This window comes from Diceros bicornis, chromosome 17 (genome assembly GCF_020826845.1).
Source record: "Diceros bicornis minor isolate mBicDic1 chromosome 17, mDicBic1.mat.cur, whole genome shotgun sequence".
Lineage (NCBI taxonomy): Eukaryota > Metazoa > Chordata > Mammalia > Perissodactyla > Rhinocerotidae > Diceros > Diceros bicornis.
In genome coordinates, this window is record NC_080756.1 from 54263043 (window position 1) to 54335131 (window position 72089).

Below are 72089 nucleotides of genomic sequence, written 5' to 3' on the forward strand. Positions count from 1 at the left end.
TGCTTTGTTTTCTAACATATGGTCTATCTTTGAGAATGTTCCATGCGCACTTGAGAAGAATGTGTAGTCAGCTGTTTTTGGATGGCGTGCTCTGTATATGTCTACTAGGTCCATCTCGTCCAGTTTTTCATTTAAGTCTACTATTTCTTTATCGACTTTTTGTCTGGATGATCTATCCATTGATGTAAGTGGGGTATTAAGATCCCCTACTATTATGATTTTGTTGTTAATGTCTCATTTTAGGTTTGTTAATAGTTGCTTTATGTACTTTGGTGATCCTATGTTGGGTGCATATATATTTATAGGTGATATGTCTTCTTGGTGGAGTGTCCCTTTTATCATTATATATTTCCCTTCTTAGTCTCTCTTAACCTGTTTTATCTTGAAGTCTACTTTGTCTGATATGAGTATGGCAACATCTGCTTTCTTTTGTTTGCCATTAGCTTGGAGTATTGTCTTCCATCCTTTCTCTCTGAGCCTGTGCTTGTCTTTAGAGCTGAGATGTGTTTCCTGGAGGCAGCATATTGTTGGGTCTTGCTTTTTAATCCATCCTGCCACTCTGTATCTTTTGATTGGAGAGTTCAATCCATTTACATTTAGGGTAATTATTGATATATGACGGCTTAATGTTGCTGTTTTGTCACTTATTTTCTGGTTCTTTTGCATTTCCTTTGTTTTTTGTCCCATTTGTTTCAGACAGCCAATTCAGTTTGGTTATTCTGTCTTATGAGTCTTCTAGTTTTCTCTTTGTTTATCATATGTGATTTTGTTTTGATTATTTGTTTAGTGGTTACCTTGAGGTTTGTATAAAAAATCTTGTGTATGAGATAGTCCATTATCTGATGGCCTCCTATTTCCTTATACTAAGTCAATTCAATCACTTTCCTCTTCCCCTTGTAAGTTTTTCTTGTTATACCTTATTCTATCTTGTGTTGTGGGTGTGTGTTTACAGTGATGAGGTTAAATTTATTTTTGGTGAATTCCTTCCTTTGATCTTTGATTTTAGTATTTAAGTGGTTGCTAACCTATTCCGGTCAAGATCAACTATTTTTCTGAGTTTGTCTACCTATTTTTCTCCTTGCTCCAAGCTTTATATTCCCTTTCTCTTCTTTTTTTTTGAGACCTGAGGGCCTTCTTGAGTATTTCTTGTAGTAGGGGTCTCGTGGCCATGAACTCCCTTAGCTTTTGTGTACCTGGGAAAGTTACTATTTTTCCATCATATTTGAAGGATATTTTTTGCTGGATAGAGTATTCTTGGCTGAAAGATTTTGTCTTTCAGTATTTTGAATATATCATTTCTGTCCTAGCCTGTAAAGTTTCTGTTGAGAAATCCGCTGAGAGCCTGATGGGAGTTCCTTTGTATGTTATTTTTTTGTTTTTGTCTAGCTGCCCTTAATATTGCTTCTTTGTCATTGACTTTGGCCAGCCTTACCACTGCACGTCATGGAGTGGGCCTTTGCCTGTTGATGTATTTAGGTGATCTGTTGGCTTCACTTACTGGTATTTCCTGCTCCTTCCCAAGATTTGGGAAATTCTCAGCTATTATTTCCTTGAATAGGCTCTCTGTTCCTCTTTCCCTCTCCTCTCCCTCAGGAATAACTATAATTCTTATGTTACATTTCCTAGTAGAGTCAGATATTTCTTGGAGACTTTCTTCATTTCTTTTTAGTCTTAGTTCTCTCTCCTCTTCCATCTGGAGCATATCTGTATTCCTATCCTCTATAATGCTAATTCTTTCCTCCATATTGTCAGCTCTGTTCTTTAAAGATTCCAGATTCTCCTTTATCTCCTCCATTGTGTTCTTAATCTCCATCAGCACTGATTGGTTTTTCTTTATGATTTCAATCTCTTTTGTGAAGAAACTCCTAATCTCATTGAATTGTTTGTCTGTGTTGTCTCGTATTTTGTTGAGTTTTTTTATGATAGCTATTTTGAAATCTCTGTCATTTAGGTTATGGATTTCTGTGTCTTCAGGGTTGGTTTCTAGGTGCTTGTCGTTTTCCTTCTGGTCTGGTGATTTCATGTATCTTTGCATTGTGGTTCCTGTGTTGGCTTTGTTTTTCCTCATCCTGGAAATATCTGTTTGCAATTTCCACCCTCTGCCCCTGTGTGGGGGTAAAAGGCTGTGTAATCTGAGCCCCCTGTGCTCTGCCCTGGCTGTTCGCTATGATCCACCAGTTGCTTGGTCTGGTCTGGTCAGCTGAGCTGCAGGGTCCCGCTTGCCAGGCGGGGGTGGGGGGGCTCTCTCTTTTGCCCACTGGGTCCCTGGCATGTGGGGCTTCTCACTCACCCATCGTCATCCACTCTCCTGGTGTGCTCAGATGTTGATGGTACCCCATAGCAGTTCTGAGTCCTCTGTGTGGGAGTTTCCCACTGGCTGAGAGATCTGGAAGAGCTACAGCTTCCTCGAAGAGGGCAGCCCCTCCCCCCTCTCTGGGAGCCACGTGGACTGGGATTGCTGATCTGATGGGGAGGGAGAGGAGTTCTCCTTACCTCTCCTCACTTCCTCCAGGAACCAGCACGTTCCATTCTCAGATGTGCAGCAGTGTGGATATTTCCAATCTTGCCTTTTGCTGTCTAGGAGTCTGTTGTTGGTCTGTGACTGTTCCTTTTGTTGTATCTTATCGAGGGAAGAGTTTATGGGAAACCTCACTCCACCATGATGCTGACGTCACTCCTAACTACAATTTTTAATAAAAATTATATATTTACAATGTACAATATAATGATTTGATATACATAGTGAAAAGATTACTACAGTCAAGCTAATTAACATATCTACCTCTTTACCTAGTTACTTTGTGTGTGTGTAGTGAGAGTACCTGATATCTACTGCCTTAGCAAATTTTCAGTATTCATTACAGTATTATTAAATATAATCATCAAGATATATATTAGACCTCTAAACTTATTCATCCTACATAACTGCAACTTCATACCCTTCGACCAATATCTCCCCATTTCCCCAAACTCCTCGCCCCTGGTAACTACCATTCTGCTCTCTGCTTCTATGTATTTGACTTTTTAATATTCCACATATAAGTGAGATCATTCAGTTTTTTTTTCTTTCTGTGTCTGTCTTATTTCACTTAGCATAATATCCTCAAGGTTCATCCATGTTGTCATAAATGGTAGGAACCTCAAAGTTCATCCACGTTGTCATAAATCTCCTTCATTTTTAAGGCTGAATAATATTCATGTGTGTGTGTGTGTGTGTGTATATATATATATACACGTACATATATATATACCACACCCTCTTTATCCATTCATCTGTTGACAGACAATGTTGTATCCATTTCTTGCTTGTTGTGAATAATGGGATTATTCACATTATTCACTATTGTGAATAATATGATCTGCGATGAATATGGGAGTGTCAATAGCTCTTCCAGGTACTGATTTAATTTCCTTTGGATATACACCCAGAAGAGGGATTGCTGGATCATACAGTAGTTCTATTTTTAGTTTTTAGAGGAACTTCCATAATGTTTTCCATTATGGTTGTACCACTTTACAGTCCCACTAACAGAGCACAAAAGTTGCCTTTTCTCCACATCCTTGCCAATATTTGTTATCTCTTGTCTTTTTGATAATAGCCATCCAAACAGTTGTGATGTGATATTTCATTGTGGTTTTGATTTGAATTTCCCTGATAATTATTAATGTTGAACACTTTTTAATATACCCATTGGCCTTCTGTATGTCCTCTTTGTAAAAGAAGTCTATTCATGTCTTTTTCCCATTTTTCAATTGGGTTTTTTGTTGTCATTTTGCTATTGAGTTGTATAAGTTATTTATATATTTTGGATATTAACCCCTTATCAGATATATGGTTTGCAAATGGTACAAAATAATTCTCCCAATTCACAGGTTGTATTTCCACTTTGTTGATTGTTTTCTTTGCAGTGCAGAAGCTTTTTAGTTTGATGTAATCCTACTTGTTTATTTTTTTATTTTATTACCTGAAGTTTTGGTGTCATATCCAAAAAACCATTGCCAAGGTCAACGTCAAAGAAGCTTTTTTCCTTTTTTTTCTTCTAGGAGTTTCACAGTTGCAGGTCTTATATTTAAGTCTTTAATTCATTTTGAGGTGTTTTTTTGTATGGTGTAAGATAAGGGTCCAGTTTCATTCCTTTCTATGTGGATATCCATTTCTGCCAACACCACTTAAAAATGTAAATTGACTACTCTTTCCTCATTGTGTATTCTTGGCTACCTTGCTGAAACGTAGTTGTCTATGTATGTTTGGGTTTATTTCTGGGCTATCTAGTCTGTTCCATTGGTCTATATGATTGTTTTTATGCCAGTACCATATTGTTTTAGTTACTATAGCTTTGTAATATAGTTTGAAATCAAGAAGTGTGATGCCTCCAGCTTTGTTCTTCTTTCTCAAGATTGCTTTGGCTATCAGTGGTCTTATGGGTCCATACAAAGTTTAGGATTGTTTTTCTATTTCTGTGAAAAATGGCATTGGAATTTTGATAGGGATTGCATTGAATCTATAGATGGTTTTGGTTAGAATGGACATTTTAACAATATTAATTCTTCTGACCGTGAATGTGGGATATCTTTCCATTTATTTGTGTCTTCAATTTCTTTCATCAATGTTTTATAATTTTCGGTGTACAGATCTTTCACCTCCTTGGTTAAATTTATTCCTAAGTATGTTATTATTTTTGATGCTATCATAAATGGAATGTCACATATGTTTTTATAATTTCCTTTTCAGATAGATCATTGTGGAGTAAAGAAATATGATGATTTTTGCATGTTTATTTTGTTTCCTGCAACTTTACTGAATTCATCCATTAGTTCTGATAGTTTTTTGTGGAGTCTGTAGAGTTTTGTACCTGAAAGATCATGTCATCTGCAAATAGAGATTGTTTTAATTCTTCTTTTCTAATTTTGATAGCTTTTATTTATTTTTCCTGTCTAATTGATCTTGCTATACTTCCAGTACTATGTTGAATATGAGTGGCCAAGAGTGGACATCCTTGCCTTGTTCTGGATCTTAGAGGCAAAGTTTCCAGTTTTCCCCCATTGATTACAATATTAGCTGTGGACTTTTCATAAATGGCTTTTACTGTGCTAAGGAAACTTTGTTTTTACCTATTTTCTTGCAATTTTTTTTTTATCATGAGTGGAGGTTGCACTTTGTCTAATGTTTTTTTTTTCCATCTGTTGAGATAATCATGTGGTTTTTGTATTTCATTCTGTTGATGTGGTATATCACATGGATTGAGTGGCCTATGTTAAACCAACCTCGCATCCCAGGGATAAGTGCCATTTGGTCATGATATATAATCTTTTTGATGTGTTTTGAACTTGTTTGCTAGTTTTTATTGACAACTTTTGCATCTATGTTCATCAGAGCTATTGACCTGTGGTTTTCTTTCTGGTGGTGTCTTTGTGTGGTTTTGCTATTGGAGTGATGCTGGCCTCGCAAAATGAGTTTGGAAGTATTCCCTTTATTTCTATTTTTCAGAAGAATTTAAGAAGGATTTGTATTGATTCTTCTTTAAAAGTTTGGTAGAATTCAGCCATGAAGCCATCTAGTCCTGGGTGTTTCTTGTTGGGAGGTTACTGATTACCAATTCAATCCCTTAATGTTGTTGGTCTGCTCAGGCTTTCTATTTCTTCTTGATTCAGTCTTGGTAGGTTGTATATTTATAGGAATCTATCCATTTCTTCTAGATATCCAATTTGTTTGCATATAATTGTTCATAGTAATTCCTTATGATCCTTTTCGTTTCTGAGGCATCCACTGTAATGTCTCCTCTGTCATTTCTAATTTTATTTATTTAATTCTTCTCCCTTTTTTTCTGTTAGTCTAGCTGAGGGTTTGTTGATTTTGTTTATTTTTTTAAAAAGCCAGTTCTTACTTTTGTTGATATTTTCTATTGTTTTTCTATTCTCTATTTGATTTATTTCTGCTCTGATCTTTATTGTTTCCTTTCTTCTGCTAAGTTTGGTTTGAGTTTGTTCTTTTTCTAGTTCCTTGAGATATAAAGTTAGGTTATGTATTTGAGATCTTTCTTCTTTTTTAATTTAAGACTTTACCTCTATAAACTTCTCTCAGTATTTTTTTTTCTGCATTGCGTAAAGTTTGGTAAGTTGTGTTTCCATTTTTATTTGTCTTAAGATTTTTTTTAATTCCTTTTTGATTTTGTCTTTGACTCAGTGGTTGCTTAATAGTGTGTTATTTAGTTTACATGTATTTGTGAATTTTCCTGTTTTCTTATTGTTATTGATTTCTAGTATCATAACATTGTGGTTGGAAAAATTACTTGATATGATTTCTATTTTCTTAAATTTATTAAGACGCGTTTTATGACCTAAACTGTGATCTATCCTGGAGATTATTCCATGTGCACTTGAGAAGAATGTGTATTTTTCTGCTGTTAGGTTAAAAGTTTTCTATGTATAGTAAGTTAGGTACATTTAGTCTATAGTGTTGTTCAAGTCCACTGTTTCTTTATTGATTTTCTGTCTGGATGTTCTATCCTTTATTGAAAGTGGGGTATCAAAGCCTCCTACTATTATTATATTGCTGTCTATTTCTCCTTTCAGTTCTATCAATATTTGTGTTATATATTTAGGTGCTCTGATTTGGGGTGTATATTTTTACAATTGTTATATCTTTCTGTTGATTTGATCCTTTTATCATTATTTAACAACCTTTTTTTTCTAGATACAATTTTTAACTTAAAGTCTACTTTGTCTGATATAAATATAACCACTCCTGCTTTCTTTTTGTTATCATTTGCATGGAATATCTTTTTCCATCCCTTTACTTTAAGCCTATATGTGTCCTTGAATCTAAAGTGAGTTTCTTGTAGACAGCATACAATTGGATCTAAGTTTTTTATCCATTCAACCACTCTGTATCTATTTATTGGGCAGTTTAGTTCATTTACATTTAAAATAATTATTGATAGGCAAAAGTTTACTATTGATGTTTTGTTGATCATTTTCTATTTGTCTTGTAGTTCTTTTGTCCCTCTTTTTCTGTCTTGCTGTGTTTCTTTGTGTTTCTTTTTTTTTTCTTCCTGTATTGCTAGGTTTTGATTCCTTTCTCTTTTTCCTTTATGTAACTTCCATAGATATTTTCTTTGAGATTACCAAAGCACTGACATAAAATACCTTAAGTTATAACAGTCTATATTAAGCTAATATCAACTTAACTTCACCTGGACAGAAGAGCTCTCTGCTTTTACCTCTCTTCTTTCCACATTGTATGCTACTGATGTCACAATTTACATCTATTTATATTTTGTATCCATTAACATAACTCATTTACAGTTGTTTTTGATACTTTATCTTTTAATTTTTGTAGGAGAATTAAAAGTGATTTACCCACAACTGTTACAGAAATGCAATATTCTGTTTTGTCCATATATTTACCTCTACCAATGAGTTTCATCCTTTTTTAATGCTCTCATGTTACTGTTCAGCAATCTTTCATTTTAACTTGAAAAACTTCTTCCAGCATTTCTCATAAGACGGGTATGTGGTGATAAACTTTCTCAGCTTTTGTTCATCTGAGAAAGTCTTTTTCTGAAGTCCTCTTCATTTTTTGAAGGATAAGTTTACTGGGTATAATATCCTTCATTGGCACTTTGACTATATCATCCTACTCCCTTCTGGTCTCTAAAGTTTCTGCTGAAAAAGCCACAGATAGTTCTATGGGGTTCCTTTGTACATAACAAGTCAATTCTCTCTTGCTGCTCTCAAAATTCTCCCTTTGTCTTTAACTTTTGACAATTTAATTATAATGCATCTCAGTGTAGGTCTCTTTAGATTCATATTATGTGGTGTTCTTTGCCCTTCCTGCATCTAGATATCTATTTCCTACCCCAGGTTTGGGAAGTTTTCAACCATTATTTCTTTGAATAAGATTTCTGCCCCTTTCTCTCTCTCTTCTCCTTCTGGAACTCCGATAATGCATATATTGCTCCGTTCATGTTGTGCCTTAAGCTATGTTCACTCTTTTTTATTCTTTTTGCTCCTCTGATTGGGTGATTTCCAATGACTTGTCTTTGAGTTTATTGATCTTTTCTTCTGATTGATCTAGTCTGCTAGATCAATCTATAAAACTTTGCTATTGAATTTTTCAGTTCAGTTATGTATTCTTCAGGTCTATAATTTCTATTTGGTACTTTTTTATGTTCTCTATCTCTTTCTTAAAAACTCACTTTGTTCATAAATTTCTCTCCTAATCTCAGTGAGTGACTTTATGGTCCTTATTTTGAATTCTTTTTCAGATAAATCACTCATCTCTGTTTCATTAGGGTCAGTTTCTGGAAATTTATCTTGTTCTTCTTTTGGAACATACTTCCCTGCTTCTTCATTTTTCTTGACTCTACATGTTCATTTCTATGCATTAGATAAAACAGCCACCTCTCCAAGTCTTGATAGGCCAGCCTTGTATAGGAGATAAATGTCACAAGTCAACTCAGCCAGAGATTCTAGGTGCCTCTCAAACCTTTGCGCTTGTCAAACTACCATCTTTGATCTTATTTACCCCCACAGATTAGAGTGTGCTCAGTTCCATCAAAGTGCTGAAGGCAAAGGAAGTTCCCACAAGCCTGTTCAGGCTCTGGAGGACTACTAATTGCCTGCACTATCAGCTCCTAGCTACAGACTAGTTGAAAGCCCAACCTTCAGGCAGCAGCTGGGAAAGTCAGAACAGTAGACTTCAGTCTAGTCACTTTCAGGGAGAAGTAGGGAGCTAGGTAAGTTTGCCTACTGGCTCCGTGTTGAGTCAGGGAGAATATCCACTGGAAGTGCTTATACACCCGTTTAAAACAGTTTCTTTGTTGTCTTTCTTTCTGGTGGACTTGTAAATGCTTAGCCCTGTCAGTTCCCAGAGCTAGTTGATTTAGGAACCAGTCCTTTGGATGGCAGCTCTAAAAGTTGGGGTAGTGGATGTGTGGACAAGCTCCTTCTAGGGAGAAGCTGGATATTTGGTTCTATTGCTGGAGCAAGCTGTGGGGAGGAGGTGAGAGAAGTGTCCACATGCCTGTACAGGCTCCTATAGGACTACTAATTACGTACCCTGTAAACTCCCAGATATAGGCTAGTTGGAAGCCAGACCTTTGGGTGATAACAGAGAAAGTGTGCAGTCAAACCCCATCTAGAGAGAACCTTGGAACTGGGCATTTTTGCCTCCTTTATTTGCATTGAGCCCAAGTGGATAGCTGTGGGAAGTTCTCATGCACCACCCATTTAAAACTATGTCTTTGTTTTCTGTGGTCACAGAGGACTGGCATATTATATGCCCCATCAGCTTTCAGAGCTAGGTGATTTGGGAGCCAGTCCCTTGGTGGGAGTCATAAAAGTTGTGGCACTAGATGTATGGACAAGCTCCTTCTAAGAAGAAGCTAGAGACTTGGTTTTATTGCTGGACTAAGCCAGGAGGCAGAAGGTATGGGACGTGTTCACTTGCTGTTCAGTTTCCCAGAGGGCTATTAATCACTTGCCCATCAGCTCTCAAATGCAGGCTAATTAGAAACCCAACCTTTGGGCAACAGCTGGAAAAGTGTGCAGTCAAATCCATTACAGTGAGAAACTGGAATCTGAGTGTTTTTGCCTGCTTATTCTGCATTGAGCTAGGGAAGACAAACACAGGAAGTTCTTGTGGGTCTGTTTGAAATGGCCTCTTTGTTTTCTGCAATTCTGTGGGACGCATGAATGCCAAATCCCATCAGCTCTTAATGCTAGGTGATTTGTGAGCCAGTGTGTTGAGTAGCAGCCATAAAAGTTGGGGTGCTAGATGTGTGGTCCAAATCCTTCATTCCTCAGGGAGAAGGTGGGAGTTGGGTGTTCCCTTCTGATTGTAAGGCACTGTGCCACGGGTGGGGTTTATGACACAAGTGTGTCTCAGTTTTTCTTATCCATTTCAGTGTGGTATTTTCTCAGTCACCTGGTTTGTAGGAGTCTCTCAACTAGTTTCAAGATTGCTCTCAGAGTGAATTGAATCATCTATAGATGTTGATTTGTTGTATCCATGGAAGGGATATTCAGGAGCCTCCTTTTCCACCATCTTTCTGATATTCCTAACTATAATTTTAAGAGCTTTAATTAGATTTAAGAGTTATATGATCCAAGCACAGGCATTAGAATGTGTCCACAAGTGTCAACTAAAAAGAAAAGTGTCCATATACAAAGAAATAGGAAACATCAGCAGTACTAGGTACTGGTAAAGAGGGATATCAGCAAATCAAAACTTCCAGTTATCCTGGCGGATATAGTATAAATGGGACCAGACTTAATGAAGAGTCTGGTTAACTCACAATCCTCTTTCAGAGACAGTAGTGTGATATCTGGTGAGATGACTCTAGCTGAGTCATTAGGGACGGAAACTCAGAACTGGGAAGCCTTACCTGCTATATTCTCTCTATATTGGTTCTCTGTTTCTCTCTATCTCCATGTGACTGTCTCTTCCTTTCTTTCCTCTCTCTTTCTTCCTCTTTATTGCCTGTCTATCTCTCTTTTCCTCACTTACTCTTACTATCACAGTCCCTCACCATCATCATAGTCATAAAACTCATCACCATAAAGTTTTGTATTGCAAAGGCATGGTTGCTTTAATCTTCTCTTTCCTCAAATCAGTTTCCCAATTGAATTCTAATGTCTGCTACTCAAAAATTTTGCTTGCAAATAGACTTGGGTTAATGCTAACTCTACTTGGTATCATGGCTTCAATGACAAAATTATCCAAGTCATTCTCCATTTTTTCATTTGAAATTTTCAAGGCAAGGAATATGAATAGTCACTGGTCATCCAAAGGACTGATGCCTCCTGAGGTAATTGTTCCAATAGCTGTGACTAGGGAAGGTAGTGTAACTTATTACAATCATGCATGGATAACTAAATATTTTCCTGCAAGGCTTATTTTAGTATGTATTTAAAATATTTGGGGCTATAAATATCCAAAAGTATTTAATGATATAGATTTTATTGAGTAGGCTATAAATGTGAAGATTATTCTGTCAACCTTACAAGATGTTTGCAATTATTAAGTTAAATAATGTAAAATATCTTTTTCAAACATGTGAAGTATAATCCTCAAGTATAGATTATTTTGAAACTGACTAGCTGAAGTACTTTCTTGTCATCTTGCCTGTGCAAAAACAAACATTTTCTTTACTACAGTTTATATTGATGGGAATAGCATCAAAAGGAAAATTTCCTTCCTACTCTTGTCACTTTCACTTTAGAATGCAAAATGAGACCATGCTGTAAAGTGATTTTTAGTTTTCTATGGAAAAAAATCCAAGATTGTTATCTCTTCATCAAAGCTTTTTACCTCAGATTCCCTCACTTTTCCTAATAACATTTCAGACTATATTATCATTATTGGTCTCATCTACTTGTATTATTTCTGCCTTCTAATCTTTGCCACCTCTAATTTGTGTCTCTGTCTTTCCTGCAGATGGAACAGATCTGGAATTGAGGCTGACTGGTGGAGATAGTCACTGCTCTGGGAGAGTAGAGGTGAAATTCCAGGGAGAGTGGGGGACCGTGTGTGATGATGGTTGGACTACTACTGAAACAACTGTTGTGTGCAAACAGCTAGGATGTCCATTTTTTATCACCAAACTTGGTCTTGGAAATGCCATGACTGGACATGGAAAAATTTGGCTTGATGATGTTTCCTGTTATGGGGATGAATCAGCTCTCTGGGAGTGCCAGCACAAGGAATGGGGAAGCCATGACTGTAGTCATAGAGAGGATGTTGGCATAAGCTGTTATGGTAAGTCTAACCAGAGTAAGAAGGTAAGGTAAGGTAAGACCTATCCTCAGGGAGCCTCTTCTGGAAGCTGGAGATATCTATTCAGACACTAATAGTGTCTCTGTGGGAGAAGTAGAGAGGTATATTCTACTCTTTTCTTTGTTCCAAAGAAATGTCTAATTATTGTTCTTCTTTTGTAACTAAAACTGAGTTTAGATAGAAATGAAAAAGAGGGAGAGAGAGAGAAAGAGCATATGCACTGCAGTTACCAATGTAATATCTGCCTTATAAAATCTTATTCCCTCTTAATTGAATAAATTTCAACTTAGAATTTTCACCTTGTCCATACTCTTTATCTTGCTGCTGTTCATAATTTAATTTTTATATTTTAATATATGCATTTCTTTGTTTGAAATAATATATGTAAAGTTTTTAGTACATCTCTAGAACTGAAAATATGAGCTCTTGTATCCCTTCCTTCTTTTCTGCTCCACTCCCACTTACGTGCTCCCATTAAATTATAAGTGCTATTAGGACAGAAAAAGTAGGTCTTAATTTATTTTTATTTGTATTATTCTTTAGCTTTATGCAGAAAATATAATTCTAGGAAATAGTACACTGCTGACTTTAGCTGAATTTAATTGTTACAGCCTTGAAATTTCACTTTTGGGTCAAATCCAGGAGACAAACACAATTACTTGAAAATCTTGGGTAGTGGCACTTTCAAACTCAGTATATGATTTTTTGTTTTACACACTCTTGTGTTCTCTGATAAGTTGTATATAAAGAGCAAGATCCAATAATTCATTCTTTTATTTAGCATGTACTGACTGCCTATTTTATAAAATACGAGTCTTTGATATCATACAGCAACTGCAGTATTTGATGAGGTTTGAGCATAGAGTTGTTTTCATTTTTAATTTAATTTCATTCAACACTAATTTAATGCTTAATATATGTTTAATACTATGTGTGCTAGAAATGAAGAAATATCAGTCACATTCATTCATTAAGGAAATAAACAGATAGTTGAAGAAAAATAAACCATGAATAAGCATATTGCATTATTTAAATAGACACTAAGTAAGTTGTCAGAGTTATAAGTTAGTTCATAGTTATGAACACAGGCATGATGAGACCTTAATAATGTTCCACGATTCAAAAATCTGTCAGGGTCATTACACTGCTTTCTCTTTGGCTCAACAATTATGCCACCATTTTGGTTACCACATACTATAGTGGAGTAACTTAATTTTCAAATTTAAATTAAATGTTATTTCAAGTAATCTAGGCTAAATTTAAGTAATCTTTTGGTTAGTCATTTTATAAATTACATGCATAACCTTAGGAATAGCTTTGATTTAAGTGTCTTTTCTCATGTGCTGGATACACTGAAAGAAAAAGTATTTGTGAAGAACAAGATATAGAATAAAATCAAAACAATAAAGATCAGGATAACGATTGGATTTTCATCCTAGGTTGTTTCTTTGCCTGTGTATTCGTGTTTTGGAAAAAGTCTCATATACTGCCCCCTTTAAATATTTTTAATAGATTTCTTTTTATTCTTGGTAACTTCATTGGTAACAGGAGTATCTTCTAAGTATCTTTTTGATTTCATTTCAGACTCAACTTGGGCCCATTTCTGACATGTCTGTTTGCCTTTCTTATAGGTAAAGACACCCTGGATTTGAGGCTGGTGGATGGAAGCAGCCTCTGTTCAGGGAGAGTGGAGGTGAAATTCCAAGAACAGTGGGGCACCGTATGTGATGATGGTTGGGACTTGAATGTTGCTGCTGTGGTGTGCAGGCAACTGGGATGTCCATCTGCTTTCTTTTTTCCTGGAATTGTTAATAGCCCTGCTACATCTAGCCCCATTTGGCTGGATAATATTTCCTGTAGTGGGAATGAGTCAGCACTCTGGGACTGTGGTCACCGTGAATGGGGGATACATGACTGCAGTCATAATGAGGACGCCACATTGACTTGTTCTGGTAAGAGCCCAAGACATCAGGTGGAAGAAAGGAACAACTTGTTTAGGAAGAATATGTATGGAAGGAGAAAGGCCAATTATTTCCTGGAGAAGAATTTTCTCTAGTTATAAGAAACTTTTGTTACTCCCAAAATTACTCTATTTTGGATTTATCCTAAATGCTTTTTCAAAACTGCTCTTCCTAACAAATCCAAAGTACCTTTCTAGTTTTAATATTTCTTCATCATTTTGCGGCATTCCACATGCTGATCAGTCCCTTCTCCTCAAAGCCTTTTTCAAGGTACTTCTTGACACAATATTGTAGTTTTCACTTCTTTCTCTATGGTCACTCATTATTAGTCTTGTTTTACCACTTTTCTATTCTTTCCAACTACCAAAACTTGGATTTCATCAGCACTAGGTCCCTGATCATCCCACTTTAAAGTCTCTCCCTCAGCAATCACATCTACTTTTATAGCTTCAGCTTAACGCATCTCAATTAAAATTCTTTTGGCCAGATGCCTTTTTAAGAGTTCTAGATAGGTATATCCATTTGCCCATGAAATGTCCAAAACGTGCCTGAATCTTAACGTTTCCAAAAGTAAATTATTCTTCCTTTACTCATCCTCTAATCTTCCTAAGCTCAGTAAATAACATTATCTCCCACTCGATTCCTCAAGTCAGAAATCTAGGGGGTCATCTTTAAGTCCTTTTTTCCCTATTAATACCCTACAATCATTACATCACCAGACTGAAATGATATATTTAGAATTGCAGAAAGCTAAAAAGTTCTTTAATTTCTATTTTTCTGTCTTCCATATGTTGGTGGATTTCTTACACAAAGTAGATAAAATCTGAAAGAAGTGAAAGTCTTGAAGTAGTTCAAAGTCAGGGAGAATACTTAGAACTGACTATTAGGTCTTTAGAATTCTCTATTCTCTCTTCTAGAAACATCTATAGACTTGCAACTCTGATGAGTGCTTTGAAAGAAAGGAACAGAGTATTATAAGATTACTTAATAAGATGACTGACTTAGTGTGGGCATTCAGAATTGGCTTCACTGAGTCCTGAAGTAGGAGAAGCAACATTTCAGGGAAGAGCATTTCAGGCAAAGGGAAGAACATAGTGCTCCTAAAATGAGAAAGAACTTGGTGGCTTCCAAGAATAGAAAGAACACTGTTGTGGCTAGAGCTTAATGAGCAAGGTGAATGATAGTTGATGAGGCTGAGGGCTGGAGCCAGAGACAGGGAGCTTTGTTAAGAGTTTTAGACCTTATCCTAAATGCCGAGGATATTCTTGGAAGAGTTTTATACAGATAATTATTTCTGATAAGATTTGATTATTAAAATATGTGGCCTGACTGAATGGAGAGTAGCTTGATGGGAGCCAAGCTTGGATGCAAAGAAGCAGGTTAAGACGCTCCTGACGGAGTCCAGATAAAAGATCATGGTGGTTTGGACTAGGGCTATAATAGTAAGATCACAGTAAATAGATGGGTTTGAGATAAATTTACAATGTAGAATTGACAGCACCATGAAATGTGGGTATAAAGATGAAGGAGAAAGAAGAGTAAGAATTCTTCCCAAATTTCTTATGTATGCAATCAGATGGCTAGTGGTACCATTTACAAGAAAGATGATTTCTGTGTTAGAACATTTCTTAGGTACTTGGGAAATATATAGGTAGATATTCCCACCGGGAATTCTCAGAAGAAAGGTCTGAACTAGAGATATAAATTTGGTACTTGTCAGCATATCAATAGTGCTTGAGATCTTTATAACTGATAAATTGTTGGGAAGTTTTAAAGGAATTGAGATAGATATATTTTTGTGGTTTACAAAGTCACTATGAAGGCAAATTCCAAGGAAATTCATAAAATGTTTTTAATAATTGCAACATTGTCTACCTAGGTGAACATTTTGTTTTGATTTTTAAATGCCATAATGTTTCCTAAAAATTCTACCATTTAACCCAGAATGTCTTTTAATTGTCAAATAGTTAAAAAGTATATTTCTCCTCAGGACAAAATGAGGAAGTTCAAAGTGCCAGAATACTATTTCAAATGATGATAATACCTTTATTTTACATATTTTACATATTTTTCCTGTTTATTAAACTTTGCTAAACATATATCTTCTGATTATGTTTAATAATTTTGGCATACAACACAATATTTTATATATAATCAAATTTTTAAAATTATGCTTTTGTAGAAGAAATGCAGAATATAATTTATTATTCATATTTTACTTTGAGTCCATATGCCTGGGGACTCAATGATTTGACTGGATTGTTTAAATTTGCAATCATAATTCATTCACTTCTTCCAGCTACCTGTGATCTATGAAAGGAATATCAGCAGCAGAATTAGCAATTGTTGATTTTATATTTTTACTACATTTAAGTGACCTCAAATGTCCCCAAAAATGTGAAATAGTATATCAAACTCTTGCCAAAATTTTGAGAGATGAGCTACTCCACTCAGATAGGTATATTATTCAGGCCCTATTCATTACTAAATTTGTAATAGAATGACATATAAACAAAGTTCCAAATTATTATTTTGCAGTTAGAAATATAACTACCAAGTACACCAGAATGTTTTTGATGGCTGGTGAGAATATACACTCTAGGAAAATTGATACACAAATTTATTACATAATTGTATAATATGTCGAGTGAGAATTAACTAAGAGAAGCAAGGGAAGTAAGTTTTGATTAATGATTAACCATTATCATTAGATATAGACAATCTGAAACATCTACAACTTGGAAACATACCTGCCTGGATGGAATGAACTGTCGTGCATGCTGAACAAGATTCACACTTGCCAAGTCTGACATTGTCAAATTCTTGCTACCTGGCTTGCCTTTATCTTGACACCAGACTAATAATATACTTTTTTCTGTGATCTCCATCTTTTTAGTAAAAAACAAGCATACTCTTTAAATTCTCCATATAATGTGCAATATTATTTTTCTTTTATACCATAATTTAGCCTTTCCTTTTTGAGACTACAACCATATCATTGTGATTAGAGTTTGAATGTTTATAAAATATTTTAATTATGCATATACAAATGATTAAGCTTTTATTCCTTTTATTAATTTTTAATTATTAATAATTCCTTTATTAACCTTTTATTAATTTTCCATTAAAAAATGGAAGTTTTACTATTTCCGTTTCAAATGGCTCTTTATGGAAAGCTTACTTCAACCTTATTTTTCTCCATTGTGAGGGTCATATCATGGAAAGTTTTTAAATTACTTTTGTAATCTTGGTACCCTGTAAAATACAGCATATGAGGGCATACCACAGATATCCCCTCAAATCCATTTCCTGGAGGGGTCTATTTTCTTCCCATGTACAATAAATCTAAAAAGTTTCAGCCAAAAGATCTATGTGGCCTTAAGTGAGTGAATACATCATTTGTTTGAATTCTCTTTGTTCTGCAGCTGAAAGAACAGCTGTTTCTAGTAAAACGAATTGAGAGGACAATATTTTAACATTAGAGCCAATGAGTCCTATGAGTCAAGAAGATATATCCTATGGAAATAAGTAAATGAAAGATGTGTTCAGATCCAGGAAGCCTGATTCTCCTTAATCTCATTTATGACCTAGACTTGTGTCTCTTTTGCAGATGGAAAGGATGTGTAGTTAAAGATGGTGAGTGGAAGTAAAAAATGTAAAGGATTGGTAAATATCAAAGTCCAGGATCAGAGATAAACTGTCTGTCATCAGAACTGGGATGTTAATAATGTTTCTACTGTGCGTAATCAGCTGGATTAACCCTCTGTCATCAAGATAAATTTTCATCCTAAGGGTGTTTCATCCAAGAGAATCAGGATTTATCATATATCCTGCTTTTGAAATGAGTCAGCTCTCTGGGAATGCAAACACCACGGATGGGAATAATAATTGTAATCATAATTTGGCTGCTGGGGTGATCCGTTCTGGTAATACTTTCAGCCCATGGAAACCAATAAAAGGAAATATGTGTTCAAATTTATCATAATTATCTATTCTTTGAAAAAGAAAACTAGCAATATCACCTTTAAGAATTATCTCAGAATTTTAGGCTAGTCTGATTTCCTTTTAGTGTCTTGAACATATTGTTCCATATTATATGGCTTTCATTTTTTCTGTTGAAAAGTAAGCTGTCATTATTGAATTTTCATTGAAGGTAATCTGTCTTTTTACGTCTCTGGATGCTTTCAAAGTTTTTTCTGTCTTTAGTTTCCAGTAATTGTACCATTATGTGCCTAGAAATTGTTTTGTTGTTGTTGTTGTGATTGTCATTCTTGTTGTTGTTCTGCTTGAAGTTCAATGGTGCCTCTTGAATTTTTGGCTGTATTTGGAAAGTCGTCTTCATTTTTGGAAAATTCTTAACGATTGTATTTTCAAACATTTCTTCCGCTGAATTCTCTATCTTCTCACTTTCTGGGACTCCAATTACACATATATTAGGTCTTCTTATTCCATCCCATATGCCTCTTGAGGTATTTTTTCTGTGTTTTCTATACTTTTGACTCTTTCTTTCTGTGTGTACTCTACAGTACACCAATGCTTTCTTTTTCTGTGATAAACTCATCTATTGTTAAACTCATTTATTGTGTTCTTAAGTTAGCGATTGTATTTTTCTATTCTAGACTCTCTATTGTGTTCCTTTTATAGTTTTTATTTCTCTGCCAAAATTTCCAGTCATGCCTTTTGTTTTGTTAGACATATTAAGGATGGTCAAGTAAAGTATGTTTCTGGTAATTCAATTACACATATTTCCTGTTGATCTGTGTCTTTTGCTTCTCTTGGTTTTCAATTTTATCTTCTCATATATTTATTATTTCTCAGACAGTCATATACATGGTTTATGAAAAATTATAAAGACAATTAGAGGTCTACGATAATCTTAAGTTTTTGGCAGAAGGCAATCTCAGAAAACCTTAATCCAATCACAGAGAACAATTGAATCTAGGCTTAAGTTCCCACAGAGGCCAGTCTGTTCCTACTCCTTACTCCTAGGTACCCGTTGGGATACCTTCCTAAAGTCTGTGGGTTTACTGAGGTTTCCCCTTCTTGGTGGGTTCTGAACTCTGCATATTGGATTTAGGCAGATTTTACATAAATGGGTATATAAAGATAAAACTGGCCTTATGAGGGAATTTTGTATATACTTAAAAGTATTTACAAATGATATATATTTGAAAGAAAAACATAGATTTCTTTCTTATGTCTACTGAAGAACCACATTTTGAGTTAATATTCCTTATCTAACTCTATGACTATAGAGTCATAGACTATCTTTCTAAAATATGTGATGCTACGATAATTCCTTCTTGGGAAAATACAAATTCCAACTGTAGGCTTATAAACGTACACTATGGCTTCAAAATAACATCTGTTTTTGAATATGCTATGATAATCCCATCATCCACAGAAGTCATAGACACATGCAGTAGCAGTGAGAAGTATGGTCCTTCTTTATTCATTTTTTTTTTTTTTTACCTTTGGATGACTGATAGGATGCCATTTCCTTAACCAACTCTGGGATTAAGAAAATATAATCTAATTTATTTAACTGAGATAAATGGGGACAAAAAGCAATTGGAGAGAGAGGATGTATTCTTGGACAATGTAGGCAAAGACTGAGAGAAGACCAGGAGATGAAATTCTTCTACTGAATAATTAGAAATCCTTATAGCTCACATCAGATCTCTTCATAACTATTAATAAAAATAAATCCAGTAGTTTAGGAATTGAAATCGGTTCCATTTAAGAAGGCATTTTAATATCCAAATAAATGGTTATGGTCAGAAGGAGCTAAGATCTTTAATTGGACAGTTAATCTACATCTATGTATACTACCAAATATATTTATATCACAGTGGGTGAAGATGGACTCTGAATATGTCGTATCTTTGCAATTTTTCTATCCTTTCATCTGTTTATTTCAAGGCTCTTCACTAAGGTAGCATTGTAGTTGTGTTAATTCTAAGGATTGTGGTGATGTGTTATTTCAGATGATGCATTAGAGAGAATGCATGCAGAATAACACCAAGAGAAAAGGACGTGATATTTAAATTAGTGTCTAAAGATAACTTTCCATCTCTTCATTTCATAAGTAGAAGTGACCAGTGTAGATTTATTTAACATTAGGACTTCCTTTGCATATAAGTAACAAGGAGACAGAGAAGGAGCATTTTGAATAGAGAATTTGGATTAAATTAATAAAGTACTGTAATAAAATGACAGGCTCATGATTTACTGCTGGTCACACTTGCTTTCACCTTTGGAAGCTTTATTAGTCATTGGTATCCTTCGAGAGAGTAAATCCAAAAAAGGTGAACTATTAGAAGCTGTGTTACAAGGAATTGGAGTTAAATGCTTGTTTAAAGAAAGAATGACAATGTTGAAATGAGAGTGAGATGGTGATGATGATGATGGTGATGATGGTGATGATAATGATGGTATCTCATCCCGTTGCCATTACTTAACACAATTGTGAGTTCTAATATACGTTCTGGCTAAGCAGAGAAGGCAGAGCCAGAGAAGGTCTGTGCTTCAACAACAAATTGGCATGCATTCCTGGTCCATGATTGATTGACTCTTAACCTCACAATCAGAAAGAGTATTTCTACTCTCTATTGTGCTCAATTCCCCAAACAACAGAGGTTCTGTTGTTGTCGACATAGATTGTTGATATCATACTGTGAATCCTTTCCTGGGAAAAAAATTCTACTACATTAAACTTATACAAGGATTCGAAAAGGCAGGAATTAGATATCCATTGACTCTCAAATCAAATTACTATATATTTGTGTTTATTTTGTGGGAGACGATTTGGAGTCTGAAGCGTCTAATCAGAACTTCACCTGGGATTTTTGTCTGTATCTCTGTTTCAGATGGTACTGATCTAGAACTGAGGCTTGTAGGTGGAAGTAACCACTGTGTTGGGAGAGTAGAGCTGAAAATCCAAGGAAAGTGGGGGACCATATGCCACCATAACTGGAACAATGCTGCTGCTAACGTGGTGTGCAAGCAGTTGGGATGTGGAACAGCACTTCACTTCCCTGGCTTGCCTCATTTGGAATCAGGGTTTGGTACTATATGGCTTGATGATGTCTCTTGCTCTGGTGACGAATCTTTTCTTTGGGACTGCAGACATTCTGGAAGGGTAAATTATAATTGTATTCATCAGAAGGATGTGGCTGTGATCTGCTCTGGTAAGACCTACATTCATATGATTACATCAGATAAAATACCTCTTTTGGAGAAACAGGTACAAGCCTTGAAGAAGTTACAACCAATTGTGAATGTAGGAATTGAGATTTTTAATTTTTCCTCAGGGAATATGTTTCCATACCCTCCAGCATGTTACATTGTAAACCTCCCTTCTTCAGAATGAGGTTTATAACCTCTGACGCCATTTTACTTAGCTCTGATTGATGCAACAAAATATCCAGTCTAGTCAAAATTACTATTAGTCTGCACAAATGCATGATTTATATGAATATTCAGCATAATTTTTTAAATGTGTACTGTAATTACTTGGTATATTCAGAGACACACAATATTTCTTTACAATTTCAAAATTAGGCTTATTTTAGCACTTCCTTTCACTAAAATAAACTTTTTGAACCGTATCTAAAAATTTATGACTTGTGAATTACTTTATACTTTACACTAGTAAAATTTTTGGCTGCAGCCATTTGTCTTCTAGTTTCAAATTCTCAGCTACAAACACATTTCCCCCTATTTATATGTGGTTTTTGTCTGGTCAGGGCTTAAAATATTCCCTGATATTCATCTCACATTGGTGTTCTATGTTCAAAGATGTAAGAACACGTGTCCACTGTCTTAACAAAATTAAACCCACACCTTCTCCTGTTTTTATGAAAGAAGACTCTCTAGATGTAGACCCAACTATTTTCTTCTGAGAATCCCCTTTGTCATGATGGAAAGAGCTTCTTTAGTAAATCATTTTCTTTAGTAGGTGACACTACTCTGCTAGCCTGACATGTAAGATGCCTTCATCTAATTTCATGTAGAGTTTGAGATCAGGCCATAGATTTTAAAGAGTTTTACTTAAGTCTAGAGCATACAGGAGGGAAATGTGCACATAGAAAAACAAATATAGACAGTGAGCCTTATTGATTACAATAGTTCTCCAGTCCATCCTCATAGGATATTTGGGAAAGAGACTGTATTTAGGAAACCTTTTCACATTTTTTTTTTCTTTTTACACCAGTTTGCTTGCAAGTTTTGTCTGGGGACCAACCACTTCCACCCCACAAAAGAAGAGTTTCCCAAAGTATATTTAACTAATCCATCATTTATTACACAAATGGACAGACAAGAAAGGGAAAGAAGAACTTAGGGGAGAGAAGAGGGAGACATGACAAGATGAGATGAAAGGAGAGGGGAAGAGAGAGAATTTAAATCATTTTAATTAAACATGAACTTTCTTACAATATTCAAAAGTGGATTCACAGTAGTGTACTTCTGACATAATATCTCTAACAGTAAGAACATTTGTAATTCAGATTCTGGAATCTTTAGAATTGTGTGCTTCTGAAAGAGTAAGATATAGCCATGAAGGAAGTTACCTAAAAATAAAATTGGAAAAGAGTCCCAATAATGAGGCAGATGCATACGGCCAACCATGGGAAGATGGATAACTAGGTACATTGGTCTTCTCCTCAGCCCTATAGTCACAGGGATTTTTTTACCAAACAGATATAGTTTATAGTTTAGAATATGTCATTTGATAATTATGTGACCTTATATAAATCAATTGCTAAGCTGCAAGTTTCTCATATTGTAGACAGGACTACAGTATTAAGTAAACTAGTGAAAGGAGAGTACCAAAAATGTATCTGGAAATCAGGAAGTTCTGGTAGCTACAACAAATATATTTTATAAATGAAGTTTTGTTTCTTCATAGAAAACATAGCATGAGAAAGAATATGTTTCCATTTAAATCCAAGTAAAAGTTTTTCCTAACGCTACATTCTTTTTGTATCTTTTCCTCCTGAAGTTACTGAAATGTGGTATTTCCCAACACTCTCTGTTTTATTTTACTGAGTTAAAAATGATTAATCTAGTATTTTGAAAATTAATATAATTTATAATAAAATAGAATTCTAAATCTTTCCATTGTAATGTATAGTTTCTTAAATTTTAGCCAAAGTTAAAGCAAGGTTCTTAGGTTTATGATTTCAATTTTCATATTGAAGAGAGGATTGTTTCCAAAAAGACGGACATACGTTTCCATATTGAAGTCTTCTTGTTAAAATTCTAAAACAAAATGCATTCTCATTTTTCACTTTTCTCAGCATATTAAAGATACATCTTATCTTCACATAGTGGGGATCGGGGGTGAAGCAAGCTGATGATCCTGTCCCAAACCCAACCCAGATGTTTCGCTGTGACTTTGTTCTAGATGGAGCAGATTTGGACCTGCGATTGGTGGATGGAAGCAGCAATTGTTCAGGGAGAATAGAGGTGAGAATCCATGGACAGTGGTGGACAATATGTGACTATGGCTGGAATAATAAACAAGCCACTGTGGTTTGTAAACAGCTAGGATGTCCAAATGGTATCTCTGGCAGTCACTATGCTAAACCCAGTAGAGAATCTAAGGAGATCTGGATAAACAGTGTATCTTGCATTGGAAATGAATCAGCTCTCTGGGACTGCATGTATGATGGAAAAGCAAAGCGAGCATGTGTCCAAAGATCAGATGCTGGAATAATCTGTGCTGGTAAGGTTCAAAGATTACAAAAGCGTACAAATTTGAATTCTCAGGTATATTTTGTTGGGAGGTGGAAACACTTGCTAGCTCGGAAGGAAGATTTTTAGGACCTTAAAAACACCCTAACATACAGTTAAGCTGCAGAAAGAACTTTTGTCTTATAGCTTTCTTCAGTGATGCATTACTTGCTTTTTATTGAAAAGAAAACACTGATGAATCTTCGTAACTCAGGCTTAGAAGAAATTAAACCTGGAAATATAATTTGTGTCTATGAGAGTGAATCCTCCATATACCCCATGCTAATGTACCAAGAAAAGATAATATCTCTTCATCCTGCCTTTATTTATTTTTTTTATTTATTTATTTTTTATTTTATTTTTTTTTTATTGGTTTATAACATTGTAAAAATTTCAGGTGTACATCATTGTACTTCTATTTCTGCATGGACTACATCATGTTCACCACCAAAATACTAATTACAACCCATCACCACACACATGTACCGAATTATCCCTTTCACCCTCCTCCCTCCCCCCTTCCCCTCTGGTAACCACCAATCCAATCTCTGTCCCTATGTGTTTGTTTATTGTTGTTATTATCTACTACTTAATGAAGGAAATCATACGGTATTTGACCTTCTCCCTCTGACTTATTTCACTTTGCATTATACCCTCAATGTCCATCCATGTTGTCACAAATGCCTGGATTTCATCGTTTCTTATGGCTGAGTAGTATTCCATTGTGTATATATACCGCATCTTCTTTATCCATTCGTCCCTTGATGGGCACTTAGGTTGCTTCCAAGTCTTGGCTATTGTGAATAACGCCTTTAATATACCTTGACCGGCTGTATTTTTAAATGCACATTGTAAAAAGAGAGCTTTCACTGTCTCACCAATCAATCTCCCCTGAAAACAAATGCATCTGGTTTCCAAATGCATCACTATATTTAATCTGTGTCTCTAAAACAATTAGGAAGTTCCGCTTCATATAAAACTAATGAGTTTTATTAATTCATAGTTTTCTTCACTGTTTTTCTGTGTTGAATTCACTACTGCTTTTTAACTTTTTATTTAATAATATGTATTGTTTATTTCTGGTTATAAATTAAGGTTGACTATAGAGAATTAGAAATATATACAAATCCAAATAGCTAGAGATAGATATATTCGTTATATACATTGACATGATGCATAATTCTGTAGGAATCTAGAATGCCATTAGTAGAATTGAGAGCAGATACAAAATCTATGTGTATGATTCTTCTGACATACTTCAATTTTGGGTATAAAAATTTTCCTGGGGCCGGCCCCGTGGTATAATGGTTGAGTTCGGCCTACTCCGCTTCAGAGGCCTGGGTTTGCGGATTCGGATCCCGAGTGTGGACGTACACCACTCATCACCCATGCTGTGGCGGCAACCCACATAAAAAGTGGAGGAAGATTGACACAGATGTTAGCTTAGGGCTAACCTTCCTCAGGCAAAAAAAAAAAAAAAAAAAAAAAGAGGAAGATTGGCAACAGATGTTAGCTCAGGGCAAATCTTCCTCAGCAGAAAAAAAAAAAATTTCCATGGCCATTTAAATAGAAAAAACTAGGTTGCATATAAGGAAAAAATAAAGAAATAATAAATAAAATCAAGTCATCCTTCTTCTCTGTAGTGCTTTATGAAAGAAAAAGAAAAAGCAATATCTACACAGCTCTAAGTGGGCTGGAGTGGGGTGGTAGGGGATTATTGTGGCCTTAGATGACAATTTCCAACCATGCCACTTACATGAGGGTATATATGGATCATTTTGTTATTCATTGATCTCCCAGCACCTGCTATAGAACCCTGATAGATGACAAATAATAGAAAAAATAAAGAACTACATTCTTGTAAATAAAATACACACACACATACATGCACACAAATAGGTTATTTGTGGATGGATAGATAGATACATGATATAGATAGATTAGATAGATAGATAGATAGATAGATAGATAGATAGATAGATAGGTAGATAGATAATAGATAGATAGATGATAGATAAATAGTGCAACTTATTATTTTATGTCTTGTTTCTCACTTATTATAACATTTGCATTTTCCCATGTCCTTAAACTAATTTCTCAAAAATTATAATAAAAACCTTCACATTATTCTATCATATGAGTATACAGTAAATTATTTAACTCAAAATCTATTCTTGGTATATAGGCTCTTGGTAACTTTTTTGCTATTATACATTATATTTTCCTGAAATCTTTGGATGTAAAGTATATACAAATTCCATAAACTGAGGAGTGGAGTTTGTTTTATCAATTTCTGTCTATGTATCTATTCTCCTCACATTTAATATTATCAATTTTGTAGACAAAGTTAATTATCACTCTTTTTGTACACATATTTTATTTTACTTTTATACATTGATGTAAAGTATTATAAAAATTGCTTTTTATTTTTTCTTTTTAAATTGAGATATAATTGACATATAACATTATATTAATTTCAGATGTGCAACATAATGATGTAATATTTGTACATATTGTGAATGATCACAAGTCTAGTTAACATCCATCACCACACACAGTTACAAGTTTTTTTCTTGTAATGAGAACTTTTAAGATCTACTCTTTTAGCAACTTTCCTTTCTGTTTTTTGAAAATTATTTTCATCAAATGATATACCCAGTAAAAGAGTCAAAATGCAAAAAATTAAAAAGAATTTTTAAAATCCACTTGCAGTGCCACCATTTATTTAAAAATTTTTTACAATTTTGTTGTTTATGTTACAAGATCATGGATATGTAAGTGTGTGCATGTGTGCCCCTTTTTGCTGAATAATATATCATAGATATATTCCACATGATCATTAATAATCTAGCATCAGGTTAAAGGCTACTTAGATATTGCATAAATGCACTATAATTTATTAGTTATTCCCATACTGTTAAGTTTTTAAGTTTTCACTAGTCAAAATATTGTTTTATTGGATATACTGAAAAATACATTTTTTACACTTTATTTACTTTGCTAAACACTTAAAAATGGAATTGTTATGTAAAAGAGTATGCATCTTTTTAAAGTTTGGGATATATATTGCCAAATCATCTTCCAGGAATTTTATTTTTTTTCTCTTCTACTAAATCTCATTTTTCTACTATCCCACTAACACTGAATATTTCCATATTTTAAAGTTACTATCAGTATGATAAAAAATTATAATAATAATATGAACTAACACTTATTGAACATCTATTGTGTGCCAGGCTTTTTTCTATTTACTTTACATGTATAGTTTCATGTAATCTTCATGTAATCCCAGGAAGTAGACACTATTGCAGCCTCTGTTTTACAGTGGGGAAATGGAAGTACTGAAAGTAACTCACCAAAGGTCCCTCAGCTATAAGGGCAGTGGTGACACTGGGATTCAAATATAGGCTGTTTGGCTCCAGAGCCAATGCTTAAAATTGCTTTGACAACAAAAAAGAATTTTTTCTCCCAATTCTTCATTGGCAATTTATTTGTATTTGTTCGTGGATTGTCTTTTTTTGTTCTTTGCCCTGTTTTCTATTGTGTGATAAGTCTTTGTCTTCATAATATGTAAGAATTCTGTATTTTACAGGGTCCCTTTGAAAAATACATAACCCTCTCTTCTATTTGAGAATCATGGTGTTCTAATTATTGTAGCTTTCTATTGGTTAATGTGCACTGAGGCATATATATCCCCTAATTATTCTATTTTTTTAAAAATTCCCTTGCTATTCATTCATATATTTTCTTCTAAATCTGGATTAAAATTGGAATTGTTTTTAAGTAATGTTAAACATATGAATTAGTTTGATTTGGGGGGAAATGATATTATTACAATATCTAATTCTGCTATACTAGAAGAGAATACACTACTTGATTTATGTGTTTCTTTTATTTGCCTCAGGAAATTAAAATTTTTTCTTTGCTTTATTTCTATGAATTTTTATTTGGTATATATGGAGATTATATATTATATGTATGTACATATATTCATATATATGTATTTAATTTACATTAAGTTCATTGATTTCCATTATATTTCTCTTGGAAATAATTGGTGACATACTCAAAATTTATGTGCAAGGATATCCATGGCAGCATAATTTATGAAAATGAAAAATTATCAATAACTTAAATAACCAAGAATTGTGTATTAATTAAATAACTTAGAGAATCCTTATGTGATGGGATACTATGAAACCATTAAATATTATATTTTAAAAATATGTATACACCTTGGTGAATAAAGTGGAAGATTATTATATATACACAAAACATTTGTCTTACTAAATATCCAGTGAAGGAATTGGAAAGCTTTTGGAATTTTTAAAGTGGTCCCTTATAAAATATTCTACCTTTCCTATATAATAGTAATAGCTGGTTAGAAAAATATTTCTCAAGTGCTTTGAACATGGGAAAAATCAGGATAAAAAGAGAAATTTACTTCATTAAAGGGCATTTTCATGTACTCCCACCTCCTTTTACCTTATAAAACATGGGTAGACAAACTAAAATGAAGAATATGAGGGATGGATTACATACTGTTCTCATGTTCACCACCCAAGATGTAATTCATGTAGAAATAGAAGTATAATGATGTACACCTGAAATTTATACAGTGTTATAAACTAATGTTACCACAATAAACCGAAAAAAAAAAGAATATGAAGGGATGACCCAACACTGGACTCCACTACAGAAACTTGCTAGAGTTTTAATCTGCTGAATACACCCATACCTCAAAGAACCTCTACCCGTGATTCCATGTTGCCTGCATTGTCCAAATCAGTCATTCTGGGAGGCTTTATAATGATTCCCAGACTTTACTTCAGTAAATTTGCCTCCTTTGTTTCATCCTATAGGGACACTGTCCCTCCAAAATTTGAATAAGAAATTATTACAAGAAAGAAAAACAAATTTTTCATAAATAAATATGCCTAACATATCATGTCTTTGCCTAAAGTTTCAGAGTGTTGAATATACTAAGTGAGGAAAATATCACCTTTAGTCTTCTGAAAGGGTGCTATCAATTTGATCTCAAACATGCAGTTTTGTCCTGCTTGCAGAGACAGATCTGGACCTGAGGCTCGTGGGTGCAGATAGTCACTGTTATGGGAGATTGGAGGTGAAATACCAAGGAGAGTGGGGGACTGTGTGCCATGACAAATGGAGCACAAAGAATGCAGCTGTTGTGTGTAAACAATTGGGATGTGGAAATCCTATCCATATATATGGTATGACCCATATTAATGAAGCATCAGGACCTATCTGGTTGGATGATGTTTCTTGCATTGGAAATGAGGCAAATATCTGGGACTGTGAACACCCTGGATGGGGAAAGCATAACTGTGTACACAGAGAGGATGTGACTGTGTCCTGCTCAGGTAAGACTTGTTTTGTTTATTCTGTCTTGACAAAAGAAGTAGTATTCATAATAAGCAAGGCACTTCCTATGGTTGAGGTAGACAGAAGGGGAAAAAAACCCACAGACTTTATAACATGGAGTATATAGTTAGAAAACTCTGACTGTTAAATTAGAAAGTGTTAGCAAAAGTCATTGTCTGAAGAGAAAAAATGCTATCTTCTACTCCTCTACCTATTTATTGCTTATACTCCCCTTTATATTCTCAGTCTTGGTTTTAAAACATCTGATATCTGTAGGCATGCAGTTTTTGAAGATTGTCTAACCAGAAATTTCCCAGTAGCACTAAAAGAAGGAAGGAGAAATCTGAACTACATTGTATCAAAAAGTGAATCTATTTCATAGTGATAATACAGGACTAAGAGATATTACAGATGGTTCCCACCTTACAATGGTTCAACTTCGATTTTTCGCCTTTACAATGCTGCAAAAGCTATGCATTTGGTAGAAACTATACTTCAAGTTTTGAACTTTGACCTTTTCCCGGGCTAGCAATGTGTGGTGCAATACTCTCTCATGATGCTGGGCAGCACCAGCAAGCAGCAGCTCCCAGTCAGCCATGCGATCAGGGAGGTAAACAACTGATACACTTACAACCATTCTGCACCCAGACAGCCAATCTGTTTTTCACTTGCAGTACAGTATTCAATAAATTACATGAGATATTCAACACTTTATTATAAAATAGGCTTTGTGTTAGATGATTTTGCCCAGCTTTTTTTTTTTTGTGAGGAAGATCGGCCCTGAGCTAACATCTGCCAACCCTCCTCTCTCCTCTTTTTTTTTGTTTTTTTCGTTGAGGAAGACTGGCCCTGGGCTAACATCCATGCCCATCTTCCTCTACTTTATATGCGACGCTGCCACAGCACAGCTTGCCAAGCGGTGCATCGGTGCGCGCCCAGGATCCGAACTGGCAAACCCCGGGCCGCCGCAGCAGAGCACGTGCACTGGGCCGGCCCCTGATTTTGCCCAACTTTAGGCTAATATAAGTGTTGTGAGTACATTTAAGATAAGCTAGGCTAAGCTACAATGTTCAGTAGGTTAGATGTATTAAATGCGTTTTCAATTTATGATATTTTCAACTTACAATGGGTTTATTGGGATGTAACCCCATCATAAGTCGAGGAAAATCTGTACAGTATTTGAAAAAAGGTAACTGTTTAGATTTTCTTTTAGAAAAATTTATTAAACCATGAATATTTATAATTTATTGTGAAATGATTGGATTAGTGACAATAGATATAAAATAAGAGGCTTTTTTGCATAATTAAGAAAATTATTTTTTTAATTGGATATATTATTAAATAATTAGGAAATGTCATAGAAACACACTTATCTGAATTTTGAGTAATATCAAACACATATAGTGATTTTCCTCCTACCTCTGTATATATGCTTGTGGTTGGTAGCCTATCAGACTCAACTAGGACCCCTAAACAGAATGGAGAACAGGCTGGGCTTATTGGGCAGTGAGAAAATAACTCTCGAAACTCATTCAGATGCGTAGATCATCAAGCACAGATTTTCTTCAACCTGCAATGGGGTTACTTCCCGTCATAAATTGAAAATATTGTAAGTCGAAAATGCATTTAACACATCTAACGTACCGAACATCATAGCTCAGCCTAGCCTACCTTAAACACGATTAGAACACTTACATTAGCCTACATTTGGGCAAAATTGTCTAACACAAAGCGTATTTTATAATAAAGTGTTGAATATCCCATGTAATTTATTGACAAATGTACAGGAAGTAAATCTAATATAGTATTAGGAGAATATTGTATGGCTAGAGACGTATACAGGAATTAAACGATGCTACAGTTGCATTGGGAAATGTTAGGGAGTGAGGAGTTGAGGTTCTTGGGCAAGACTTCCTAAGAAGAGTCATGTCCAAAATGACATTTGAAGATAAGGAGAGTTGATGTATTCCTGATGTAGGACAGTGGAGGTATATTGTTGGCCTCGCCAGCTGGAAGCAAACTGCTTCTGGTGGTCTTTATTAAAAGATATGGAGGGAAAAAAACATTTGTCAGATCACTAGCTGCATACCAGTTACCAGGGGATATATTAATTTGCTCGAACAATGAAATCATATCTGGAACAGCAGCTGGAAATGGAGTCACCATCTGGTTGAGTTTATGATAATCCACAGTCTTTCTCCAAGATTCATATGTTTTCTTCATAGACCAGATAGGTGAGTTGAATGGGGATAAGTTGGAAATCATCACCCCTGCATCCTTCAAGTCCTTGATGGTGGCAACTAAACTCTGCAGTCGTTCCAGGAAAGTGGTATTGATTTTGGTTATTAATTGATTACTAATTTCCTAGGAAGAGGGCAGTTCTACTGACTTCTGCTTGGTCTTTCACACCATAATAACCCTCACTCCACAAGTCAGGGAATCAATGTGAGGATTCTGCCAGTTGCTAAGTATGTATGTCCCAATTTTGCGTAATTCAAAGGTAGAATTAACCAATTCCAATTAGTTATGGACCTGGGGAAATAACCACACAATGGGTTAGGGGACTCACTGGGCCCACTGTGTGAGGTGAACCTGTACTAAAACTCCATTGATCACTTGACCTCCATAAGCCCCTACTCTAGCTGGTGGACCAGAGTGACGTTTTGGGTCTCCTGGAACTAATGTCACTTCAGAGCAAGTGTCCAGTAGTTCTTAAAAGGTCTAATAATTTTCTTTTCCCAAATGCACAGTCACCTTGGAGAAAGATTGTAGGTCTCTTTGGGAAAGGTTGGGAGAAAAATTAACAGTATAAATTTTTGGCATTGTGGCTGGGTGCATCCTCAAGGTGATCTGGCCTCCCCTTCCTTTGTGGGATTCTGGGTCTATAAACTGGCTCAAGTCTACGAATCAGTTGAGGGGCAATGACTCTCTGTTTTATGATTCAAGTTAGATTTATGTTCACTTGACCTAGAACTCTTCCACTTTTAAACAGATCAAGAATTTAAAAGACTGCCTGCCTATTTCATTTCTAGAGATACCACGATCAACTAGCGAATGTCATAGGTCTCTGCAAGTCAGACTATTTTAATTACTGCTTTGAATGTGTTGTCCATTATGGTAACCACACCCACCTTGTCTTTGACAATTAAGTGCCCATCTCTTGTCCCTGCTACCTCAGAATCCAATTATCCCCACTGTATTTAAGAATCCCAATTCAGTGGCAGCAGTTCCCATTGTAATTTCTGACCTCACAAATTTATTTCTCATAGTCATGCTGCAAGGTGTTTTCTCTGGACCCTCCCAGGGTAGGTGAGCAGATCTTACATGATAAATCCACTCTAAATTCCAAGCTCACTAAGCCTTTGGATTCTTCCTCTACCACATACAGAGGTGGTTCATTTCAACTTCATTTAATATAGGACATCTTTTGGTCAATATTTCAGCCAACCAATCAAATGTTAGAGCCCTTTCTAACCCCCCGAGCTACATCATTAAATCTAGAATCTCTGCTTAGTGGGCCCATATCAATAAATTCAGCCTGATCCAACTTTAAGTTTCTTCTACTATTATCCCACACCCTTAATATGCATTTCCACACATATTTCCCAGATTTATATCCATATAAATTTGAAAAATCACATTTTTTGTGCACGCTCTTCCACATGAGTCACACTTTGTACCTTACTTTGGGACCTCCTGGGTCTTGAGTCTAGTTGTAGGTCTAAAAGTAAAGAAGGGTAGTGGAGGTGGGTCCTGAGGAGAATCAGGAAGGTCTTGAAAAGCAACTACCTCAAGGGAAGAGGTTATAGTTTTAAATATATATGTCATATGTTATATATATATAGAGAGAGAGAGAAACAGAGAGACTGAGAGACTGAGGGAGAGGGAGGAATGGTGGGGGCTCACAAGTCCAAAATCTGCAGGGTAGGCCAGTAGGCTGGAGACCCCACGAAGAGCTGATGTTGCAATTTTGAGCCCAAAGACAGCCTAGAGGAAGAATTCAGTCTTTTCTCTTAAGGTCTTCAACTAATTAGATGAGGTCAACCCACTTACGGAGGGTAATCTGCTCCACTCAAAGTTTTCTGATTTAAATGTTACATCTAAAAATATCTTCACAGCAACATCTGGACTGGTGTTTGAGCAAACAACTGGGTGCCGTAGTCTAGCCAAATTGACACATAATATTAACTACCACACCCACTAACTACTTGCTTCACTGTTTTTGATGTAGATAGTACAAAGTGGAGCCTGAGGCTAATAGATGGCAACAGCCGCTGCTCTGGAAGACTGGAGGTGTACTTTCAAGGACAGTGGGGCACAGTGTGTGATGACAACTGGAGCAGTGATGCTGCTGCTGTGGTGTGTGACCAGCTGGATTGTCCATCTTCTATTATCGGCATGGGTCTGGGAAATACTTCTGTGGGATCTGGAAAAATTTGGCTTGATGATGTTTCCTGTGACGGGGATGAGCCACAACTCTGGGCATGCAGGCACAGTGGGTGGGGAAATCATGACTGCAGTCACAGTGAAGATGTTGGAGTGACCTGTTCTGGTAAGACACCCAAACCAGGATTTCCTATAAAAGCGCCTGGCCTCTCTAACACACTATTTTTTTCCTTAATGGGTACATGTATGGCAGAGTACTCATTTCTCAGTACCAAACCCTCAGGAAATGAAACCTCATTTTCTAATATTTATCCAAATTTTCCCAAAGTTAAGTTCACCGAACACTAGTGTTACGAAGGATTCTACAAAAAGAAATTATCCATAGTCAGATTAGTTTAAGAAAAATTAATAAAGATTCAGTCATTAAAATACTTAAACACTTGCATTGAAACATCCACATATTTAAAAATTCTTTCCCAAGCTTACCCAAATACCCATTCTTACTTGAAAGTCTTATTTATGCAAGATTCATACCAATAGCATTAGAATGAATGAACCTCATCTAAAGGTCTGGGCTTATGGTTTACATAATTTCAAAAATTTCAAGAATTATCTTTCAGCTTCCTTTCCCAAGGCCAAAGTTTTAATTAGACAACTTTCAAATGGTACAAAGAAAAATTCCACATATACCTATGCATGTAGTACAGTTTTTTAGAAGAGTTGAATTCCCTGACTCTGATATACTATTTCATTAGTCTTGGAGTTTCCTTATTTTTAGGCAATCCCAACATCTTTATCTCTTTCTCTATATATTCTTTTTTGATATAAGTGAGTAAGACATTGAATTATGTTTTAAAGAATCATTAAACTCCAACATGAATCTGGAATTTGCCTCTTAAACTTTCGTCCTTCTATTCTGCTTTTCAATTTAGATTGATTTACAGTTATGATTTACAAATAACTACAATCCTTCCTCAGAGAAGATATTCTTCCAACTTGAATTTTTCCCATGTCTTCTGGAAGCTTGTTCTGCCACCGAACTATTCTCTTTTAAGGGGAAGTTTTGCTCCCCATGGTCATGAATATTAATGTATCTTTCTTTTTTAATTTTTATTTTATTTTTATAATTGAGGTAACATTGGTTTATAACATGATACAGATTTCAGACGCACATCATTATATTTTGACTTTGGTATATACTATGCCGTGTTTACCACCAAAAGTCTAATTTCCATTCGTCATTGTACAAATTTCCCCCTTTACCCCTTTCACCCTTCCCCTGCCACCCTTCCCCTCTGATAATCAACAATCTATTCTCTGTATCTATGTATTTGGTTGTTATTGTTGTTTACCTTCCACATATGAGTGAAACCATGCTGTATTTGTTTTCCTCTGTCTGACTCATTTCCCTTAGCATAACACCCTCAAAGTCCATGTTGTCACAAATGGCAAGGTTTCATCTTTTTTATGGCCAAGTAGTATTCTATTGTGTGTGTGTGTGTGTGTGTGTGTGTATATATATATATATATATATATATATATATACACATATATATATATATATATACACCACATCTTCTTTATCTGTTCATCCATCAATGGGCACTTAGGTTGTTTCCATGTCAAGGCTATTGTACATAATGCTGTAATGTATCTTTCAATAAAAGAATTCAGGTTCCCTGAACATGGGATCCAACTCTAGTCCATAGAAACTATCCACATGTTTTTTTTTCTTGTGCTTGTCTCTGTTACAGTAAACTACAGACTCCCTATAAAGGAGGTGTTATTGGTTTATATTATGGGTATGTAATTCTTAATTCAGGGAAACCTACAGGTCAACGTGATATACTTTCTTGTGCTGAACCATCTACTACAACTGTTTTTCTGCCTAAGACTCTCTCAGAGTGGATATATGTTGCTACAAAGCACTGAAATATGTTTTGCCTTATATTTAGAGTACTTCACTTAGGGCAAAAAAAAAATTTTATCTTTTTCTAGACTCCCTTTCAGGTAATCTCAATTTTGATAGAGATTCCTGCAAGACACATATTTACTCCCCAAAAGCATAGCTGTCTAAATGTCAGCAGCTAAAATAAGTCCCATTTATAGAGATGTCTTTTTACTTTTATGGCAAAATTGAAAAAACTGCTCTACCAACCTCAAATGATTACAATTTTAAAACCCTTGTTAATTACAAAAAGATCTTAACCTTTGCTTTGCAAATTCCGTCACTGAGCCCCAAAAACACAGAGTAACATATAGGCTTAAAATAAAAATATATTGCGATTTTATTTCTTTACTTAATGGGAGTTTTATTTAGAGAATCATCCCATATCCACTCACACATAACTATGTCAAAATAACTAATTTAATAAAATCTTTCTCAGCAGTGTTAGAGGCATCAGGCAATGGGACTGGAATGATAGGAAAGGGCAGACATTCCAAGGCCTTCTGGGCCACATTAAGTATGTTGTTCCTCTTCTCAAGGCCAGTAGGAGGTAATTTGATGACACTAGAGCTGTTTTCTGACATTTCAGATCTTTCACTATTAGGAAGTTAGATCTATTAATATAGTTTAATATAAATAAAGTAGAAAATGCAGAGTATGATATCACATAGCTATCAAATGATATTTATTAATATTAATTTTCTTTTTTTAATTAAAAATAATATAAAACAAGCTGACACCATCCATTATTTGTAAAAAATTAAACATGAATTACATAAAGAAGTATTACATTCTTATTATAATTAAATATATTTACTCTCACATCAGTAGGCAGTATTACTTGTGTTTCACAGACTATGCCACAGCACACCAGAAACTACCAAAGTACCCTAAAATAGATAAATCAGCTTTGCTAGAACAGGACTCACTCCGTTTCACATTGATTTTTGTAAGAATTCCGTTCAAAATCTGACTGTTTCAATTTGGCTCAGAATGGATTTCCAGTTTCTTAATTCTTCAAAAAATCACATACTTCTCACATACAGTAAATTTCATATTTTCTTTTCCCAGAGTCCAATTTCTTTTTAGAATTATTTTCATCTAGCATCTCTAACATATTTAAGTTTCTTCTAACTTTTCCTGGATTTTGTAATATCATAGATGTGTGCATTTCTTCTTTGACTCTGCATATATTATACCACCTTTCCATAATATTCCTCTGAGTCTCTGGCAGATAATATGTAATTATTCAAAATTCAGATGAAAATTAATACCATTAAATAATATTATTTTTATCCAAAGTCTTTGTTCAGATTTTGTAGACAAAATGATATCCTTTCTTTTCAAGCCAGAAATTTTCATAAGTTTGAAACATACCTGGGTGATATGTTTTTTTAATCTAATAAAAAGGAAACATGAACTTTGAAGGAAAGCATAAATAAAATTATTAAGCACCGTAGAGAAGTCAGGACCCAGACAATCTGCCAACTTTTCACCACTGGCCTATGAGTGGAAAAGAATCTTAAATGTCTTATGTAGTGTGCTTCTGTAAAATTGTGTTGGTGTTTTGATTACAGATGAATCAAATATGGAACTGAGGCTTGTGGGTGGAGGCAGCAGATGTGCTGGGAGAGTCGAGGTGGAAATCAATGGTGCTGCGGCAACCGTATGTGCTACCCACTGGGGAATGAACATTGCTGCAGTTGTTTGCAGGCAACTTGGATGTGAGTCTGTACTCAGTATCTCTGAAGAGCCTCGTTTCACAGAAAGAACATCACACATCTTACTATCTACATCTAGCTGCACTGGAAATGAAGCCTCTCTCTGGGACTGTGTCCATTGGAAGTGGATACAGACTACATGTCTTTCTAATATGGAAGCTAGTATAATCTGCTCAGGTAATTTCTGGGCAAAGATAAACATATTTATTCAATTATTTATTCTTTCATGTATTTAATAAATATTTATGGAGTGGCTATTTAGCAATGCTAGGTTAAAAGTAGATGAGCTAAATAAAAGTAGCTCTATTCTCTTATTTAGAAAAGGAGATAGGTGTATAATGAAAATATATAATGAAATGATGATTTATTTAAAGCTGTATGAAGTAGAAGTACAAGATGAAATGAGAAGACATAATTAGAAGATATTACCTATTTGCAGGGTCAGAGAATATTTCTGTGAAATGATATTTAAGAAAAGGTCTGAAGTATGGGTATGACAATCAAGTAAAGAAGTATTATGAAGATCATTGAAAAATATAGGTAGTATTTCATTCAAGTACCAAAGGTGGAATGAGCTTGTCTGATTCCAGGAACTAAAAGATGGCTTGAAGTAAAAGTGTTAGACCTAAGGGAACAAGGGGAAGAAGTTCTAGTAAAGCCCTGCGATGTAGGCAAGGGCAAGATTTTTTATGGAGTAGAGATTTTTGTACTTTATTCTAAAGTGAAAGGGAAACCATTGAAGGGCATAAGCATGATAAGACTTGCATTTTAAAGAGAAAACTCTGGCTGTGGTGTGTGTGTCTTTGTCTGTGTGTGTGCTGGATGGGGGCTATTGGATGCAGAACATCAAGTTGTTTGATGATTCTAGTGAATTTATGAAGTTCTGAATAGGATATTCATTGTGGGGCTGGAGAAAATTAACAGATTCAAGAAACATTAGTTGCTGGAACCAACAGAACTTGATAATTCATTGAATGTAGGAGTTTGGGTAAAGAAGTCTCAAAGATCGCTCTGACGTTTCTGGACAAAGCAAACGATATACTGCAGTTGTGTGATCTGAAAAGAATATCCTGGCAGAGGAGCAAGTTGGAGAGGGTGGGATGATGAATTTAGTTTGGTAAATGTTGAGTTTGAGGTATTTGTAAAACAGTCAAGTAAACAGGGTGGTAGGAACTTGGATATAAGAGTTAGGTGATCAGAAGACTGGTCTTGGATAGAGATATAAATACTAGGATCTTAGCTATGTGAATGGTAACTAAAACCTAGGGATAAAATGTAAATTAAGAATAAAAAATAGACCCAGGAAAAAAGAGTTCTTATCCTGAGGAATAACAATATTAACTGGTTTATTGACTTAAAAGGAGCTGAAAAAGGATACTGAGGAGTAGTGGTCAGAAAATGTCATGTCACTGAAACCAAGGGAAGAGGACATTTCAAAAAGGAAGGTATTATCAGCTCTGTCAAAAAGTTGTTGAGAGGTCAAGATAGATGAAACTGAACATTTTCCACAAAGTTTAACAACATGGAAGTCATTAGTAAACTTTACGAAAGCAGTTTTGTTGCATTGAAAAGAGAAGATAGTTTCAAGTTGAGGAGTTAAAGGGAGTCAGGGTGTTGGGAAGGTAGGTATAGACTATTTTTCAAAGAGCTGAATTTTAAGGGGAAGAGACAAATAAGGCGATGACTAAAAAGGAATATAGGTCCAGGGAAATTACTTCATTTTTTTCTTTGATAGACTCAAGAGTAGTGTGTCCAATAGAATTTTCTGTTAGAGTAAAATATACACAATTAGCAGATGTTAAGGGCTATAGAGAAAAAGTAGAACAATAAAAATGGGATTCAGAGTGTGTATGGGACAGAATACAATTCAAATACGATGTCTGTGCTAAGCCTTATTGGAAAAGTGAAACCTGAACAAAATTGAAGGAGACAAGAGAGTTAGTAATGTGCATATTTGGGAAAGAAAAATACAGGTAGAGGAAACAGCCAGTTCAAAAGCCTTATGACAAGATTATGCTGACATGTTTGAGGAACAGTAAGGAGCCAAGGTGGGTTGAAGAGCCAGAAGTAGAACAGTAGGACAGGGCATCAAATGAGGTAAGTGGATAGGGCAGGGTATTCAGGGATAAGTATGTCTGTGTAAGAATTTAGGCTTTTACTCTGAGTGAAATGTGGAGCCATTGGAGAAGCAAAAAACTGATAATGTTTGATTTCTAATTTGAAATGACCTCTCTGGCTTTTTATTTAAGAATAGACTGTAGAGGATCAACTATGGAAATAGGGAATTCATAGGAGTCTATTGCAGTAATCCAGGCAAGAGATGATGGTGGCTCAGTCCAGGTATTAGCAATGGAAGGGTGACAAATGTTGGGATTATTAATATATTTTGAAGACACAGAAAACAAGATTTCCTGAAAGGTAGAATATATGATGTAACAGGAGTCAAGAATTACTCAATATTTTTTAATATCTGGAATAATAGATTTCCATCAACTGAAATATGGAAGACTGCAGTTTTAGAAGATGTTTGAAAGGACTGCCAGGATTTCAGTTTGAGATGTCTGTAAGAAATCCAAGTGGAAATGCTGGATAGCAGTTGGATAAATGAGTCAGGAGTTTGGAAAAATATCTGAGTTGGTGGCAGATAGCATAGATTATTAATACAAGTAGTTATGCTACAAAGGATGGGGTCAGGAAAACAGGGCAGTATTTTTTGTTTATTTTTAGATTACTCAGCTGTATTTCTTGGATCTAACCTATAAATAAAGATAGCCTTCTATCTTTAGATTATATCCTCACCTTCCTAAAATGATTACAAATCTTAATATCTATTGTTTACTGCTGAGGTTACCTAGTCAGTACTTTTTAACGTAAACGAGTTGTGTCATTCATTTCCTTCAGAGGAGTTCTAAATCCAGGATTGGTATGTTACCAAGGTATAGAAAGTAAACATATAATCCAGATCTTAGGAAATAAGTCTGGATTACAAAGATATTCTCTGACTCCCTGCAAATGGAGTGTTCTAATGATGAATGGAGAAAAAGTGCCCTGGAGCTGGATATGGAGATTAGAGGATAAGCAGAGAAATTGGAGACTAAAAACTAACCTCTGAAATACTCCTTGTAGTCTACAGGCAGCCCAGGCTGGTTGGAACTGATCTTTCCTGTTCTGGACGTGTTGAAGTGAAAGATGGAGACGTGTGGGGATCTGTCTGTGATTCTGACTTCTCTCTCCATGCCGCCAATGTGCTGTGCAGAGAATTAAATTGTGGAGAGGCCAGATCTCTTTTTGTGGGAGCTCACTTTGGAAAAGGGAATGGCCCAATTTGGGCTGAAAAGTTCAAGTGTGAAGGGAATGAAACTCACCTTGCATTGTGCCCCACAGCGCCCCATCCGGAAGAGTCTTGTAACCACAGCAGAGAAGTTGGAGTTGTCTGTTCTCGTGAGATATCTAATGAGCTTAATCGGCTGGGGTTGGAGGTAATGTGGGCTGGAGTTGAAAAGTCATGGTCTCTTCTCTAAAGCTTTATCTCCTCTTAGGCTATACAGATGCCCGACTTGTGAATGGCAAATCCCAGTGTGAGGGACAAGTGGAGATCAAGGTCCTTGGATACTGGGGCTCCCTCTGTGACAATCACTGGGACCTGGAAGATGCCAATGTCCTATGCAGCCAACTCAGCTGTGGGGTTGCTCTCTCAACCACAAGAGGGAAATATATTGGAGAAGGAAGTGGCCGTGTTTGGGGACACGGATTTCATTGCTTAGGGAATGAGTCACTTCTGGATAATTGTCAGATGACAGTCCTTGGAGCACCTCTCTGTGCCCATGAAAATACCGTCTCTGTGACCTGCACAGGTAAGAGAACAGTGCTTCTGGTCACCTACTGTCAATATAGCCCAGAAGCGGTAGAGGAGGTGAGGGATTAAAGGAAGGATGGATAAGAAAACAGAGGGAGGGGTGGGGTAGTCATGACAATCAAAGAGTAACATGTAATGAAGAATAACTGGGGACACTCCTAGGGTGAAGGTAACTCACTCACCTCTCCATTTGGGGTTTGCAAGTAGACATTAATAAAGACAATTTTCATTGATCACAAGAGTTTGAAGAGTCCTTATTGCTGATTCTACCTTATCATAGAACTCTTCAATCTTTTTTACGTATTTTGACCTTAGTTTTGTCCCATTACCTACATCCCCACAAGGAAATCAAACCCAGCCATTGTTTCCATGCTCTGCAAGTTTATCTGACTCATCTGTGTCTTCAGTCCCAGAAGATGGTGATTTCATCTGCTCAAGTAAGTAAATCACAGTCCTAGGAAACACTTTGCAACTAAAAAATGTGACCTATTAACTGGACTTTCTCCTCTTAGGGAACAAACAGCTCCGCCTGGTGGATGGGGGTGGTCGCTGTGCTGGCAGAGTGGAGATGCTTCACCAGGGCTCCTGGGGCACCATCTGTGATGACAGCTGGGACCTGAGTGATGCCCATGTGGTGTGCAGACAGCTGGGCTGTGGAGTGGCGATTAATGCTACCAAATCTGCTCACTTTGGGGCTGGATCAGGGCCTATCTGGTTGGATGAACTAAATTGCACAGGAAAGGAGTCCCACGTGTGGAAGTGCCCTTCCAGGGACTGGGGGCAGCACGACTGCAGGCACAAGGAGGATGCTGGGGTCATCTGCTCAGGTCTGCACTGCAACCCTTGCACCTTCCTCTACACACATGCACACACACACACACACACACACACACACACAGCACAATGGTAAAGTATAGTGAAAATGTACTGATCTGAGAATATGGAGAACTTGATTTTCATCCTGTTCTTACACTAATTTCTTAATAACCTGCCAAAATATTTCATTTGTCTGGATGTCATTTCATAATTTTGGAAAATAGAGGGTTGGTCTTAGAATCAGGGAAAGTTAGACCCCAAGAAAGGGACCTTACATTCCATCTACTCTGATGTTAAGAGGCCAAAAGACACTGAGTAACTTGCCCAAGAACACATTCTAATAAGTAGCAGAAATGGGATTGATCTTCTGATTATTTTCTGAATCTGATTTATGTTAGAGAGTAGAATGAAGAAAGATATATTTTGTTTAAAGCTAAAATACCATCCTTGGGAAACCCATATTAACCCTGAAATCACAAAAGATCCTTAGTTTCCATTGGACACGTTCTGTTAATATGTTAGAGTGGCTTATAAAATTGTATTGTGAGCCCTAATAAACTATTTCCAGGAAAAAAAAATTAGATCCACAAGGTCGAATTTTTTTGAAACTCCAAAGCAAATTAACACTAGATTCTCTATTTCTCTCCAGAATTCACAGCTTTGAGGCTCTGTGGTGAAACTGAAAGGGAGACCTGTGCTGGGAGATTGGAGGTTTTCTACAATGGGACCTGGGGCAGTGTGGGCAGGAACATCACTGTAGTCACAGCAGGGATCGTGTGCCGGCAGCTGGGCTGTGCAGAGAGTGGAGTTGTCAGCCTGGCCCCTTCATACAAGACAGGCTCTGGTTTCATGTGGGTAGATGACATTCAGTGTCCTAAAATGCATGTCTCCATATGGCAGTGCCCTTCTGCCCCCTGGGAGCAGAGAGCATCCAGCCCAGCTGAAGAGTCCTGGATCACATGTGATGGTGGGTATCTTTCCGAGCACTGGCTGCTGCCATCTGAAGCCCTGTGAAATATAATTTGCCACTAACAAATATCTGATCTTTCAGTTCAGGAGCACATGCAAACTCACTGAAAAGTGCCTGACAATAAATACTGATTTATTACTTCTGTCCTATAGTGCAACTTCATTACTTTGGTATTTTACAAGTTCGCTTGGTTTTTTTTAGAGTGTACTGTCTTGTTTGCTTCCTTTAAGGCCCCTAGGAGCAGCTGAGAGAAAAGCATATAAAATTGTGCTGTTGTGAAAAATGAAAAATATTATATGTATAATTTGTCTTAGAAATTCTAGAAAGCTCAGAATTTTGGGGAAGTATGTGAATTAATTGTGGAGACTAAAATGCTCCATTTTTCCTGCAGAACTTTCCAGTATGAAAAAATGATAATTTACAAAACATTTATAACTAGCTTTATTCAATTAAAATTTAACATGTTTGTTATAGAAATTTAGAAATTTTGTAAAATTACAAGTAATAAAAGGCATTCCACATTTAATCCTACCATCAAAAATAACTATTGCTGACATTCAGAAGTATTAACTATTGGGCTTCCTTTTGTACAAAAATCTAATTGTAATTATGATTGTGTAAATGAAATGTAGATGATACTATTTATATTTATGTATATGTATATATAGTATAGTATATATGTATGTAATGTATAGTATCACACTATGTCTATTTAGATATATATATTACATACATTTTGATTTTTGTATCCTTTTTTACATAAAATTATGCTGTGAATATATTCTAATTTCAATAAATAGTCTTCAAACAGCACGCAATACTTTATCCTATGGATGTACCTTAACTTAAATAACTACGTGTTTGTTGGTATTGACTATTTCCCAATGTCAAATCAGTATTAATAGAACCATTATAAACATTCTTATCCATTTTGGTGAATCTCTGATTATATCTGAAAATTATGTGTCTAAACTTGCAACGAAGGGATGAAGCAAATGAACATTTTCAAGATTTTTTTATACACATTAGCTAATTGCCCCCACAGAAAACCTGTGTGTTTATTTTCATTCTTATGATCAGTACATGACAGTATCAATTTTCTCTTACCCTCCCTACCAATATTATGCACAGAGAGAAACACACCCAGAGACATATGCACACCTTCCCAAATTACAATTTCACCTATCTCAACGTAATTTGAATGGGTTTGATTAGTAATGATATGGACATTTTTCGTGAATATTTTCCATTTGTGGTTCATATTTTTAAATTTCTTACTTCTTTTTACTATTTGAATTTTATCATAATATAAAATCTTTCTCAAAAGAAAACGAAAATACAGACAGCATGAAAAACACAAATATCAGCTATATTCTCATTATTAGCTGATAATATATTAGCTGATTTTACATTCTTGTGTATAATATATGTGCATAATTTTACATATATTCATATATTTTGTTGCCAAAAATGTTATACTATGTTTGTGTCGCTTACTCTTTTGATTCAGCAACATTTTCTCGTGATAAACCTCTTTTTTTACAGTAAGATATATTATGATTTGATACACCAAACACCTGTTGTTGGACGTTTAGAGAATTCAAGTTATTTTTCCATTTTAAATAACATCACATAAAAAAATCTTTAAACATAGAGAAAATCATTTTTAAGCATATTTATCAATATTTTCCAAGAAAAATCAATCTACTTATTGAATCATCAATTATATTAGCTGAAATTTTGGATTTCAACAACCTTAAGTTTTAATTTGTAAATGTTTTACTTAGAAATTTTGCATCTGTGTATATTTAAACGATATTGTGCCATAGTTTCCTTTTAGCATCCTTTTTATGTTTGCTGATTTTAGGATTGGGGCTTTGTTGCACCATAAAATTCATTAGAACAAATTCTGCCTTTTATGGTCTTTAATAGTATATTGACCATAATAATTATGTTTTAATACTATTTTGAATGTAGTCTGTTAATATCTAAGAGAATTTCCAATATTATTGGATTATTCTAGTTTTCTTGTGTCTATTTTGTGAAAAGATTAAGGAAGATAGGATTTAAAACTATACTTTGAATTTATGATGATATAGGTCACCCGATGCACTGTGTATTGGTGGGGGGTAAAAGCTAGTATAAAAGTGTTTATTAATAAGTGGAAGATTTAAAAATGAAGAGAGAAAAATAAACCAAATTCTTTCAAGAAGTTTGGCTGTAAAAACAGAGAAGAGAGATAAAATGGTAGCTGGAGGGGGTCCTTATGACAATAGGAAAGGAAATTTTTTAAAAGGTACATGTGAAAACTATCCAGTTAATGGACTTGGAGATGGAGAAGTTCAGGTCAAAGCCCCTCTGGATAAAACCCAGATTGCCTAAAAGCTAATTATCTTTTACAACTGTGGCTTTTCTCATATTACGTGAACTGAAATCCAGTACTGAAATCCTGAGATTCTCCTTCTTGATCTTCTTGTAGTTGGTGGGCATAGGTAAGGTAGAAGTTTAGATGTTAAAGAACATTAACAAAGTAATGAAGAAAGAGAAATAAAGTTAACTAAAAACGAAATGGTAAGACCATTTTAAAATAACATTATAAAATTAATTTTAAATAACATTATATTTAAAATTTTAAAATAACATTATAAAATAATTTTATAATGACACCAGTTATAATTATCTGCAATTGTAGGGGAGGAAGAAATTTTCTTCTACTCTTCTAGGTTCTTCTGGCTGGTCTAAGAATTAAATTGACATGAGACAGAATAACAGGAAAAAGCAAGCAAAGTTTAATAACATGGGGGAAACCCAGGAAAACTGAGTAACTCACCAAAATGGCTAAAGCCACCACCTTACATGCTACCTTCAGCTAAATACAAAAGAGAGTGTTGGGGGTAGTTGTTTGGAACTTCAAGGGGGAGGAAGGCAATTTACATGGAGATGGAAAAGCAAATGTTTGGAAAACAAATGTTTGCCATGCCTTGTAGAGACAATGGGACATGGAGAGGACTTTGATCAAATGGGCCTTGCTAGGTTCCTCACTGTCTACTATACCTAGTTCACATTATACTATAGTTATCTACTGTGATAACTCCTTTCTGGAAAAGACCTTTTATCTTAAATTCTTTTTGGCAGTCAGGAGGAAGGTCAAAGTTTCTTCCTGAGTCTTTTGTTCTTAAAAATAATCAAGCCAAAGTGACATATATTGGAGTGGCAAATTCTGCTCCCCTACAAATGAAACTCAGTATTTAAGGAACTGACTCAAAGGAGTTGGACAGTTAAGTTTATCCTGCATTTGTACATAGCCGTGTAGGTATGATGGTCACTAGTGCCAAGAGCCTTTCATTTGGGCCAGAGAATGTTTGTAGTTATGATCGTGGCATATGTATTTTACAGGTAGGGAAGTGAAGGCAAGAAGAGATGATAATTTGAGGGAATAGGAGAATCAATGGTCTATAGATTTGACTTAAGTAACACAAATGTTATATTTGGAGAAATTATGAAAATGAAAGGGGCAGGATAGGAAGTTTGGGTCAGATGATAGGACATTGGAATTTGGAAAATGAAATCAATGTATTTTGTCTTTAAATATCCAACAGTAGAAAACAAATAACTAGTTTTGGCCAGGTTGAAGATATTCCATTCCTTGATCATAACCAGGACAAACCACAGCCATGTTTAGGGGCTTGTTCTCTTTACAGATTATTCTCCGAATCGTGTAACATTGGAGCTCTGCCTTCCTCACCACATCCGGATTCAAAATCATGTTTACCACTTTCAAGTCTTTCCATCCCAGCATTCACCCACAATCTCTTTCAGGATTTATAACAGCCATTTTTGTGCCTTTCTAGATAAGATAAGAGTCAGTGGAGGCGACACCAAATGCTCTGGGAGAGTGGAGATCTGGCACAAAGGCTCCTGGGGTACAGTGTGTGACGATTCCTGGGACCTGGCAGAGGCTGAAGTGGTGTGTCAGCAACTTGGCTGTGGCTCTGCTCTGGCTGCCGTGGGGGAGGCGGCGTTTGGCCAGGGGACTGGACCTATCTGGCTGGACGAAATACAGTGCAAGGGAAACGAGTCTTTTCTATGGGACTGTCATTCCAAACCCTGGGGACAAAGTGACTGTGTACACAAGGAAGATGCCAGTGTAAGGTGCTCTGGTAAGTGTGAAAAGGCTGAATTTAAACTGGGAGTCCTGCTAAGAGTAAAAGTATTGAGAAACAGCCTGAGACAGTTGAGCTGGAGGATACTAGGATTTCTTGTTGAAAGAAATGAAAGGCTGTGTTAAATTATCCTTTTCCCTAACTAAAGAAGATAACATTTCAGTTATCTAAACTCTCTCATAATTTTGAGGAGAGAAAGCTGGATTTAGCTTCAGGCTTCCAATCAAGAGGATTCTGAGTGATAATTTAAATGACACTCAATATGCCCATAGAATGCAGAAAGAAATAGTCAGTTCCTTTTCTTTGATTTCTATTTCATTTACATTTATGTCTTTCTCTTTCTCATTCTCTCTTTCATTTGCAGGACAGTCACTGAGATCACTTGAAGCCTCAGGTACAGTTTTCTGCCCATCAGTAGTTTCACCAATAACTAAGACAATATGGGAGGTGGAGGGAGAGAGCAAACTGCAATGATAATCAAAGGAGGCTGGGGACTGCAGACATCATGAAACCATGGATGGCAGTGGTTGCTATCAATAGCTCTATGAGTCTGCTCTGGTATGCAGACACTCTCTCTAAAAAAAAAAAATACTTTTTACATATGGAGAAGGATAAGGAACACTTGTGCTACCCTCAGAAAAAAAGTTATCTCTACAGATTCTCAAATATTCTTTATGAGACAGATAAAAACAGCTCGATCCCTAGGTATTTTCTAGGACTGGTGTTTTAGTGGTGAATGCAGTGCAAGAGATAAGGCTTAATCATCAAACCTTTTGTATACAATTAGACAGAATTTAGGACAATAGAATTACGGAAAGCTCTGTATTAGGTGAAAAGAAATCTATTGTTTAGAGATAATTTTTATCTGAAATTGTTCTCAGAGATTATGTGCCATTCGTGAATATGCAAAAACTTATAGCCCCATTCTTCTTAGCAACTAGGAAATCAGTTCTTTTTCCAGTGTATAAACTGACAATTGATATCTACTAGTTAAATACCTATGAATGTTTAATTTCTATGCAGGTCACTCAGCATTTATTTTATCTGGTATCCTTGGGCTCCTCCTGGTTCTGTTTATTCTATTTCTTCTTGTGTGGTCTCAAGTACAGAAACAAAAACATCGGCTCAGAGGTGAGAGCCCTACTAGGGCTGCATAAAATGCGTTATCTGGAACCAAAGGCACAGGGAATGGGGAATTCCTGTAGAGAGAAACAAAAGCATTTGCCAACTTGAGTGACTTGTGTTGGAAAGTGCCAGCCAAATGGAGAAGCATGGGGGATGATCAAGATCAGCCAAACCACAATTTCCTTTTGTAGAAATGCAATTATTTGGAAGCTGTAGTATACAATACAGATGATGTATCAGGTGGGCAAAGATCTTAGCTGATGAAAGAAAGGTAATTATATATTTTGGTGTAGGCTCTGGATTGTAGAAATAAGAAATAACCAATGGAAACGTGGAACCATGGTGGAGAATTAAAAGCAAGGATGTCCTGGGTTTGAACCCCAGCTATATCTTTGACTAGAAAGTTTACCTTTCAAGCTCCAATTTCCTAGTCTGTAAAGTCGAGAAAATACTATTGCTACTTCATTAGATTATTATGAGAGTTAAATGAGTTAATCATATATAAGAATGCTGGCCAGCACATACTAAATGCTATATAAGGGAATTGGTAATAAAAATGGAGGAATTTCAAGGGCTCAGCAAAAGGAGAATGAATATTAGAAACATTGAGAATTCACTAGCAGAAATGGGTGCTGAGAGGATCATTGGATTTTAGCTCAGAGAGATCAATATGTTTCAAACCTTATAGATATGTATCCTAGTGTAAGAGATGGGCCATTCAAATTTGAATTCTAACCATGGGGCATCATTCTCAGTTTCATCCAGAAGAAGGAATTCTCTAGAAGAGGACCTATTCCGTGAGATGGATAATTGCCTCACCAGGGAGGATCCACATCAGATGAGCACTTCAGGTCTGTGACTCCAGGGGCCTCACTCTATAGAGAGGGTGGGAATATGAGGAAATACCACTGATATTTAGATAATGTTACTTGATTGAGGTTTATCTCAGCCTCCTATACAAAATATTTCAGGTGAAAGGGAAGCAAAAGGAGGAGTTGATGAAATAAAATATTATTCAAAATTAAGAAAATTAGAATCTATGTCCTCAATCATTTCATCTTCAATATCATATTTAGTCCATGGCAGAGGCACCAAATGGAGAGAATTAAAATGAAAAGTATTGAACTGCTTCAGATGTAAGCAGTCAAATAGCTTGTCCTCAGTTTTATTACAGCCACTATGGAAAACAGTATGATTGTTCCTCAAAAAATTTAAAATAGAATTGTCATATGATCCAGCAATTCCACTTCTGGGTATATACCCAAAAGAATAAAAAACAGGTCTGCAAGAGATGCTTGCACACCAGTGTTTATAGCAGTGTCATTCACAATAGCTAACACAAGGAAACAACACAAGTGTCTATCAACAGATGAATGGATAAGCAAAATGTGGTATATACACACAATGGAATATTATTCAACCTTAAAAAGGAAGGAAATTCTGACCTGCTACAACATGGGTGAATGTGGAGGACGCTATGCTAAGTGAGACCAGCCAATCACAAATATTGTATGATTCCATTTATATGACATACCTAGAGTAGTCAAAATCATAGAGACAGAAAGCAGAATGGTGGTTGCCAGAGGCTGCAGGGGAGGGGGAATGGGAGTTATTGTTTAATGGGTATAGAGCTTCAGTTTTGCAAGATGAAAACAGTTCTAAAGATGGATGGTGGTAATAGTTGCACAACACCCTGAATGTACTTAATATCACTGAACTGGACACTTAAAAACGGTTAAGATGGCAAAAAAAAAGAAGAAAACTTAAGACTCCGAAAAGTAAATAATAGATTAAGAAGGAGCTTAAAAACTGAAGAAAGAGTATTATGGCTGTGGTGATGAATTTCTTGGGTTTTTTTTTTTCTTCCTAGACCCCTAGAGAAGCCCATCTTTCTGGCTAGAGGGCTGGGGAAGGGAAATCCAGAGAGTATGGGAGAATTCTCTGCTTTTTTTCGTTTTTGCTCTCCTGGCCCTGCCCCTAGGCCAGATTCAAAGGCATATCTATGACAATGTTGTTGATTTCTAGTATTTCTTTTCTTTTTGACTTTCTTAGAAAGTCATCTCTATGCTTACATTATGCATATGTTCTTGCAGGGTGTCCACTTTTTCCATTAGCGATATTAGCATATTAATCATAGTTATTTTAAATTCCAGTGTCTGATAATTCTAATATCTCTGCCATAATTTGAGTCTGGTTCTGACACTCGCTCTGTCTCTTCAACCTATGTTTTATCTTTCAGCGTGCCTTGTAATCTTTTGTTGAAAGCCAGACATGATGTACTGGGTAAAAGAAATTGAGGTAAATAGGCCTTTAGTGTAAGGTTTTATGTTTATCTGGCTAGGGGTTGGGCTGTGTTTACTGTTTGCTATAGGTATAGGTGTCAGAGGATAAAATTTCTTCTGGTGTCCCTGTTTTTGTCTCCCATGTTGTCTTTGGGGTTCCCTAGTGACTTCTTCTTAAATACCATCTCAGATGTGCCGTTCTTCTGGTGCTATTCCCTGGTTCTTATACCGGAGCCCTATTGATGTGCTGGTAAGGTGGGGGAAGGGAAGCATTGTATAGTCCTATGATTTGGTCTCAATTTTCTAGTGCGACTATGCCCTTGGGCTGTGACCTTCACAAGTGCTTCTCAGGTTTTCTTCCCCTCTTAGATGAGACAGGAAGGCTAGAGGGGGCTGTACTTGGCTGACTTCCCTTAGGTCATTTAGGCTCTGGTAAAATCCCAGTCCGTTATGCTCTGATAAAATAGTTTCTCTTAAGGGCAGACCTTGTTAAGAAGAACAGAATGCTTTGTGTGTATTTCAAAATGGCTACTTTTCCCCTTCTCCTGCTGGAATCACAAGGGAATTTTTCTCTAGTCTTCACTGTGAGAATGTAGTAGAGCTCCTAGAGGTAAAACTAACAAAAGTGTAGGACCCTTGAGGGTTTTAATACTCGAGTTTGTCCACACTGAGTCTCCAGCAATTTGTCAATTACAGTTTAGATTTTAATACCTCACTAGTGGTTCCCACAGAGGTTTCTGCTCATGGGCTTCTGCTCCAGCAAGTTGTAATTCTCTGTCTCTGCCTGTCTGTCTCTCCAATTTTGGGGGCAGTGGTTTTCCCTGTGACCTCAATTTTCTGAAGGATCTCAGAAAAGTTGTTGCTTTGCAATTTGTTCAGCTTTTTTCTTGTATGAATGGGAGTGATGACTTCTACTTCTTACATTCCAGATGGGAAACCAGATGTTCAGATAATCACTCTTACAGATCCAGTCATATTCAACCTTATTAATATTTAGTTATCTAAATTTTTCCATCCATGGACAACAATTCTCCATTGCCCTCAATTCTGCTAAGAATGGGATGCTTCCCTCATTACAGTGTTTTTTACTCTCCTATCTCTGGACAATGACTTTTACCCTTGAGTTTACTTGTCCTTTTTTAAAATCAAAATATAAATATCACAGTTCTAGGCCTTCAAGATACTGGGAGCAAATCTGATCATCTAATTATAGCTTCACTGTTAGTGATGATAATGGCTTAATGGTTTACCCTTTTAAATTTGATAATTAAATGTTTTACTTCAAAATGGTAACTGAGCATGCTCTTCAGTTATGTGAAAGCATTCCTTGCTCTATTGTATTTTCCTAGCTGTTCAAAGACTGCACTTAACAGCTCTTCCCTCTGCAGGGAGGTTTTCTCCTACTAGGTAATACAGATTTTGCCTTCTTTTTAGATGGCACCTCCATCCATGGTTGTGAAGATGCTGGCCATATAACACTGCTGGAAGTTCTTCCTGCCTTGGAAGCCACAAAATGACTTTGGGCTTCCAAAACCCACTAGGTAATTTGAGAAACATTACTCTGTCACTAAAACTCAACACACATAGATCTCCTACTCTTACAGAATTAAGCATACATTTTTCCTATCTTTATGTTACCATATATATTACGAGACAGGTCTATATCCTCAGTCTGTTAAATATTCAGTTTCCCTCTGGAAAAGAGAGTGGGTGATGAGAAAGTGGTTCCTATAGAAAGCTTACAGAGTTTACCAGGATTATTTCTGATCATTGGCTGAGGCTATGGATAGTCTATCACTAAGAAAGAGGATGATTAGATCTCAGCTTCAAATACTGCTCATTAATAACCTCTGTTTCTAGGATTTCTGTTCATTTTTATGACACAGAGTAAGATGTCCACATTTAATTCTCTTAAGTACAGTCCAGATTCAGTGCATTAATATTGCCTTTCGTTGTTTTAATCTGCAGTGCCTAGCATATGATACATGCTCAATATTTGTTAAATGTAGGTAGCTTCATCTGATGAGAAAACTTTAACATAATAAACAGTGGAATCACACTCTAGAGACTTAGAAAAACAAGCACTCATTATATGACGATGTTGCATAGGGCAGTTCTAAAACACCTACCAGTGCCAGGACAAAGAGGAAAAAAGTCCAAGTCAACTAGGATATCTGGCAGGAAAAGAGCAATGTTTTCTTTCAAGTTCTAAGATCATCACTTATTAGAATTACATCTTGCTGGTGCTTTTTGTTAAATTGTCAAGGAATGCCACGGTTTAACAAGACCTGATTAATCATCGCCTGCACCCAGCAGAGAGTGGGTGGTCCAGGGATGATGGAGTCACAGCACTAGAAAGCACAATATTTTATAAATAGCATTGAGAAAACTTTCTAATTCCCAACATGGGTGAACTAGCAATTCTGAAAAGAGCATTCCTATGTAATCGAGAGCCAATTCTGAATTTTTTAATGAGAATATGCCGAGATGCAGATATAAGTCATATCTCCTGATTTTTATTATAGAATATTTAGGTATCACCCACACAAAACTATTTCAAATTTGACCCAAGGATCCAAGCGAATGAGCTTGAGTTTCTCTTTTTTTTTTTCCCAAAAATATATTAAATTACCAAAACAAGAGGAAAAATGTTAGAAAAATCAGAGACAAAGAACATGAAAACCATTTAGATGGTAATTAGCCCCAACATAAGTTAGTAGTAACTGTTCTAAGTAATACAAGGACTTATTTGTATTTGTAGTTTAAGCCTCCTTTCTCTTCATATGCAGTATCTTAGTTATTGATAAAGATTCTAATTTCTCTAGCCGGAAAATTTCGGTGAAAATCTTGAACCAAAATGTTTTCTTTAAAAGTGTATCTTATGGCATTTCCATCTATGGATGTAAAGAACAAAGGATTGAGTCTAGATTATTCTAAACCAATTTTAATAAACAGTAATTTGTCTTAGCACAATTCTTTGTGAATAGATAGTATGAATGTTGTTTTTAAAATACTTTAAATTAAGTTCTATATTAGAAAACATTTTCCTCCAGCAATTCTGTTTAGTTTATTATTGTGTTTAGTGGACGTATTAGTTTGCTAGGGCTGCGATAATAAAATACCACAGACTGGGTGGCTTAAACATCAGTAATTTATTTTCTCACAGTTTTGTAGGCTAGAAGTCCAAGATAAAGGTCACAGCAGGTTTCATGTCTTCTGAAGCCTCTCCTTGGCTTGTAGATAGCCTTAGTCTATCTGTGTCCTCACATGTTCACCCTTTGGTCTGTGTGCGCCTGTGTCCTAATTTCTTCTTTTAAGGATACCAGTCATATTGGATTAGGGCTCACCCAAATTACCTCATTTTACCTTAATTACCTCATTAAAGTCTCTATTTCCAAATGCTAGGGAACTACGGATTAGGACTTCAACGTATAAATTTTCTGGGACACAATTCAACCCATAACACTTAGCAGATGTATTATTGTATGATACAAGATAACACCCTTGCCCTGTCCAAACCTCATTAATCCTAAATTCTAAGTTCGCAGAGTCCAAACTATAGAGTTTTGAAAGATTAATTTCCAGAAGCGTTTCAAAAGCAAACCCATAAGCAGTTTTACCTTCCTGTTTCATTTTGATGTTATTTAACTCTCTTTTTCTTTGACAAATAAACTATGTTATTACACCCTGGGACTCAGAATTCTAGATTAACTATGGGGGCAAGAAGAAAATTGCCTAGGGCCGGCCCGTGGCTTAGCGGTTAAGTGCGCGCGCTCCAGCAGCCCGGGTTCGGATCCCGGGCACGCACCGACACACCGCTTCTCCGGCCGTGCTGAGGCCGCGTCCCACATACAGCAACTAGAAGGATGTGCAGCTATGACATACAACTATCTACTGGGGCTTTGGGGGGAAAAAAATCTTAGAAAGACTCTTCAAAAAAAAAAAAAGAAAATTGCCTAAGATCTGGGTATAGAAAGGAATATTATTAGGACATAACACCAGCTAAATCTGTCCTAATTGATCAATTCTTTGCACCGTGTGTGTGTGTTTGTGTGATAAATGTTTATTTTTATATATGCTAGGAGCTTTATTTAGAAGAATAGGAACTTATTGCCTCTTGTTGTATAATTTCAGGTCACCCTCCAAATGTCTTTGAAAGACATAGCCATTTTTAAATGAGTGAAGAGAAATTCAACTTACCCTGTGGAAAGTTGGTCCAAACAACATTTCCTGATCAATAAGACAACAGCCAAATTGGTAAAGACTGGTGATAATAAAAGTTAAATTACAAGTATCACTGTTATGGACTATATTTTTATGCCACCCCCTCCCAAATTCGTATATTATATCTTAACTCCCAATATGATGGCATTAGGAGGCAGGGCCTTTGGGAAGTAATTAGGATATGAAGGTGGAGGCCTCATGAACGCAATTAGTGCTTTTATAAAAGGGATCCCAGAGAGCTCCCTCACTCTTTTCACCATGTGAGGATACAATCAGAAATTGTCAGTCTACAGCCTGGAAGAGGGCTCTCACCAGAATCCAACCACGCTGGCACCCTGACTCAGACTTCCAGCCTCCAGAACTGTGAGAAATAAATTTCTGTTTTTATAAGCCACCCAGTGTATGGTATTTTGTTATAGCAGCCCAAACTGACTAAGACAATCACTAAGAAACACTCCTATGATAAATTGAACAACAAAAACATTATTTGAAGCTGATTTATGGCTGTTCTTATGGTTCAAGTGTGTTTAATTTCATAGAGGTTTTTATGTAGAAAGCATCATTTTCCAAATCGAATGTCAGAATAGTCGCTTTATTTTTATCCCATTAGATTTATTCACGATGCTTTTGTTCAATTGCCCTTGCGTCAAGCTTAACTTCCTCATATTTTGAGAATACCGTTGTTCCCATAGGAATTGCAACAGATATATTACAGTAATAAACACCTCTCAAAAGTAAAATAATTTTGGAAAAAGCAATAGGCTTCATGGGTCTCTTATAAGGAAGGTAAAAATAAAAAAAGAGGACTAGTTTATGATAAGGGAAATTTTATAATCTTTATGTCCCCAAACAGCTTTTGTTCATTTAGGGTCTCTGCTCTCAAGGAGTTGGAGATTCTACAAATCAAGACACTTTGGTCCATAAATCTGATCAGAAAGAATAATTAGCTCGATTCCAAGAGAAGCTTGTTTTGAAAGCTTTTTCTCGAGAAAGAACAAGATCTTAGATTTTTCCTTAGATTTGAAGTAAATTCTGGGACCTAGCCATGTATTACATTTGCAGTAAATATTATGAAAAAAATGTAGTAGAGAGTTTAAATATTAAAATTTAACCCTGACCAATATTTTGTCCTTTAGTAAAAATATTATGGGTTCCTATATAAAAATGCAGAGCTATCTCTATTTCTATGTATGAAAACTTTAGATTTTTTATTGGAAAATAAATACATGTTTCATAAAAAATGTGGAAAATATTGAAAAGTTGTCTTGACATGAGTGCAGCCATGTTTGGCCGTTCCATTAACCTACAGCCACCAGCACACAAGGAAATATAAAGCTGCTTTCTGTGTGGTGAGAACTGGCCTTTTTCCCATGGAGATAGTTGCAATTTGTAAGAATTTCAAGGTCCTTTGGGCATCATGGCCTGGAGCAGACTGGCCATCTGTGCCAGGCTGGGACAATAACCAGGGAAAACAATGCAAGTACACAACTGCCGGGCTGGGACGATAGCCAGGAAGCTCAGTGCACGTAGCCACTGATAACCGTTTGTGCATGGGAACACTGGATGCTTGCTCTGTAAAAAGCTCTGTAACTGCTTACTCTGGGAATTATTGACGCTATAAAAAACTGCTGGAAACCGAGGCCTGGTGAGAGTTCCACCTGTGGAAGGGACACCTTGCCCAGGACATGTGATTCCTCCCCAGTCATGTCGATTGAAAGGACTCTGTGGGGCGTGGATGTTGTGAGTAATTGATTTGTTGTGAAGTAATTGATTTGTTGTGAATAATTGATTTGATGTGTTCTCTTTTCGGTCAACCTGGTGTTTCTCTTTCTGGTTGATTTATGTCATTTCCCTTCAGCCAATGTGGATGTTTTCCCTTTCCAGTCGATCTGATATTTTTCCCTCTCATTATATGATCTATTCGAATCTGCTGCTATCTCAGTCGATGTGGATGTTTTCCCTTTCCAGTTGAGCTGATGTTTTTCCCTCTTAATATTTGACCTATTTGGATCTGTTTGTAGACTATTGCCTTTACTATCCTCTATATAATAAAATATACCTTCAGTCCATTTGTTTGGAGTGGGAAGTTTCTTTTATGTCTCCGATTGAATCCCCCGAACCTCTCATAACAAAGGGTAATAGTAAATACTAATAATTCTACCATTCTTAAATAGTTACTGTTAACATTTTAGAATGTTTCTGTCAATCATTTGTCTATCTGTGTCACTCTCTCGAATATAAATGGATATATATTGTTCATCTGTGTAAATAAAGATGCTTCATTCTTATTACACCATTTTTCTTTAAATTTCCATTAAGTCTAGCATAAATCATATAGTTCTTGTACATGATGAGTCTTTTTTCTCTTGTTGTTTTCAAGAGTTTCTTTTTGTTTTTCAACAGTTTGGTTGTGATATGTCTAGGTGAGGATTTCTTTGTGTTTTTCCTCCTTGGGATTTGTTGAACTTCTTTTTGATTTCTAAATTAATGTTTTTCATTAAATTTGGGAAGTTTTCAACCATTATTTCTTCAAATATTTTTCAGCCTCTTTTTCTGTCTCTTCTCTTTCTGTGCTTCCCATTACATGTGTGTTTACGTACAAGCTCTGTTCATTTTTCTGCAATCTTTTTTATTTATGTTCTTTAGATTGGATTGTTTCTACTGATCAAATTTACTGATTTCTTTTCTTCTTCAATTTCAAATATGCTGTTAAGCCACATTAGTAAGTTTATCATTTCAGTTATTATATGTTTCAACTCCAGAATTCTTTTTTTTAAACAGATTTTATCTCTTCTTATTGTCTGAGTCATTGTCATCATGCTTGTCTTTAATTCTATAAACATGGCTTTCTTTAGTTCTTCAAACTTTTTCATACTAATTGCTTTGAAGTCCTTGTCGCCTCAATCCAGCATCTTGACCCAGTTCATGAGTATGAATCATGCTTTCCTGTTTCTTTCATGTCTCATTTTTTTGTTGCTGTTTAAAATTTTATATTTTAGATAATATATTGTTGCAATTCTGGTTTCTACTTTGTGCCCCAAGGCAATTGCTGTGGCTGTTTGTTTGTTTGTTAATTTGCCCGGACTACGTCTGTGGAATCTATCTCCCGTATGTCGTGCAGCCACTGATGTCTATGCTTAGGTTTTTCTTTCTTGTTTTTTATTTATTTATTTATTTATTTATTTACTTATTTATTTGTTTAGTGAGGAAGATTCACCCTGAGCTAACATCCACTGGCAGTCTTCCTCCTTTTTTTTTCGCTTGAAGAAGACTAGCCCTGAGCTAACATCCATGCCAATTTCCTCTACCTTGCATGTGGGATGTCTCCACAGCATGGCTGATGAGTGGAGCAGGGCTGCACCTGGGATCCAAACCCATGAACTTGGGCCACCGAAGCAGGGTGCGTGGAACTTGAACTACCTGGCCACAGGGCCAGCCCCATCTTGTCTTTTATTTTGAAACCTGGTTTTGTGGAGATCAATTTTCTGTCTGCATTGCTTAGTGGTCAACCAATGATTGGTTAGATGGGCAAACACAGTGAACCAGTAAGGCCTCCATCGTCTGCCAATAGATCTGTGTGTGTTGAAGAACATATTCTAATTTTAGGTATTTTAAAGTCTGCTCTTGCTTTTATTTTTTTATTTTGCTTTATTTTATTTATTTTATCATGGTCACATTGGTTTATAATATGTATAAATTTCAGGTGTACATCATTATACTTCTATTTGTGCATAGATTACATCATGTTCACCACTCAAATACCAATTACAATCCATCACCACACACATGTACCTAATCATCCCTTTCACCCTCTTCCCTCCCGCCTTCCCCTCTGGTAACCACCAATCCAATGTCTATCTCTACGTGTTTGTTTGTTGTTGTTTATGTCTTCCCCTTATGAGCAAGATCATACGGTATGAGCTTGCCCTTGCTTTTAATTTCTGCCAGTGTCTGATGTCTCTTCTGCGTGTGCAACACCCAGTGAGTCAGAGATGTGTGGAGATCTTATCTGACTCTTCTATTGCTGTCTTATTTCCCAGATCTCCCTGTTAAGTATCTGCCTAGTCCACTGGGTTTTTTGGGTGGTAGTGGGATAATTGAGGGGGGCGGGTGCGGAATGGGAGCTATCCCAGGCAATAATGCCACAGATTCCCACTGTTCTTACCCGAAGTTCATGAATAGACATTTCTCAAATTGATTTTTGCCTTTAGTCAATTTCTAGAGTTCTGAAAAGGTTTTATATTTTTACTATTTTATTTAGTTTTATAGTTTTTTGTGGGGAATAGGATTTGCCAACCTGCTCACTCCATCATGCCTCAATTACTAGTCTTAGTGGTCCATTTATTCTCTTGCCTGAATCAATTATTACTATGATGATTAGCAAACAGTGACTTTTAAATCCATAATTTCTAATTTGTTTATTTGTTAAAATTCTGTAAGGAAGAGCTTTCCCTACTTCCCCATTTATTTATAAATTCCTTTATTTATTCAATATGAATACATGAGTTTTTATTTTATTGAATGACTATAGTCCATTACTAACATTATTTACATTGGTGCATAAATTGGCTCACATTTGGCCAGTAGGGGCCACCTCATGCTAGCTCCTATGTCCATTAAACACATTTCCATCATCTTTGAGAACTTCTTACATTTATGTCACAATTAGAGGTCTCAGGCTCATCTTGTACTCTCCCTTTCCCAGCCCTGGAGTTAGGCACTTTTCCAAGGAATTTTGGTTTCATTTAGAGGGAAGTGGAATTTTGAAAGCAATACCTGAGTTTTAAGTGATCTCATTGCTCCTAGGATGTCACTATTTGTGGTCTGTTATGGACCTAATTGAGTCCCCCCAAAATTCACATGTTGAAGCACCAAACTCAATAGGACTGTATTTGGGGATAAGGCCTTTAGGAGGTAGTTAGGTTTAAATGAAGTCATAGGGGCTGGCCCCATGGCGTAGCGGTTAAGTGTGTATACGCTGCTGCTGGCAACCCGGCTTCGGATCCCGGGCACGCACAGATACACTGCTTGTCAGGCCATGCTGTAGCGGCATCCCATATAAAGTGGAGGAAGATCAGCACGGATGTTAGCTCCGGGCCAGTCTTCCTCAGCAAAAAGAGGAGGCTTGGCACGGATGTTAGCTCAGGGCTGATCTTCCTCACAAAAAAATAAAAGTAAAAATAAAACAAAATAAATAAATGAAGTCATAAGAGTGGCACTAATTTGATAGGGCTGCTGCCTTATAAGATGAGTAGGAGACATCAGAGCTTTCTCTCTGCCGTGTCAGGACACAGTGAGAAGACAGCTGTCTACAAACCAGGAAGAGATTTCTCACCACAAACCAAATTGGCCAGCACCTTAATCTTAGACTTCCCAGCTTCCAGAATTGTGAGAAATAAGTTTCTGTTATTTAAGCCATCTAATCTGTGATATATTGTTATGGCAGTCTAAGCTAAGATAGAATCCCTCTCAGCAAAGAACTGGAAAAAAATACACATACATAAACATACATGTATATACTCATATATACATACATACACACATATATGTATTTTATATCTATCTAAATATCTATAGATATATATCTATCCATATATTTATCTATCCATTTATCTATAATATTCTGAGTTCATTAAATTAAAGAAGACTTTATAAAGAGACATGACAATTAAATGTAAGACATGATACTTGACTGGATCCTGGATAAGAAGAAAAAGTCACTAAAAATAATATTATTGAAACAATTACCTATATTTATATGAACTTCGCATAATATAATATTTTGATCTGATGATTGTACTTTGTTACATTAAAGAATCATTGTTCTTAGGAAATACACATTGATGAATTTAGAGAAAAGAACACATGATGTCTGCAGTTCAGAAAAGGGGTGAGAGGGAATGGAGCAAACCTCAAATGGATAAAGGAAGAGAATTATTCTTTGTAATATTCTGGCAAATTTTCTGTACCTTTGAAATCAGATAAAAATAAAAATGTACAAAAATCATTTCTAACATCTATTTTGCTACTTGTCAAAATATCTAGTGTTGATTGGAAATAAATATAGCTGAAGAGCTTATAATAGTTACTTTAGGATTTTTGATTGTTGTCTTCTAAGAACCAATTTTCCACACCAGAAGTATGTATTATTAATAAGGGTAACTGATTCCTCTAAGGTATAAATTGAAATACACAGACACACACACACACAATGAGAGAGACAGAAAGAGAAACAGAGAGAGAGGGGTGGTGAATGTATAGATTAATGAATGGATAGATAAATGGATGAATAGATAGATGGGTATCACAAGTAGGTTGAAGGAAATAACCAACAACATAACCTTAAAGAAATGACAACCAAGAATTCCTTAGCTGTTTCAACTTGGGACTACAAATGAAAGGTCAAACAACTCTTCTCTAAAGATCTATCTTTTCCTGGGATACGCAGAGCTCTAGTTCATGAAAGGCGGCTTTATCTGTGAAGGGTGACTTGAGATTCACATCTTGAGGCCTAGGGACTCTCTGTGACTCCAGGTTGACACAGAGATGTTAATGTCCTCTGACTACAACCCAGCCATGGAACTGCTTCTCCACCAAAGGAATATATTTTGGCAAATGAGATAGCGAAATTTAGGGCCATAAATCTATATGCTCAAGAAATGAGTCTCATTTGGACATCTCTCTAGCGACTTTCCCTCATGGCTCCTGTGTTTCCACATAAACCCTGCCTCTGGGAGCTCAGAGAAGAGAAGGAAAACACGTAGTTCCTCCTCAGAGTATGTAATTTTAAGATCAGGATAAAACATAAGGAATAAAGGCAAAGAAAGGAGAGGGTGTGGGAGATTGTTCCCAAGCTGTGTCAGTTTCATGTATGAGACATAATGAAGAGTGGGGTCCTATGACTCCTCAAAGAGCTTAATGAGATATTTTCTATGAGAAAAGTCTAGGATATCCTAACTGCTTTGCAAGCATCCTGTCTTTCCCAGCTTATTATACTGTTCCCATTACTCCAGAAAAAAAATTTCTGAAACATAATTTAATTTATCCAGCTAACATTTATAAATCAACTAAAATGCCTTAAGTATAGTACAAGGGGCCTTTTCTATATGATTCATACGGTTGTTGTGACAATGACACTTGCAGGATGTGGACCTTATATACCTTTCTATTCTCCCACCTCGCCCTATAGTTTGTTATTCCAGCCATACGTAATTATTTGTAATTCCGAAAAAAAACAATTTTTTGCCTAATCTTATACCATTACCAGAGTAGCTCAACTTCATATTTCGAAAATAATAGTTTTATTGAGAAATTATTAATTACTGTGTATTAAGCCATTCAAGTCTTACAGTAACTATTTAAGGTAGTTTCGATTAATCATCTGTATTTTCTAGTTGAGGAAACTAAAACTCAAATGATTTGAAATTTGACCAATTTCAAAAGAAGCAGTGTCAATAATCAAATCTGAGCTACTTCTGCAGTATTTAGCAGATAAATGAAATTTAAAAATCAGTATATAATCAGTATAGGGGATCAGTAAATGTTGGTTGATTAAAGATAAGAAGGTAATTTCTCATGTGCTCCACCTACCATCTTTGGATGCCCATGAGCTTACAAGTTTCCAAACATACTTCCATAGAGATACTCGTACCCAAATTCTCCATGATCTTTCAAATCGGAATCAAGCCCAGCTCTGTTTAGCTAATCAATGTAGTTTTATCAGAAATTCATATTTAGCATCTACTTCTTTCTAACAATTCCCCTGCAGCCTCAGAGAAGGGAGTTCACAACTGTTCAGATGAGGAAGTCTGACAGTCTTGGGAAATCCTTATCACTTATCCATAATTCATTTACTAGCATTTCTCACCTTAGTGCATGAACAGAACTGACTGATAAACAGAAGAGTTCCCAATGTTGTAGAGCGGAGATGGATTACCAAGCCTCTTGATCTATGATCTATGATCTATGATCAGAACTAATACCTGAATGATGTCCTCCTCCCTCATGGACATCCCTCAATGTTATGATCTCTGCTCACTTTGGAGCAGGATTGTGGCCCATCTGACTGGACAACCTGAACTGCACAAGAAATAAGTTCCATGTGTAGTGGTGACCTTCCTAAGACTAGAGTCAGCGTCACTACAGGCATAAGAGGGATATAGGAGTCATCAGGTCATATCTACTCTGAAGGTTGCCTATAAGTTAGAGAAAGAGTAGAGAGAAAAGAGAGTGACATCAGCAAAGTGACAACATAGGCATTTCTACTGCTTCTCCTCCCACTCAGAAACATCAGTTTGAACAATTATCAGCAGATAAAAATACCTTCACAACAGTCAAGGATTCCAGTTGAAGCATTACAGCCCTAGGGTGAAGCACACAAATAACAAAGGATGCATTGAGGAGGGTAGGAAAGATAGATTCACATTACGCTCATTATCCTGTCCCCAACTCAGGGCAACCTAGTGTAGAGAGAGTAAAGTGAGTGCCCAGCCCCACCATGGACCCCACAGCCCACCCATCCCAGCATCAGGCCAACTCCTACAGCCCTAGGTGGCTCCCTGCAACCCAGGGCCTATCGCACGGTTCCAGCAGCCCCAGGCAGCATCCTTTGCACCAAGTTTCCAGAGGGCTTTTATGAACGCAAACCCCAGCTCACCCCAGCACCTGTTGATTCCAGCAGCTCACACGGTCCCAGGCAACTTCCATGGTGAGGCTCCCTGCAAACTCCTAGGAATCTGGGGCCCTTTCTCACCCTGGCACCTGCCAGCTCCAGCAGCCCCACGTGGCTCCTGTGACACCAGGCATCCAGTGGATTCCTGGGAACCCAGGCCCCCATTTCACCCCAGGGCCTGCCAGCTCCAGCAGCCATAGGCAGCATCCTTGGCACCAGGTTTCCAGTGGGTTCTTGTGAATCCAGGCCCCTGGCTCATCCCAGCACCTGTCGGCTCGAGCAGTTCCTGGCAGCTTCCGCAGCACCAGGCTTCTAGTGGGCTTCTGCAAACTGATTCCCCCATATCACCCAGGCACCTGCTGGCCCCAGTGGCCCCAGGTGTTTCTCACTGTACTAGGTGGTGTGCCTGGCACTAGTCTCCTGGAAGGACCCTGGAATTCCAGGCCCCAGTTCATCCCAGCACCAGCAATCTCCCGTGGTCCCAGGCAGCTTATTTGTTCACAAAGTGGCCCCCATAGACAGAGGGCAAGGGGAGACCAAAGAAAGAGGCAGACCACTCCAAATTGGTAGGTGGCAGGCTTAATAAGCAAGGGAACTTATATACAAGGCTTGTCTTGGGAGGCCACAAGACAAGGAGATCTCTGTACCTGCCTTCCAGAATCTTAAAGTTTATATAAAGGCCTTAACAAGGTTAGGTCATGTATTCAGTCCAGATGGTCTCAATAACACCTTATTCTCTCAATGCTACATCATTGAACAGCTCCTAGTATGGGAATGTTGGGCAGAACATACATTCCAAGGGCAGAGGAGGGGGTGAGGAGCCTCTGATTGCCTGGGTCCAGCTCACAGATCAATCAGTGGTCACATCCTCTTAATTACCTCCTCCTACACAGTTCCCATGGCACCAGGCCCTGGCAAACTTCCATGAACCCAGACTCCTGGCTCATACCAACCCTGTGAATCTCCTGCAGAGCTAGGTGGCTCCTGTGGCCACAAGCTCCCAGTTAATGCCTGTGAACACAGGCTCCAATGGAGCACCTGCGAACCCAAGGTCCCAGCAGGGCCCAGCACCAGGCTGACTACTGCCATTCCAGGCTTTCAACCCACCCCAGGACCAGGCAACCCAAAGGACTCCAGCAGCAAGCCAGCCCATAGACAGCACCAGACTGCCCACCCAGAATGTCTGGACAGGCTACCTGGTGAAAGGCTTTCCCCATCAAAGCCAATCTGTAAAGATTGGAAGAGGCTCCTACATACTCAAATGTACAGACACCAATGCAAGGCCAGAGGGATCATGACCAAGCAAAGGAACCATGACACTACCAAAGAAAACTAATAAAATACCAATGACTGACTCTAAAGAAATGGAGATCTAAAAATTCAGTGAACTATGAGAAAACATAGATAGCCAACTAAAGGAAAGTAGAAAAACAATGTGTGAACAAAATTAGAAGTTCAACAAAGAAATATAAGCCATTAAAAAATCAAGCAGGAATTCTAGAGTTGAAGAATACAATGACTGATGAAGAATTCAATGAGAGCTTCAACAGCAGACTCAACCAAGCAGCAGAAAGAATTAGTGAACTAGAAAATAGGTCATTTGAAATTATCCAATCAGAGGAGAAAAAAGAAAAGTCAATTAAAACAGAGTAAAGAAGTCCTATATGAATTATACAACACTATTAAAAGAAACAATCATATATTATTAGAGTCCCAGAAGGAGAAGAGAGGGAAAAAGGGATAGACAGCTTATTTAAAGAAATAATGGCTAATAATTTCCTAAAATTAGAGAGTGGTTTAGACATCCAAGTGCATGAAGCTAATAGATCACCCCAAAACTTTGATGTAAAATGACCTTCTTTAAGAAACATTATAATAAAATTTCCTGAATTCAAAGAAAATGAGATATTTTTAAAAGAAGCAAGAGAGAAAAATTTTACACATATAAGGGAAAGGCCATAAGCCTATCAGCATATTTCTAAGCAGAAACATTAGAAGCCAGGAGAGAGTGGGATGATATAGTTAAAGTGCTGAAACAACTATCATTTGGGGGGAAACAGTTTGTGTCCCCAGTAAACAAAAGCTTAGGGAATTCGTCACAACTAGATGTGCTATATAAGAAATGTTGAAAGGAGTTCCTTAAACTGAAATGAAAGGACTCTAATTAGTAAAAAGAAAACATACACAAATATAAAATATGCTATAAATAGTAAGTATATTGTCAAATTCAGAATATTCTAGTACTGTAAAATGATGGTGTATAAATCACTTTACAGTATAAAGGTTTAAAAGACAAAAGTATTAAAAATAACTATACCTACAATAATTTGTAAATGGATACACAATTTAAAAATATGTAAATTATGACATGAAATACATATCCCTTTGGTCTAAGGTATAGTCAAGTCCAACGTTTCCTTAATAATTTTCTTTCTGGATGATACATCCATTGGTAAGTATGGGGTATTGAAATCCCTTACTATTATTTTCTGTTATCTATTTCTCCTTTCAGATCTGTTAGTATCTGCTTAATATATTTAGATGCTCTGATATTGGGTGCATGTATATTTGCAATTGCTATATCTTCTTGACGAATTGAGATCTTTGTCTCTTTGTCTCTCATTACAGTTTTTGACTCCAAGTCTATTTTGTCTGATGTAAGTATAGCTACTCCTGATCTCTTTTGGTTTTCATTTCCATGGAATATCTTTTTCCATTTTTTTACTTTGGGCTTGTGTGTGTCCTTAAAGCTGAAGTGAGTCTCTTGTAGGCAATATATCCTTGGGTAGTTTTAAAAAATCCATTCAGGCACTCTGTGCCTTTTAATTGGAGAATTTAGTCCATTTACATTCAAAGTAATTATTTATGGGTAAAGAATTACTGATGCCATCCTATTAATTCTTTTTTGGCTTCTTTGCAGTTCTTTCATTTCTTTCTCCTTTTTCTGTCTTTCTTTGCAGGTTGATGATTTTTCATAGTGTTATACTTTGATACCCTTCTTTTTATCTCTTGTATGTACTGTAGGTTTTTGCTTTGTGGTTACCAAAATGCTTACACAAAATATCATATATATATAACAGTCTATTTTATGCTGATAACAACTTAACTTTAATTGCTTACAAAAACTCTACACTTTTACTCCTCCACCCATAATTTATGTTTTTCATGGGTCTTTTTGCTAGTGTTCTAATGCTTTCTGAACCAAATCTTTACCACATAAAGCAGCAAAGTGTCTGTTGTAATTTTTATACCTTTTTATAAGGTATTTTTATACCTTAGCTGTATCTTCTTGATTTTATATAACTTTAAAAAAATTATAGATCTTTTTCTATAGTGTTTTTACATAAGAAGCAAGGATCACACTATACTTATGAATATTAATAATACTCAGCACTCAAATGCAATCTCTTTGAAACACTTAGAGGAAATACAGTCCACAAACAGAAAGCCTTCCTGCCAATCTAAGAAACTAATATTAGGGCGTCTGATTGTAATGTGGGTTGGTCATTCACTATTACTGTAGTAGGAAAATAGCCTAATATGAGCCTGTGAGAAGATAAGAGGTGGAATAGTAGAGGATTTGCCCAGGATGGAGTCCTTTTAAGCAGAGTCAGAAACTATTTTCCAATTGCATTTGAGGACTGAGTATCATAGAGAAAATGTTCTTGTGGTTTTATACCCCTTCCAACCATCCCATTTATTTACCAAGTTCTTTATTGATGAGCAATGCCTATAGGGCTGCAGGATGGCAGCATATTTCCTACAGTGTTTAAGACTGCATCTGGGAGGGCCTCTGAAGGCTGGTTCTCTAGCTGATTAGTGAGTATTTCCATAATTTTGCCCCTTTTAAGGGAATTTCTCAATTCCTGGGAGAAATGTCTATTGTCAAATCACGGATTCTTTCCTATGGCACACTCCCTTTTTATTTCTGTAAACATATATCTAGGGACCAGGGTCCAGGAAAGAAAAAAGTATATTTCACATGTACAAGTGGTTGTTTTCTGTCTCTGTCATGTATATCCAGTTAGCTTTTTGAGAGTATGAACGTCAAGCCTGGTTGGTTATTCACCTATCCATCCTTTTGCTGCTAACCCCGAGACAGTCTTATCAAATTTCCTCAATACATTATAATAAAGTTTTCATTTGCCCCATTTTATGAGTGAGGAGGCCTAGCCCTAGTAAGGATGCATAACTTCCATTAAAGAACAAAATTAATAAGTTGCAGAGCTGAGATCCTAAAATTGGCAGTTAATTCCAGACTTCTGTTTGCTTTAATCTGGCCTGTTGGCATTTTATATGAAAATGACCTGGATGTTTTAATTGGCAACAATTTAAATGTGAGCCAATACTTCAACATTATTTCCTACAAGGTAATTTATTCTCAGGCTTTACTAATTCTTAGTCAATTGGCATTAAATTTGTAATATTTAATTCATGCCTGGGCTCCCTCATTTAAGGTGTACTTGACAAGAATCTATAGACCTGGAAAAGGTGAATTAAACTGAGAAGAGGTGAAGAATCCAGACACAGCAGAAGTAAATGAAGAATTAATAAATATTCTTTAGATTAAAAAAACTAAATGACGTGTAAAATTACTACCTTTTAAATAATATAGAACACAATCACTTCTAAAGTATTACCAGAATGAGTCCTTATTTGGAAAAAAAATGATGAAGGAAAAAGACTGAAAGCATGGAGAAACCTGGCAAACACCATCTGTACCAACTGTTCAAGGTTAACATAACCAATAACGTCATTTTGAAGTCATGTGCCCACTGATATGACTCAATGAGAAGGACACATCACTTCAGTGGTTTTCTTTTCTTTTTTTTTTTTTAAAGATTTTATTTATTTATTTTCCCCCCAAAGCCCCAGTAGATAGTTGTATGTCATAGCTGCACATCCTTCCAGTTGCTGTATGTGGGACGCGGCCCCAGCATGGCCGGAGAAGCGGTGGGTGCCGGGGATCCGAACCCGGGCTGCCAGCAGTGGAGCGCGTGCACTTAACCGCTAAGCCATGGGGCCGGCCCCAGTGGTTTTCTATCTCAAAACCCATCCTCATTTGAAAACATCAAACAAACTCAAATGGACTTTCTACAAAATAACTGCTACTCTTCAAAAGTGTCAAAGTTAAAACAGGTAAGGAAAGACTGAGAAATGGTCACAGATTGGAGGAGACTAAGGAAATACGACGACTAAACACAATGTGATATCTTAGATCATTATGGAACAGAAGAAAGACACTGGTGGGAAAACAAGAAAAATCCAAAACAGATCTGCAGTTTAGTTAATAGTATTGTAGCAATGTAAATTTCTGAGCTTTCATAAATATATATCATGGTTATGTCCTGGGTAAAAGATATACAGCGACACTCAATACTATCTTTCCAATGGTTTGTAAATCTAAAACTATTTCAAAATACACAGTTTTAAAAAATTTTATTTTGAAAACTGAAAGACAATAACAAAGACCCAAACTATATTATTGTTTTGTGAGTCCTCCAGCTTTCCTCTAAAATAACATGAGTAATGAACATTTATCAACTGTGTGCTATACATAAAGCTCTGTTCCAAGAACTAACTTTATTTTTAAAATCTTTTTCCCCTGTTTTGTTGAAGTATAATTGATGAATAAAATTGGATATATTTAAAGTGTACAACATGATGATTTAATATATGAATATGTGAAATGATTTTTGTGAAGTGATTACCACGTCAGGTTAGTTAACAAATCTAACACCTCACGTATACCTTTTTGAGTGTGTGTGTCGTGAGAGCACTTAAGATCTACAATCTTGGCAAATTTCAAGTGTACAATACAGCGTTATTAACTATAGTCACCATGTTGCACATTAGATCCCTAGAACTTGCTCATCTTATACATAAAGGTTTGAAACACTTAACCATATCTCCCCATTTCCCCCACCCACAACCCCTGATAACCATCATTATACTCCCTGTTCCTATGAGTTCAACATTTTTTTAAATTCAACATATAAGTGAGAGTATACAATATTTGTCTTCCTCTGTATGGCTTATTATCACGTAGGACAATGTCCTCTAGGTTCATCCATTTTGTCTCAAATATCAGGTTTCCTTCTATTTTATGGCTGAATAACATTCCACTCTATAAATATACCACAACTTGATCCATTTATCCATCCATGGACACTTAGGTTCTTTCTATACCTTGGCCGTTGTGAATAATGCTGCAATGAACACAAGGGTGCAGATATCCCTTTGAGATAGTGTTTTCATTTCCTTTGGATATATACCGAGAAATGGGACTGCTGGATCATATGGTAGTTCTATTTTTGGTTTTTTGAGGAACTTCCAGGTTGTTTTCCATAGTGGCTGCACCAATTCACATTCCCACAGACAGTACACAAGGGTTCCCCTTTCTCCACATCCTTGCCAATACTTGTTGTCTCTTGTCTTTTGATAATAGCCATTCTAAAAGATGTGAGATGATATCTTAGTGTTATTTTACATTTGCATTTCCCTGATTATTAGTGATGTTGAGTATCTTTTCACACATCTCTTGATCATTTGTTCATCTTCTTTGGAAAAATGACTATTCAAGAACTTTACTCATTTTTTTATTCAATTTATTTAAACTAAAAAAAAATAGATGCCCCGTTTCTCCCACCCCCTACCCCCTGCCTCTGGAAACCACTGATATGTTCTCTGTATCCATGAGCTTGGTTTAAATATATATATATTATTTTATTTATATAAAAATATATTTTTTATTTATATATATTAAAATATTATTTTTAGTCTTTTTGATAATAGCTACTCTAACAGATGTGAGGTGATAGCTCATTGTGGTTTTTATTAGCATCTCCCTGATGATTAATGCTGTAGAGCATCTTTTCATGTACCTGTTGGCCATCTGTATGTCATCTTTGGAAAAATGTCTATTCCAATCTTCTGCCCATTTTTTAATTGAAATGTTTGGTTTTTTGCTATTGAGTTTTATGAGTTCTTTATATATTTTGGATATTAGCCCCTTATTGGATATAAGATTTGCAAATATTTTATCCTATCCAGTAGGTTGCCTTTTCATTTTGTTGATGGTTTTCTTTGTTGTGCAGAAGATTTTTACTTTCATGTAGTCCCACTTGCTTAATTTTACTTTTGTTGCTCTTGCTTTTGGTGTCAGATTCAAGAAATCGTTGCCAGACCTGTGTCAAAGAACTTACCACCTATGTTTTCTTCCAAGAGTTTTATGGTTACAGGTCTTATGTTCAATTTTTTAATCCACTTTGAGTTAATTTTTGTGTATAGTATAAAATAGTGGTCCAGTTTCATTCTTTTGCATGCGGCTTTCCATTTTTCCCAACACCATTTATTGAAGAGACTGTCCTTTCCCCATTGTATATTCTTGGCTTCTTTGTTGTAAATTAATTGACCATATATGTGTGGATTTATTTCTGCACTCTCTATTCTGTTCTATTCATCTAAGTGTCTGTTTTTATGCCAATACTATACTGTTTTAATTACTGTAATTTTATAATATAGTTTGAAATCAGGGAGCATGATGCCTCCAGCTTTGTTCTTCTTTCTCAAGATTGCTTTGGCTATTCGGGGTCTTTTATGTTCCGTACAAATTTTAGAATTGTTTGTTCTCTATCTGAAAAATACCATTGAAATTTTCATAGGGATTGCATTGAATCTGTCCACTGCTTTGGGTAGTATGGACATTATAGCAATATTAATTCTTCTCATCCATGAGCATGGAATATCTTTCTAATTGCTTGTGTCTTCTTCAATTTCTTTCATTACGGTCTTATAGTTTTCAATATACAGGTCTTTCACCTCTTTGGCTAAATTTATTCCTGAGTAGTTTATTCTTTTTGGTGCAACTATAAATGGGATTGTTTTCTTAATTTCTCTTTCTGATAGTTCGTTATTAGTGTATAGAAACAGAACAGATTTTTGTATATTGATTTTGTATCCTATAACTTTACTAAATTCATTTATTAGTTCTAACAGCTTTTTGATGGAGTCTCTTTAGGGTTTCCTATATATAATATCATGTCATCTGCAAACAGTTGCAGTTTTACCTCTTCCTTTCCAATTTAGATGTCTTTTACTTCTTTTCCTTGACTAATTGCTCTGGTTAGGTCTTCCAGTACTATGTTGAATAACAGTGGCAAGATTGGACAACCTTGTCTTCTTCCTGATCTTAGATGAAAAGCTTTCAGCTTTTCACCATTGAGTATGATGTTAGCTGTTGGCTTGTCATATATGACCTTAACTATGTTGAGGTACATTCCCTCTACACCTCCTTTGTTGAGAGTTTTTATCATAAATAGATGTTAAATTTTGTCAAATGCTTTTTCTACATTTATTGAGATAATCATATGATTTTTATCCTTCATTTTGTTAACGTGATGTATCACATTGACTGATTTGTGGATGTTGAACCATCTTTGCATCCCTGAAATAAATCCCACTTGACCATGATGTATGAATGCTTTAATGTATTGTTGAATATTGTTTGCTAGTATTTTGTTAAGGATTTTTGCATCTATGATCATGAGGGATATTGGTCTATAATTTACTTTTCTTGTAGCATCATTGTCTGGTTTTGGTATCAGGGTAATGCTGGACTCATAAAATGACTTTGGAAGAGATCCTTACTCTTCTATTTTTTGCAAGAGTTTGAGAAGGATTGGTATTAATTCTTCTTTGCACGTTTGGTAGACTTCACCAGTGAAGCAACCTGGTCATGGACTTTTGTTTGTTGGGAGGTTTTTGATTACTGATTCCTTCTCCTTACTAGTAATTGGTCTGTTCAGATTTTCTATTTCATCGTGATTCAGTTTTGGTAGATTGTATGTTTCTAGGAATTTATTCATTTCTTCTACCTTGTCCAATTTGCTAGGGCATAATTGTTTACAGTAGTCGCTTATGAGTCTTTGTATTTCTGTGGTATCAGTTGTAACATCTTCTCTTTAATTTATGATTTTATTTATTTCAGTCCTCTCTCTTTTTTTTCTTGGTGAGTCTAGCTAAAAGTTTGTCAATTTTGTTTATCTTTTCAAAGAACCAGTTC

General features: G+C 36.1%; 1 protein-coding gene across 1 annotated transcript; it reads left to right on the plus strand.

Moving 5' to 3' along the window:
* Positions 1 to 3364: 3364 nt before the first annotated feature.
* On the plus strand, positions 3365 to 51647 carry LOC131415598 (scavenger receptor cysteine-rich type 1 protein M160-like). The gene is made up of 18 exons (XM_058557424.1): positions 3365 to 3395; positions 11441 to 11761; positions 13411 to 13731; positions 20610 to 21022; positions 23074 to 23475; positions 28547 to 28862; positions 33095 to 33415; positions 36775 to 37095; positions 40045 to 40359; positions 40458 to 40772; positions 41119 to 41211; positions 41287 to 41601; positions 42240 to 42557; positions 46412 to 46720; positions 47088 to 47117; positions 47747 to 47854; positions 48604 to 48699; positions 51565 to 51647. The coding sequence occupies exons 1-18, from the start codon at positions 3365 to 3367 to the stop codon at positions 51645 to 51647; spliced, it is 4428 nt and encodes a 1475-aa protein (XP_058413407.1).
* The last annotated feature ends 20442 nt before the right edge of the window (positions 51648 to 72089 follow it).

Bases quoted from the DNA above. Each gene is read 5' to 3' on its own strand.
- LOC131415598 (XM_058557424.1), top strand. From the start codon at position 3,365: ATGAATATGGGAGTGTCAATAGCTCTTCCAG. The intron at 11,762-13,410 runs GTAAGTCTAACC...CCTTTCTTATAG, and splicing joins TGTTGGCATAAGCTGTTATG to GTAAAGACACCCTGGATTTG. The intron at 48,700-51,564 runs GTCTGTGACTCC...CCTTCTTTTTAG, and splicing joins ACATCAGATGAGCACTTCAG to ATGGCACCTCCATCCATGGT.